Below are 52,064 nucleotides of genomic sequence, written 5' to 3'. Positions count from 1 at the left end.
GTAACTTGACTGGGATCACTCAGTAAAGAGGAAACAAAGACATGAGTGACATTCTTCCATTGGAGCAATTCCCCTGCCTTCAGAGTCTCCTCTACAATTGGCAAAGCCCCTTCCTTTGTTCTGTGTGTGTCATCTGGTCACAGGAAACTGGAAATAAAAGTGCCACAATTTCTCTTCTAGACAGGCACACCCTGATTGTGATGTGTGTAAGGATGGAGATGATTTAGTCTGTGGAAGCTTCCTGGAAGAGGTGGTATTGCTGTCAGGGACCTGATGAGGTTTGTCTTCACCTCCCACCCCCATGACTTTTCTCCCCACTAGCTAATTCCCTGTCAGTCTCCCCAGAACATTCAGACCCACAGAGAAGCCTGCACAGCCTGCCATTCCGGTTTCCTATAGCTGTGCCAGGAGGCAGTGCTGAGGGAGGCGTGGGATCTAGGAGGCAGCTGCCCCACCCACCATCTGTTAGAGCTCCTACCTTCACTGCCAGGTAGGACACGGTAGTGTGGTCCCACTGTGGTCTCACCTAGAAGGATCAGCAGAGGCAAGCGAGAGTCTGGTTAAAAGAGGAGCCACACATCTGGAACCAGAATGTCTGCTACGGACACAGGCTCAGAGCCCTCACTGGGGTAGGTAGGATCGCTGGCATTGGTGCAAAAGGCCTTGGGTGGGGAAAAGTTACTGGTGGAAATGGCATATGGGTCATAGTTGAGGATCAGGGTCAAGAGCCAAGGCATTGAGGTCACCAAGGAGCCTAGGACAGCACAGTGGCAACAGGACCAGGGGCTGAGGGCAGAGGTACAGCCTTCTGCTCTGACCTGAACCTCACTTTCCTGTGACTTATAGGAGCACTAGGACTGGGGACAAACCCATCCTGTCAGGAGGAACTCCATACTGCTGAAAGTGACAGTCATATGAGCAGAGGGAAACCTGGCAAGGGACACCAGAGCTGTTATTAGGGTGTCAGAAAGGAGGGGACTTCTTGGAAAGCAAGGTCAGAACTGAAGGTTGTATTTGTTTGAGTCAGGGTCTCACTGTGTAGCCCTGGCTGTCCTGGAATTCAGTATGTAGACAGGCTGGCCTCAAACTCTCAGAGAGTCACTCCCCTCTGCCTGTGGAGTGCTGGGGTTAAGGGCGTGCACCACCACACCCAATCCAGCTTCAGGTTTAAATAGCCACATTAACAATGGAGCATAGTGACACATGCCTGTAATCTCAACTCTCCAGGTGCTGAGGTAGCAGGATCATGAATTCAAGGACAGCCTAGAATGCATAGTGAGAGTTGCTTCAAGAAGAAAGAAAATTTAAAAAAAGAAAAAGAGTGGGCTGACTCTCCTCTTATGCTCTCTTCTCCTCTCTCTCTCCCCCCTCTCCCTCCTCCACCTGGAATAAACTTTGTTTAATGTACAAAACAAACAAACAAACAAAAAGAGTGGGCTGGGGATGGTGGTATGCTTGCCTAGTGTGCATGAAGAACAGTGTCTGGTCCCCGACAGCACCACCTGCATGGAGAGTCACGTGTATAATCTCAGCACTTGGGAGGTAGAAACAGAAGCATGAGAATCAGGGGCTTCCAGGTCATCCTTAGTTAGATATCAAATTTGAGGCTAGCTTGAGCTACACAAGATCCTATCAGGAACTGGAGTGATGGCTCAGTGGATAAGAGCACTGGCTGCTCTTCCAGGGAACCTGGGTTCAATTCCTAGAAACCACATGGCAGCTCACAACTGTCTGTAATCCTAGTTCCAGGGGATCCAACACCCTCACAGACACACATGCAGACAAAACACTAATGCACATAAAATAAAAATAAATTATTTTTTTAAAGATTCTGTCATTTTGCTGGATGGTGCATGTCTTTAATCTTAGCACTCTGGAGGCCAAAGATAGTTGGAGTTCTGTGAGTCTGAGGCCAGCCTAATCTATGTAGAGAGTGCCATGCCAGCTAGAGCTATCCAGTAAGACCTTGTCTTAAAAAACAAACAAACACACAAAAAAACCCTGTTCACTGTGTCTCTGGAAATGTGATATTCTCTTAGAAAAGCTGGAAGCTACCCGCAGGCATTGAAGAGATGACAAAAAAACACATAACTAAAAGCTTAGTGTGGTGGCTGGCGCACACATGTCACCTCCATACTCAGAGGCAGGAGGATTGCTTCAAGTTCAATGTTACATTAAGAGTATCAGACTGGCTAAAGCTGCATAAGACCCTGCCCCAAACCTGTCACAAACACAATGACCCCCCCCATACCCAAGCACAATCCAGGTGAGCCTATCAGCCCACCTGTTAAGCCACTGTTTGGGAGACAGAGACAGGAATCCCCCTCGGCTACACTAACTAGAGCAGCCAAAGTAGTGACCCCTCAGGTTCAGGGATGAATTCTAGCTAATTAATTAAAGGGTATTGAGGAAGACAGCAGGTATCAGTCTCTGGTCTCCACACACATGCTTCTGCACACATACAAGTTTTCACTCATACATGTGAACACATAATACCCTTCTACACATGCCAAGTGTGAATGCACACTGGAACAAGATCACATTGTTGGTGGGTGCTGAGAAGTTTGAGGAGGGTGTTCTCATTTCACCTCTGTCACTTTGATAAAGTGTTCTGCCCAGAGCAGCTTACAGGAGGAGAGTGTTGATTTTAGTTATGGAAGTCAATGCAGGCACTAATTCAAAGCCAAGGAAGCACAGCAGAAACCATGGAGGATGCTGCTCTCTTATTAGTTCACAGGTTTATTCTCACTAGCTTTCTTATAACTCAGGATCACCCACCTAGGGAATGGTGCCACTCAAAATGGGCCTTCCTATATTAAGTAGCAATCAAGACAATCCCCCACAGACATGCACACAGGCAAACCTGGTCTGGGCAATGCCTCATTTGTGACTCCCTTATCAAGTGCCCCTAGACTGTGTCAGGTTGATAGTCAAAATTAGGACAAACCAGATAGACCCTCTGAGCCTTACTCACTCATCCTTAGTATGGGTAGTGATTTCTTCAGGGCTTAAATGAGATGGCTTTTGCCACCCTTCTGTCCACCTGCCAGCTCTGCCTTCCTTCCAGCTCTGTTCCGTGTTGTATTTGCTGTCCACAGACTCCATGGCAGCTCCCCGGGCAGCAGGTCCCATCAACACAACTGCCCGCAGTTGCTTGAGCAGTTGCTCATTGCTCAAAATCTGCCCCACAGGCCCTTGCACCTGCTGCCCCACATCCACAATGCTCAATGTCCTTGTGTCTTCACTGCAGTTAGAGCTGGACTGATGACTCTCTGGCCTCGCTCTGGAGGTGACTGTGGTGTGCTGATCCTGTATAATTATAGTCTCGTTCCACATTACTGCCAGGCCAGTCAGTGACAGTCAGAATGTACAGCAGTAATCCTACAGATTATAACCGAGCTGACTGAAGTAGGCTGTCCCACATTAAGGAGCCCTGGGGCCTCAGACAACCCAGGTTCAGTCCCATGAAAGCAGTAGGAAGCCATGAACAATGTCAGAGCAAGGCCAATGTGACCAGGAGCTCACAGAGTCCAGGAAGGGAGCACTAGTGAGGGCTGGTGCCATTGGCACCCCAGAAGGAGCTGTCAAGAAGAGACCTGAAATGCTCTAGAGCCTAGTATCTAGGACAACTCTGCCATCTGTCTAGGGAGTGGGGAACTAAGCATCCTCAGCCAGGCCCAGCTCTTCCAGGGAGCCCCTACAGGGAATGGCCCCTTTGCCATCCTGGGAAGGGGTCTAGGTGGGGGCTCCCCCAGGTCTGGCTGTAAGGAAGGAGTGTCTGAATTCCCATCCAGCCCTGGCAGGAGTTGAGCCTTCTCAGGGACAAGTCCTCATCAACACTGCTATGAGCCACCTTCTCCTGTGGGCCTTAGGGGAGGGGACATGAATGTGGTGGCCTCAGCCAGGAAATCAGCAGCACTGCTCTGGGGAAGAGGGCAAGTCTTCATTCTCCTGTCTCCCCACATTCATCAGCTGGGGCAGTCCCTCAGAGCCTGCAGTGGCTGCTCAACTTTGCCTCTTGTTCTTTAGGAATAGGCTCTGTCCTAATAGCTTTACCCACAGAGGTCACTGTCCTGAGAGTTCTGTCCACTGGGGGCGCTGTCCTGAGAGTTCAGTCCACTGGGGGCGCTGTCCTGAGAGTTCTGTCCACTGGGGGCGCTGAGAGTTCTGTCCACTGGGGGTGCTGTCCTGAGAGTTCTGTCCACTGGGGGTGCTGTCCTGAGAGTTCTGTCCTCTGGGGGCGCTGAGAGTTCTGTCCACTGGGGGCGCTGTCCTGAGAGTTCTGTCCACTGGGGGTGCTGTCCTGAGAGTTCTGTCCACTGGGGGCGCTGTCCTGAGAGTTGCATCCACAGAGGGACTGTTGTAAGATTCTGTTACTGCCATGGTTGAGTGTGTGTGTGTGTGTGTGTGTGTGTGTGTGTGTGTGTGTGTGTGTGTGTGTGGTGGAACTGTTCTGAGAGTAGCTTTGTCCAGAGCGAGGCACTGTCTGCAGTGATGTGTATCTGGATGTCATTAACTAGGATGGTGACTTGCTGAAATCCAGGGAGTATGTAGGTGCTGATGGGGCAGGACTGCAAGGGCACCACAGCGGTGCTGCTCCTGCTCCCTTTCAGGGTTGTGAGCAGGTCCCAATACATGCTGCTCCTGTCCACACAGATGCAAAGCAACACCCATTCCCACCCAACTCACCACACAAGACACATGTGTACAGACACTCAGGTGTGCACACAAAGATAAACCCACTGACAGACACTCTGTATATGCAGACACTTAAAAATAGGTATGTGTGTTGAATACAAGCACACATAGCATATAAATATCAACTTCGTAGTTGGAGGCAAGCATGGGGTACTGTTGCGTGGCAAACTTTTACTGTGGAGACAGAGCACAAAAATCTACTCACCCCAGACAGGAGTCCCATGATAGACCAAAGTACGGATACCACCAAAGTCCAACTTGGTGAACCAATGACTTTAATTAGAGGTTACTTACAGGAGAATGGGTGAGGGCTACTTACAGGAGCAGCAATGACTCAAAAACAAAACAAACAAAACAAAACAAAACAGCTGCATCACCAAGGCCCGCCTCAGCATGGGTGACACCTCACAAAGCTGGGAACCTGGAGCTCATGGCACAGTGTGCAGGCAGCTCAAGTGGTTGGAGAGTGTCCTTTCTAGGAGCTCTCCTCACACAGAGTTCTTTGCAGCTGGGCTCGGGCTCTACTTTACACTGTCAGGAAAGTGCCTGGTGAATCCTCTCTCTCTCTCTCTCTCTCTCTCTCTCTCTCTCTCTCTCTCTCTCTCTCTCACACACACACACACACTCACACACACACACAGAGAGTAGGATTATTAAGATGACTCAGCAAGGTAGACACCTTCCACACAAGCTTGTTGACCTGTGTTTGACTGTCAGGACCCAAAGAAAGGTGGAAGGAGAGAACTGACTCCACAAATTTGTCCCCTGACCCTCACACACACATAGTATGAGTGCCTGTCTTCATATTCAATAATAAATGCAATTTAAAAGAAAAATGAAAGAAAGGTATAAAATTGCTTATTTCAAACAGTGACAAAAAGTCATAAAAACAAAAAAACAGACACACACAATAATACCCACGTGCACACAACACCATTCTGTAGCAACTGCTCCATGGGATGGATCATCTGAGGCATATGAAACTCAGGGGAGGGGCTTGGGAGGATGGGAGAGTGGGGCGTGACTGGTGTGTATTTGGGGAGCTCTTCCCAAAGGTTGAGTGGAGCACAAACTACCCATGAACACTGTCCCATCCTGCAGGGTGGACACCTCTGAGGACACACTGCGGAAGCTGCGGGAGGCTTTCAGTACAGGGCGGACTCGGCCTGCTGAGTTCCGGACAGCACAGCTACAGGGCCTGGGCCGATTCTTGCAGGACAACAAGCAACAGCTGCAGGATGCACTGGCCAAGGATGTGGGCAAGGTGCTGTGGGGTGACAGGAGGGGTATCTAGACAGGTGCAGCGGTGTCCTTCCCGAGCTGGGCCACATCCTCTGTGAGATCCTGTGCCCTCCATGAGGAGCAGACCTGGTGTATTTAACCCTTGCTTTATGCACAGAATGCAACATTAACTTGAGAACACATAGAGCGCCAGCGAGAGGCCATCTGGATGGCTGTTCTCAGGTCACAAATAGGGAAACTGAGGCACTCTGGTTAAGTCACATGCCAAAAGTCTCAAAGCCAGGCAGTGGTAGTCCAGAATTAGTCCTCATGGAGCATACACTGTTTATATGCTCAACTAAACTGCCTTACGCCCTTTCCAAATGATAGACCCCAGCTCAGCCTTGAACCTGCCCTTCCCACCCCACAGTCAGCCTTCGAGTCAGACATGAGTGAGATCATCCTGTGCCAGAATGAGGTAGACCTGGCCCTCAAGAACCTGCAGACCTGGATGAAGGATGAGCCTGTGTCCACCAACTTGGTGAGCCCTGTTGTCTGGATGGTGGTGGGTGGAGATGGCAGTGGGTGGCAGGGCCTGACCCTTTCTTGCCACTTCTCACTGGGGACCCCATCACCCAGGGAGGTGAGGACATGTGTGTGGGAGGCTGTTACACACTTGGCACCTGACTGTCATCCTGCATCCTAGCTCACGAAGCTGAGCTCAGCCTTCATCCGGAAGGAGCCCTTTGGCCTGGTGCTCATCATTGCACCCTGGAATTATCCTTTGAACTTGATGATCCTGCCCCTAGTAGGGGCCATCGCTGCAGGTGAGGGGGAGGTTTTGGTCCTTCCCAAAGAGGGCATCCAGAGTTCCCTGGAGCCTGCAGACACCAGCCTCTCCCCCTACCTCCCCACCGACTCCTGCAGGGAACTGCGTGGTTCTAAAGCCATCAGAGATAAGCAAGAACACAGAGAAGGTGCTGGCTGAGCTGCTGCCCCAGTATCTGGACCAGGTGTGTATGGCTCTGTCTGTCAGCACCCAGCATCCCCACACCCATGTCCAGGCCAGTGGGGAAGTCCCTGCTGTCCTCGAGGCTGCCATCTGAGCTGTCATCCTGCCTTGCAGAGCTGTTTTGCTGTGGTGCTGGGTGGGCCCGAGGAGACCCGGCAGCTGCTGACACACAAATTTGACTATATCTTCTTCACAGGTGAGGATGGCCCTGGCCAGGATCCTGGGATGGGGGACAGCATAGAACACAGTGTGAAGGAATTGAGGGACAAGGCCCTAGGCCAGGATAGGGAACAAATCAAGATATGGAGGTGTCCCTGAGGGTGGCAGTCCAGGCCCTCTGAGAATCTTGGAGATTGGTTCCTGGGTGGTCAGGATAGGTGGAACAGCCCAGAAGTTGGGCTGAGAAACATATCTGTGGAGAGGGGAGGCCAAAGTTCATGCCTAGACCAGTTGGCCAGGTGAAGATAGTGTCTCTTGACCACATCCTCAGGGAGCCCTCAGGTTGGCAAGATCGTGATGGCTGCTGCTGCCAAACACCTGACACCCATCACCCTGGAGCTAGGGGGAAAGAACCCCTGCTATGTGGATGACAACTGCGACCCCCAGACTGTAGCCAACCGTGTGGCCTGGTTCCGCTACTTCAATGCTGGCCAGACCTGTGTGGCCCCCGATTACATCCTGTGTAGCCAGGAGATGCAAAAGCGGCTGGTGCCTGCCCTGCAGAATGCCATCACACGTTTTTATGGAGACAACCCACAGACCTCCCCTAACCTGGGCAGAATCATCAACCAGAAACATTTCAAGCGGCTCCAGGGACTGCTGGGCTGTGGCCGTGTGGCCATTGGAGGCCAGAGCGATGAGTCAGAGCGCTACATTGGTGAGTCTCTTGTACCCATCACTGGTTCCCAGCCCACCTGCGCTGAGACCCTTCCGTACAGAAGAGGTCTGTGTTGGACCCTGAACATGAGCTTCAGCATGCGTCCTTGGATTCCTAAGTTCATTACTCTGGTGCTTTAACTGTGGCTGAGCCAGTGACTCCTAAATTCAAACCTTAGGCTCCACAGCTTTAGACCTGATGAGCTGGGGCCCAGTTTTATGGGCTTAAACTTCCATTTGCTTTACATTGCCCCAGGTCCCTAGATACTCAGACCCTGGATTCCTGAGAAGTCAGATCCTCACACTCTCCTGTCTGGAGCCTCGTTTCCACCAAGCCCTGACAACAAGTGAAGCTGTTTCTCCCTTTGTCTGCAGCACCCACGGTGCTGGTAGATGTGCAGGCATCAGAGGCGGTGATGCAGGAGGAGATCTTCGGGCCCATCCTGCCCTTGGTGACCGTGAGAAGCCTGGATGAGGCCATCGACTTCATTAACCAGCGAGAGAAGCCACTGGCGTTGTATGCCTTCTCCAACAACAACCAGGTGGGGCCTGCCAGGGCTGGGGACATAGAAAAGATGAAAGGGTGTCGATTGGCCACGCCTCCTGCATGGGGCTTTAGACGCATGCTGCAAGTTTTAGTAACCAAGCTGGTTCCATTGAATACTGCACAGACACATGAGGACAGGATACAGGCAAGGCCACAAGTGCCAGGTCCATGGCTGGCCAGCTGTCTGTCCTAGCTTGGGTAGCCTCCAATTGCAGTAAGGGGCGTATTAGGGAGTCCCCTCCCCACTTCTGAGCTGTGCAAAGTTCTTCATAAGTCAAGCTCCTATGGGATTGAAGGGACAATACTGACCAGGACCACACAGTCAGAGCCTGGCTGGTTACAGTGGGGATCCACCCCACCCTCACAAAGTTGTAACCTACTCTTGGTCATGGTTATGGACATAGACCTGTGCCCTGCCTATCCCTATGAGGTGTGTCCCCAGTGGGTGCTTACAATAAGGACTGCTTAGTGGAGAGGAGCTGGGAGGGGCAATGCAGAGGTGAGAACTCTTTATTCCCTCAGTGGTACTGTCAGGGCTCAGCCCCTGCCCCATGTGCTTCTGCCTCTCTCAGGTGGTGAATCAGATGTTGGAACGCACCAGCAGCGGTGGCTTTGGAGGCAATGATGGTTTCCTCTACCTGACTCTACCCGCCCTGCCCCTGGGGGGAGTTGGTGAGTTCCTGGCCCCCTCCACAGTCCAACCCTAGAATGTCCTTTGCTATTCATTCCACCTGGATGTAGGTCCTGGATGTAGCTAAGTCTTAGGGCCTTGCTGTCCCTATCTGTAAAATGGTCATTTGATTGCCCTGCCTTTCTGTGTTCCCTCACAAGCTTTGGGCTTCTGGGCCAGGCAGGTGGCTGCTACCCAGGCTGGCAAGCAGGGCTACACTGGTGCTGTCCTCACACTCACTCTCTGTGTCCTTGCAGGCAACAGTGGAATTGGCAGGTACCACGGCAAGTTCTCCTTTGATACCTTCTCCCATCAGCGTGCCTGTCTGCTGCGCAGCCCTGGGATGGAAAAGCTTAATGACCTCCGTTACCCACCTTATGGTCCCTGGAACCAGCAGCTGATAAGCTGGGCCATGGACTCCCAGAGCTGTACCCTCCTATGAACACCACCCTGATTCCCTCCTGCTGCCCCCACATCCCCAGTGGTCCCCAAAAAGCAGGTGTCTGGCCCTGTCTATTAACACCCCACTTCTGGAATTTTTTCTGAACAGACCTGCAGCCAGGCAGGACCTCCGGGTGGCTGGTCCAGTCCTTTCCCAGAGCACAGCCCCCTTGGCAGCCTCCTGACGGTCTACCTAGACAGGTCTGCTGACAGAGAAGCCCCCTCTCCAAGGTTGGGCAGTTCTGGTGACTGAGGAGGACATTTTTGGCAGATCATAAACAGGGTCCCAAAAGACAGAGCAGTGGCTCACAGCTCCATCCACATCTGAGGGTGGCTTTGTCCCATCTGAAGTGACATGACCTTGAGCTTAGATCAGATTGATTGGTGAAATCTGCTTGAAGTGTGTTCACTGGTTACCTTTCTGTTGCTTTGATCAAATGACTTGAAATAGGAAAATTCAAGAGGGAAATATTTACTCATGGTTTCAGAAAGTTCTATCCCCCGTGACTTAGCAGACATGACAGAATACAGCTCAGTTCATAGGATGGCAGGCCAGGAAACATCATGAATAAGAAGGAAAGCATGGTTGATTAGTCATGTCTGCTCTGGGCCCAGGCAGGGGTATGTGCATGTGTTGGCTACATATCCACTCCAAGAAAAAGGTAAAATATGAAATTAGAGAGTTGGGGCTAAAGGGATCGCTTAGTGGTTAGGAGCACTGGCTGTTCTTTCAGAGGACTAGGTTCAGTCCCCAACACCCACATCAGAGCTTACAACCATCTGTAACTCCCTTTTAAGAGGATCCAACACCCTCTTCTGGCCTTAGCAGGTACCAGACACACATATGATATCCAGACATACTGGTAGGCAAAACACTCATACACGAAAATAAAAGAAAAAATGGAGGCTTGGAACTGGGTGTGGCGGCACACGACTTTAATCCCAGCATTTGGGAGGCAGAGATAGGTGGATCTTTATGATCTTTGTAATGCTAGCTTGGGCTGTATAGTGAGTTCCAGAACAGTCAGGGGTATGTAGAGACCCTATCTCAAATAAATAAATAAATAAATAAATAAATAAATAAATGGAACTGTAGACTTCATCTGAATATGAGGAAACGGAGACCTTGAGTCAAGACAGGGTTGAACTGAGTTCATAGAGGAAAGCAGGGCTAGAGCTGAGAGACACTGGACTTTGTTGAGGTCCATGGGGCTGGAAGCTGGTAGACAGCATGCCTGGCCCTGGAATTGGCTCCTTGTTCTTCCCCAACGCCGCCACCCCTACCCCGGCCCCAGAGCCCCTTCCAATTCCCAGCCTCGGCTTGCTGGATCCTCATCCTCAGAGTCATAGGAAATCTGAACTAGTGGATGGAAGAGAGAAAGCATCAATAGGAGGAGGAACAGACAGTTGTGTGGATGATGGATGGATGGATGGATGAGGTGGCTGGATGGATGGATGGTAAGACTCACGGGTTACTGAGTGGGGCAGGTGAGTGACAGGCTTGGGAGCTACCCTGGGGCTCCAGTGGGTCATGGTGAAATCTAGCCATAGGTTCTGGGCCCACGGTGGTCATTAGCCTCAACCTAGAGTGGCCATAAGAAAATCAACAACACAGGTGACTCATCCTTCCTGGTCCAAACCCAGGAGATACCAGGTTAGCAAGAATCCTGCAGCAGAGTGCTGGAGTGGGAGCTGAAGGGACTGGCCACATGGAGAGTGGAGGGGAGGCAAAGCAGCGGAGCCTGAAGTGTAAATGGGCTTTGGGAGGCCAAGTCTGGTGTAGGAAGGACTCAGGTAGGGGCATATATCTGTGTGTGGCCATAGTAAGGGACTTCCTGCCCTTGTGTGGGCTATGCTGGTTAGTGTTTTGACAACTTAACACAAGCTAGAGCCATTTGGAGAAGGGAACCTCGGTTGAGAAAATGTCCCCAACAGACTGGCCTGCAGGCAAGTCCATGGGTCATTTTCTTGATTAATCAGTGATGTGGGAGGGCCCAGCTCACTGTGGGTGGTGCCATCCCTGGACAGACAGTCTGGGGATATGAAAGGAATAAAGCTGAGCAAGCCATGGGGGACACGTCAGTACACAGTGTTCCTTCATGGCCTCTGTTTCAGTCCCTGCTTTCAGGTTCCTGCCTTAAGTTCTTGACCTGACTTCCTTCAATGATGGATTTGTGCAGGCCCGTAAACCCTTTCCTTCCAAGTAGCTCTGATCATAGAGTCTTAATCGAAGCCACAGAAAACAGGGTGCTGTCCCTCGAGCTGTGGCAGCCTTAGCTCCTGTCAGGCAACACCAAGTGCCACAAGTCTTGCCTGACAGTGCAGATGGCATTGGACAGAGCTGTTCCCAGGGGTCATGCCTGTGGATCTCAGAGGGCTCTCAGGGCCCTCCAGAGGAATACAAAGAGAATCCCATGCCCCTCTGCCCCAGCACAGCCACCAAAGTCCTGCCTTTTATTCCCTCCCAAGCATCTGGTCTCTAGAAAGCAGTCACAAGAGGACAGAAGCCAGCTCTGGCTGGTTGCCATGTCCCCAGTACCCAGCCAGTGATGGCCCTGCCTGGTACCTAAATTGAATTAATAAGAAGGAAGGTCGAGGGACAGGAAACAAAGACACCCCTCAGTTGACTCCTCCCTCTCCCTCCCCATAACTAGTCATGCACACTTTGAGAAGGGGCCAAGTGTCCCCACCTGGGCATCCTCAAGCCCAGGTCCTGGCTTCAAGAACTAGTGATAGCAGCCTGGTCACCAGGCTCCCGGTCAATGCTCACATGGCTACCCCCTTCCAGGTCTCCACTTCAGCAAGGCTCAAAGTTTCAACTTTGGATTCAATGAACCTTTTACTCCAGCTGGGCCCTCTCCTTTCTCAGCTGCAGTGCTGGCTACACTCCCCTCCAAACATCTTCCCCATATTACCAGGCCCTCTCTATCCACTCCCCCCATCCTTCTCCCATTGCAGGCCATGTGGTCTCTGATCTGGTCCCTGGCACAGTCTTCCAGGTCCTTCCCTGGCTCATTTCCCAGGGCTGGCATTCAAAGCACTTTCAGAGAAAGACAAAGCCATCTGCCATCCCCCAGCCCTGGGGTGGGGGGACACACCAGGTAGATGCTACAATCCCTGCAAGGCAACAGCCTCCTTCTCAGAGTGGCCTGAGCACTGTTTCCTGGGAGATTCCATACCAGAAGGGAGCTGGAGGAGCGGCTACGTCGTGACACACACTGGGCCTCAGATGTCACCTTGGGAGTCACTGGCAGGAAGACGGGAGGTCATTTGTGAAGGATGGACTAGAGGACTGGACAGAGCAGTCTGGAAAAGCTGGTAGGAGGTGGCCAGTGTCACTTCCCTGAGGATCAGGAGAGCAGGCACAGAGAGCAAGGCTGATGGACCTTGAACAAGATGTGACAGATAGGCCAGAGGAGCTGAGCAGTGACAAGAGGAGCCATAGCTTTGTCAGGAGAGTGGAGGGTCAGACAGGGTCTCTAAAGCCACTGGGTCCATGGTCCTCAGGCATGGATCCCAGGCCACAAGGCTCTTTTGGATCAAGATTTACAATTTGGGGTGGGGGGAGCTTAGTTCTGATACCTTTCTGAGCCTCAGTTTCCCTAACTAGAGAGATGTTGGGCCTGTGAATACTATGACAGGCATCACTCTAGGCCTTGCTCACCTAGGGGCGTTCTTGTCCATGTCAGTTTTCTAGGCTTGCGCTTGCTTTGCCCCTACTCCCCACAGCTGTCTCAGGCTCAGGGCTGCCTCTCCTTCATTTCCCATACAGGATCCAAGGCCCAGGGAAGGCCCTGCCTCTCTCCAGGTCACACAGCTTGTCAGGGGCCCCTCTCTTTCCTGGGGCTTGGGGGTATAACTCATTGGGTCTGCCCCAGCCTCTGTTCACAAATGTGTGTGGAGATAGACAGACAGACAGACAGACACACACACACACACACACACACACACAGAGAGAGAGAGAGAGAGAGAGAGAGAGAGAGAGAGAGAGAGAGGGAGAGAGAGACTACGATTGTGCTTACATGTTGGCTCCCAGTCCCATTTCCATTCTAGAAACAGAGACGCCAAGGAAATGAAGCTTTTACTCCTCACTGCTGCCCTCCCCATAGCTCGGAGCCCTGCACCTCCTGGCAGGAGGGCACTGAACACTGCCACCCCCACAAACAGTCAAGTTGCCAAACAATTCCTACTTCTGAGTCCCTGCAGAAGTCAGAAGGACCCCAGCAGCTGGGTGACACTAAAGCTTTTGCCTGGAGCACAGTGGGGACTGGGAAGGAGGCAGGCCAACTCATCTGCTCACCCCCTCCAATACCCCCTGCCACCTACAAGGTGAGGGCTTGGGGAACAGCTCTAGGAACTGCTGACAAAAGGTTCAGTGGCCTCTGCATAGGCCTCATGGAGGTCTCTGCTGACTCTCAGAAAAGGTGCTCGGGATCACACATCATCGCCTTCAGCTCTCTGCCAAAGGACAGCTGCCCTGGGGAGAACAACGGTGAGCCACAGGGCCCTGCTGTCCCCACGGTGACTTGGCAGAGCCACAAGGTGGGGGATGGTAAGAGGGCAGGTTCAGACCACCTGAGTCAGTGTGATCTAAGTGGCTTTGAGGAAAGTTATCCCAGAGGACCCTGGCCACCAGAAGCCCCAAACTATCTGGTCAGCATGGACCTTCAGCAGGAACAAACTTAAGAGTGAGGGCATACTGGGACACAGGTGCCCAGGTGTGGACAGTCAGCAGACATATGTAATTGGACTACACGGTTAAGTGGGCTGCTCGGTTCACTGCCTCCATCTTGCTTCTCTCCTCAGCAACCTCTGAACAGTGCTTGGCTCCTGCCAGTGGACAATTGAGCTCAGTGGGAAGGACAGCCCTGGGTCAGGGGACAGGGACTTCTCCTTTGTCCTTCTCCAGGATCCATAAAGGCAGCAAGCAGGGAACAGAAAGGGTCAGACCCTGTCTTCCAGGTCCAACTGCCCCCTGTGTTCAGTGCACCTTTAACTACTCTGTCTGCGCCTCGGTTTCCATATCTGTAAACTGGGTCTGAGGATTGTTTCCCAAAACAGAGCAAACAAAGCCATTTCGGTTATAGCACCCTTGAAACCACAAAGACTAGGCAAAACATTTTGCAATTTCATTTGAAGCATCAATGGGCTCTAAGATTTGAACCCCATGGGTCCCAGCCTCAAAGAAGTGGGGAGGTGCCCTAAGAGCTGCAGGAACAGAGGGTGATGCTAAGGAGGCCAAGGGAAGGGGACTTCTTTTCTGGTGGCCCCCAAGGTACAAGGCTGGTGCAGCCATAACCAAGTCACTAGCCACTGCTGTCTGCCTTAAGTAGCCTTAAGGAAAGTGCCTCTCTGGGTAGATGGGTTGGAGCACCAGACAGGCCTTGTCTACCCACATGGGACAAGACCCTGAACCAACTCCACAGTCAGAAAAGCCAAACCCTTTCTGAGGACTGGGAGTCATCGTTCCAGTGTAGTGATATATTTTTTATGATTTATTAAAGCTTGCCTGAGGATTCATAAAGCAAAGTCAGCCACAAGCCATAGAAGCTAGACACACACCTTTAGTCCCAGCATCCAGAAGCTAGGAGGTGGTGGTACACACCTTTAATCCTAAGACTCAGGATTAAGAGGCGGACAGATCTAAGTTCAAGGCCACACAGAAATACATGTTATTGAATCAGTGTAAAGAATAGTCTTCATCCAGCAGCTGGTGGGTGAAAGGCCCGCTGCCTCTCTGTCTCCCCCCGCCTATGCTGATGCTGGGTGTTCTCTCTGGAGCAGCCGGGATGGGCTGAGAAGAGCAGTTGACCTAGGGCAGCGCCTCGGGGACTGAGCAGGGCAGAGCCAGGATACGGCCAGGGGCTGGAGAGTGCAGCGCGGGCGAGCTGCCGCGGAGCCGCCCTGCTTCCCCTTTGTCCCGCTGTCCCTGCCCCCGCCGGCCCCACGCCCCCGGCTGCCGTTTTCCCTCCCAAGCCGGTTCACCCAGGCGGGGCTGCCCTGGCACCGCGCCCCGGGGCTGGGGCCGAGCGGGAAAAGGGCACCCCTCCCCCCCCCCCCCCCCCCGTTGGGGAACCTTCGTCCCAAGGTCAGCCACCTGGGCGCGGAGGGAGGAATCAAGTCTGTTGTACCAGACACCAGACCTTGAGAATATGCTGATCTGGAATGGCTCTGTGCCTCATTTGAACCATCCAATAGAATCCCTGTTCCTTGCTTGTGTTTTTTTCTATAAAAAGGCACCTCTCCCTTGGCTCGGCGCGCTTAGCCACACAGAAGCTAAGTCGCCCCGGGTACCCGCGTCTCCAATAAAGCCTCTTGTTTTTACATCCAGTTCGTGGCCTCGCTGATTCCTGGGTGTGGGTCTCCCTCTACGAAAGTACCTCTTCGGGGGTCTTTCAGTGGAAGTAGAAGCAGACACCCACAGCTAAACCTTGAACTGAACTGAAATCCAGTTGCAGAGAAGGAGGAGTGATGAGCAAAGGGGTCCACACCAGGCTGGTGAAACCCACAGGAACAGCTGACCTGAACAAGGGAGAGCTCTTGGTCCCCAGATTGATAGCTGGGAAACCAGCATTGGACTGATCCAGACACCCTGAATGTGAGTGCCAGTGAGGAGACCTCAGAAATCTATAGGGTCCCTTGTAGTGGATCAATACTTATCCCTAGCATAGGAATGGACTTTGGGAGCCCATCCCATATGGAGGGATACTCCCTCAGCCTAGACACAAGGGGGTTGACCTAGGTCCTATCCCAAATGGCAGACTTTGAAGGCCCCCTACAGAAGGCCTCACCCTCCCTGGGGAGCAGAAAGGGTATGGGATAGGTAGGGTGTTAGTTGGGGGGGGGCAGGGGAGGAGGGAAAGGAGAAGGAACTGGGCTTGACATGTAAAATAATCTTCTTTCTAATTAAAATAAAAAAGGAACTAGGCTATAAAAAAGAGAATAACAGATCACACGCCTTTAATTCCAGTACTAGAGGATTATAAAAGAAGCAGGGTCTTCAGCATTCAATAGGCGCATTCATTCTCCAGCCACGCTGAGGAGAGGCAGCACTTTGAGACTTGGTGAAGAGCTTGTGTGTGGATCAGCCGTTTCAGCCTGAACTAGAGGTGTGAGCCAGTGACCAGCTGCTCTGCTTCCCTGATCTTCAGCTTGAACCCGAATATCTGCCTCTGGGTCCTTTTATTTTTCGTGTTACATTCCAGGTCAGGAATCTCTGCGATTAATTTTCCAAGGGTAAGTGCAGCTTCCAGCAGGAATCCTCAGAGGCTCTGGCAGGTAAAACTGTCCCCATTTCCAGAGGAGGAGCAGAGGGCAAGGAACTTGCCCCAGGCATCTGGACCCATTAGGCTGTGGGGGTGGAGCCCTACGAACTTTGGCTGCTTGGCTCTCAGCCCAGCCACCCACCCCCAGCTCTCCAGTAACTGGGCACAAACACTTCCTGCATGGGGCCTCCAGGCCTGTAAATACTGTGGGCCAGGAGGTGGACACTTCAGGCCCGTGGCCTAGGGAAGCCCAGACACGTAGCAGCAGGTAAGAGGACTCGTGGAGGCTTTCTGCCAGGTCAGAGGAAGGGTGCAGGGGTGGCCTGGACCCTAGATACTTGCTGCACAGCTAATGGGGAGACAGTCTCCTCTCCTGGAAAGCTTGGCACCAGCTGTAGTGATGATGGTAGGGGTGGGACCAGCCAACTCTTCTGAATGTTTGAGTCCCTCTTAGGTTAGGTATGTTAGACCTGAGAAAGAGCCATTTCCAAGGCTATTTGATTAAAGCAAGGTGAATTTAGAGGAGCACAAGGGACTGGCCAGACCACAGCCTCCCCCTAAGTCAGGTTTCAGAGAGCAGCTCCTCAATGGCTTTTGAGGTCCCTTTGATGGGGAAGGGTTAGGTTGATAGAAAACAGCTGTTGAGATCATTGCTGTTAGTGCCTGGACAGAAGGGTGAGGGACTCAGGGCTCAAGGCTGCCTGGGGGGTAGACAGGCACAAGAAGAGGTGCCACCACAGGTGTTTAGGGTTTAACAAGGTAAAAGGCTGGGTATACATTACGGGTTACAAGTTCAGTACAGGTTGAGAAACATGGTTTACAGGAAACAGAGCCTATTCTTCTAAGAGATGGAGACTTATTAACAATGTGTGACAATGCGTCTCCTTAACACCAACGCGGCTCCTGTGCTGGTTTCACAGGTGGAAGAAACTCCTTCTAAAGGCAGAGAGGAAAGTGTCTCCTCTGAGAGAAAAGTGGGGAGAGCAGCTCACCCACAAAGAAAGTTCCAGAGGCAGAACTGAGGTGCCAAGTGGAACAGAAATTTCACTGAAGGTATCCTTGAACTTGGCTTCTGGGTACAGGTGGGACACAGCTGTCACCTGATACCTCTCAGACTTCTCAGGGCACGGGGAGCTCACCTTGCTGTCCCAGCTCTATCTCTTGTAGACTATTGCTCCACACTGGGATGAGCTCCCTGCCCGTGCCCCGGGAGCCCTTGCGCCGAGTGGCTGTGACTGGGGGCACCCACGGAAATGAGATGTGTGGCATCCACCTGATCCGGCACTGGCTGCAGGCCCCAGGGGAGCTGCAGAGACCCAGCTTCTCAGCCATGCCAGTTCTGGCCAACCCAGCAGCCACAGCCGCCTGTCGCCGTTACATGGACCGTGATCTCAACCGCACTTTCACCTTCACCTTCCTCAGGTGAGCTGGCCAGGTTGGCTGGTCCACAGCCGGGTACTAGCATCCCTGCAGACAAGCCTCTGTGGCTAGCAAGGCAGCCCTACCTTTGCTCATTGACCCTCTGGTTTTGAGAGAGCCAGATCAATGTCACTTCTTCCAGGAAGTCGGTCCTGACTGCAAGATGGATCAGTCCCTGAACCTTAGGCCAGACTCTTGACAGCTGGAGTGAGACTCACATTGGGGAATAGGACCAAGGTGTGACCCTCAGGTTACTGGGGACACAGTTGGATGCTACATGAAGCAGTCATGTAGCTGAGAGCAGTCAGGAAAGGCTTCTTGTAGGAGGTGGCATCTCAGCCAAGTCCTCAAAGGTGAAAAGTTAGCCAAGAAAAAGGACACTGATTGAGATGATGGGGACTGGTGTCCCCTACTCCTTCCCCCACAGTTCCACAGCCACTCCCAATGACCCATATGAAGTGACAAGAGCACAAGAGTTGAACCAGCTACTGGGCCCCAAGGGCACAGACCAGGCCTTTGACTTCATCTTAGACCTGCACAACACCACAGCCAACACTGGGGTCTGCCTCATCTCTGAAGCCTCTCACAGCCCCTTCAACTTGCACCTGTGTCACTACCTACAGGTGGTTCCTAGAGGGCAGGGAGAGGGAGGGAAGGGAGGGGGCAGAGTGGTCACCTCTGCCTGTCCCCTGTCCCCAGGGGCCTGCCACCTGAAGGTACTTCCAGACTCTCTGGAACCTTCCAACCAAGGGAGAGAGGTGGGGCAGGGTGGATGACCCCGGGCTTCCTGTACACTGCTCCTCCCAGCCTCAGTGCCTCAGTTTCCCCTCTCAAGAAGGCCTGGGTCCTGACTGGCCCTTCTCATCCCACAGCTGCAGAACCCTGGGTTGCCCTGCCGCCTCTTTCAGTATGATATATCCGGGAGGGAGACCTACAGCGTGGAATCTGTGTCCAAGGATGGGATCTGTGAGGGGGTCAGGCGGGAGGAGGAGGGGGGAAGGGGCTAGAAGGGTGGAGTCAGGGCCAGAGCCTGGAGAGGTGGAGTTGGGAGTTGGAAGGGGGTAGGACAGACACTTGGAGGGTGGAATCAGGACCCAGAGGAGTCTGGTAGGTGTCTGGACCTGGGGCACCTGTCTGACATCTCCTTTTCTGGTCCCCAGGTCTGGAGCTGGGCCCCCAGCCTCAGGGTGTACTACGGGCCGACCTGTTCTCACAGATGAGAACTCTGGTGGGGTCCATTCTGGACTTCATTGAGCTCTTCAACCAAGGTGAGACCCCACAGTAGCTGGCAGGGAAACAGGTCTGGGGAGAGGGCTGGCTCCTGGAAAACGGAGAAATGGACAGGCGGGCACACCCAACCTCAACACAGGCATGGCCTTTCCTGCCTTTGAGATGGACATCTACAGGACCTTGGGCAGTGTGGACTTCCCACGCACAGCAGACGGCGACCTGACTGGCACTGTGCACCCTCAGCTGCAGGTTGGTGCTGCAGGGAGTGTGAGTTGGGAGGGGGTACCCTGAGCGTCCCACAGAGCCCCCAGTACCTTAGAATCCTAGCTGGACCGGAGGCCGGTCCAGTCCAGGCCTGCACCTGAAGCTCTGCTTCGTGCCTGGCATTTGAAGCCACAGCAACCCTCACACTTGGGGTGGAGGGAGGCTCCTTGGCTGCCCTTCGACTGAAGAAGCAGAGGGGAGGGGACAGGACCCATCTGATCGGAAGTGCGAATATTCTTTTTCCATGGATATGTGAGCAGCCTATGTCTGTGAGTTGACTGTCTACACAGGGTTGCTGTTGAACATGGTCTTGTGCAGTACTGTGGCCTTTGCCTGAAGCAATCATAGTATTTTCAAGAGTATTTGACACCTGGTAGAGAGCATCCCAAACCAGGTCTGCCCAAATGCTTTGTATGCAAATGCTATGTAGCAGTTATTTTAGGGAGTTTACTTTCAAAAATATAAGCATGTTCTATATTTTGTTCAAGAGGAGATTGTATATAGAAGCAATTCTGGAGAGAGGGTATTTCCTGATGACGTCATAGCCGTCCTAATTTGCATAGTGGGAAACATCCATGCTGCTCCTGCACCTGATGACACATTTCTCAGAACTAGCCCTGCTTTTAGGCAGTGCTCCTTGGCAAGGCTGGAGTTACTCCCTTCTGGGGGCGGGAATGGGGGGGGCAGAGGTCATGGCCCCAGCAACCTTGCCCTTGGCTCTTCTCCCAGGACCACGACTTTGAGCCGTTGAGGCCGGGTGAACCCATCTTCAAGCTGTTCAGTGGTGAGGACGTGTTATATGAGGGGAACTCCATTGTGTATCCTGTGTTCATTAATGAGGCCGCCTACTATGAGAAGAACGTGGCTTTCCTGGAATCTGAGAGGATCCGGGTCTCGGTGCCTGCCCTGCCTGGACTGACCTCCAGCTCCACCCTGGTTCCCTAACCCAAGTCATGCCTGCCTGGTCTCAATCTCACTACCTGAACAATGGGTCCCAAGGCACAGTTCCAGGCCCAGGGTTCCCTGTCCTACTCTGGGCACCATGTCCCTTGTCAGACAACTGATCCCATGATATAAAATGGAATGTTCCTAGAAGTCATGGTTCTTGTTCTCTATCCAGCGTGGCCTCTCTTTGACTAGGGAGGTGGGTGGAGGAGGGTAGGGATGCCCACAGGACAGGGCATAATGGGCATAACACCCTGAAGGAGAAGCTGAGGGAAAGGCCAGCCAGTGTAACCTTGGACCTGGGACCAATGGTAGCAATCTCTGTGCCCATATTTGGCCACACATCCTGGAAATAGAGAGTGATCCTATATGTGGAGAAAGAACTGGAAAGGGACTTCCAGGAGCCCAAGAAGGATCTCCAGCCCCCTTACATGTGCCCATTTAAGTGTGTATAGCTGTGCTGGTCCAGGTATGTGCCTACCCAAGTGTTCTTAGTATATGTGTGTGTTCCCAAGAGTACTGGGCCCACAAGTGTTCTTCTGAGGCAATCTGTATGTAGGTAAGCACATGGCCTAGATGCAAATTTCTGGGTAACTCAAAGGGATTTAGGATGCAGAAGAGGTATACCCAGGACAATGGCCCAGCTGCAGGGTACTCCAGGAGATGGCTTGGGTTAGGGCAGAAGGAAGCCTACCAGAAACCAAGGAAGCCAAAGTCCCTTTACCACCTCCTCCCACCCACCAGCATCAGGGGACTGAACATGAACTGAAATCTGAGAGGACCCTGTTCTCTGTGCCTGCCCTGACAGGACTGACCTCCAACTCCACCCTGGCTCCCTAGCTCTAATGCAAGGTCCTAGTGGTGTCCCCCTTGTCCTCACCCAGGAGCCCTCCTGGGCAGGCATAGCATTGCAAACCACCCAGGAAAGCTCAGGTTGCTGGGGCCCAGACTATGTCCTCCTGCAGCCCTGATTTTCTGGGCCTCCGCAGTCTGCCTGGCCCATTCATCTCCCTGCGGCCATGGCTGCCATGCTGCCTCCTGGTATTGAGCTGTGAGATGAGAAGGTGTGAAGGATATGGGCACGCCAGGGACCAGCTGGCAGGCAAGATGGATGAGAGGGCAGTGTGGGCCAGCCAGAGCCTGAGGCAGGAAGGCAGGTCAGTTAGGGAGGGGTACAGGATGTGTTGCCTCGCACAGTGTACATGTGTTCATGTGCAGGGCTGTGTCCCCTGTGTGGAGAGACTACACACACACACACACACACACAAGCTCTATCCACTGTCCTGCCATGAGTGGGCCTCTGAGTTCATGAATGTGCATGTAGGCATGTGAATTAGTATTTCTATGTTTGTGTGTGTGTGTGTGTGTGTGTGTGTGTGTGTGTGTGTATTTCTCATTACATGTATCAAAGGCAAACACACACATATACATCAGGACCCAACAGAACCCCAGGCTGGCCCACTTCTGGGAATCTGGGCTGAGGAGGCGCTGCAAAGACTGGGACAGAGCCCCCTAACCTCTCCTTTGTCTCCCCTACTTCCCACCAATCACATTGAATTCTTGGGCAGGAGGGATTGGGGCACATTTCATTGGAGGCTCCTGGGAGATATTGGTGCCCTTTGACTTGCAGACAGCACCCCTTTTCTGCCTACCTGAAAGCTCAACAGCCAATGTCAATGTCCTCCATATAGTGGAGTATGGATCTGTGCAGGGTGGGATCCCCTGGAATGTGGATCTGTGCAGGATGGGATCCCCCTGCCATCCCCCCCCACCCTCTGTGTGTGTGTGTGTGTGTGTGTGTGTGTGTGTGTGTGTGTGTGTGTGTGTGTCCAGCTTCAGGCTGGAATCTGAGATCCAGGGGCATTGAATGAGTGGCAGGAGAGGCAGAGCTAGTAGCCTGAACCCCAAGCACCACACTTAAAGAGAAGCACCCCTCCAGCCATGGGTTTGGGTCCTGCCCTTGTTTGGCTCTGGCAGAGACCATGGCTTCTGTGAACCTAGCCTTCCCGAACCAGACTCTAAGGAGGACTAGATATTCCATCCAGGATGGGTTAACAGTGGCCTGGACAGGTGAATTTCTATGGGCCATTTAGTACAGGCCACTAGTCAAAGGGTGCCCTCTGCTAAGGAAGTGCAGGCTAGGGAACAGCCCATCCCGGGGCTGTGACTAGGTTCCCCTCAGGACAGATGGGGAAGCTTGGAGGAGGTGCCAGGCAAGGCTGGAGAGGAACCAGAGGGTAGAGTGTATACACAACCTGCCTCAGTCTACCCTAATGGAGAAGACAGGTGACCATCAGGCGAGGACATGACCCCTGCTATGCCGTTTTCAGCTAAGGCTGGATTATCTCAGGCAGTTGATTATTCATTGAAGTCAGGAAAACTGAGGCAATCAGGACTGGCAGGAGGATCTGAATATCTTATTACCCAATCTGGAGCCCTCCCTGTCTCTCTTATGTTTCCTGCTTGTCCCTTGCCCCATTCAATACCAGTAGGTTGGGGTCTTAGGCTAGAAGGGAGGACATCACCTCTGCACTTAGCTCTCATTTGCCATCTGTCTGTTGCCTCCCCTTCAGCCCTTTCACCTAACCAGATCCTGGCCCTTGTGGACACCAGGCTGTCTGTTCTCAAGATGGCACCCCACCCCCACCTGCACTGGGGCCCATTGATCAGCAATAGCTGGGGGGGCTCTTAGCTGGAGAAGGGAGAGAGGAGAGGAGAGGGGGAGCATTGCAACGTCACAACCTCCCCACCAGCCCCCTTCCACATGTGCCTGCCCCTGGAGCTAAACCCAGCCAGTGGCCCAGCTCCAGACACTACAATCAGTGGTGCTTTGGAGACGCTCCACCCAAGCATCCCAGAGCCAGACTTCATGAACATCCAGACCAAGTGCCAGCTCGGGAGGAAAAGCCTTGGCCAGGAGCTCGGACAGAAGACAATCGAGGCGGGAAGGACAGTACTGAACTGAGGACCTGTGCACACTTGGGAGTGAGGTGTGTTGCTGAGCTAAGAAGCCAACCCAGTGTCGCTGGCTGCCCCTCCCCGGGTGAGGCTGCAACCCAGCTTGCCCTGAGCTGAGATCGCGCTGTCCACATGGCAGGTAGGTATGGGTCAGGCAGTAGAGGTGGCCTCATAAGTGATGGGGTTCTGAGGCTTGGGCAACTGGATGGGAGGCTTCCTAAGCTACAGCCTCAGATCCAGCAGCTCTCCCCCAAAGGCCTCCACCCCCTGCTACAATCCCAAGATCTTGTGACATGTCACTCTTCATGGGGTTAGGGGCAGTCAGGGTTGTGGCAAAACCTTGTCCTCACACGCTCTGTAAGCAGCCCAGTGGCACTGCCTACCTGGTGTCGTGCTAGACACCTGCAGCAATCTGTCTTTGTATTGTTTATAATTATTGTATTGCACTTTGCTGCACATATATGCATGCAAGTGTGCATGGCAGGGTGGGGCAGTTGTGGAACTCGTCGGGTGGCTCTGGCTAGCAGCGCTGCCCTGAGGGGGGTGCAGACACCTTTTCGTAGGTTCCTAATTGGTGGTCCATGTTTCATTTTGTAGGACCTCTCATTTCCGAAAAGGCAGCACCATTTTAAATTCCCACCAACCCTAGGATTTCACCCACACTTGTTCTGGCTTCTTTTCTTGTCCTAGCAGTCGTCTTAATGGCTGGACCTGGTGTCTTACCACTGTTTTAGTTGTTTGTAGTTATTGAATCAGAGTCTTATCCATTTTGCTCGTTAATTTTCATTTTACTCTTTCTTTCTTTCTTTTTTTTTTTTTTTTGAGAGAGGGTCTCATGTAGCCAGGCTGGCCTCAAACTCACTACATAGCTGAGAAGAGCCTTGAACTCCTGATCCTCCTGCCTCTACCTCTCAAGTCCTGGCATTACAGGCATGTACTACCATGTTACTGTTGTTTTATTGTGGCACTGGGAATCAAACCTAGAGTTTTGTGCACACTAGGAAAGCAACAAACTGATTTGTGTCCCCAGCCTAGCATCATTATTTTGTTAGTATTTATTTATTTAGTGTGTGTGCTGGTTAGTTGTTAATTTCACACAAACTAGAGTCATTTGGAAAAGAGAATAAACCTGAGGAATTGCTTGCATTGGAATGGCCTGTGGGCATTTTTTCTTGATTAAAGATTGGTGTGGAGGATGCAGCCCACTGGTGTGATGCCATTCCTGGGCAGGTGGTCTCCTGGGTCATATTAGAAAGCAAACTGAGGGCCAGGCAATAGTGGTGCATGCCTTTAATCGCAGAACTCAGGAGGTAGCGGCAGGTAAATCACTGAGTTTGAGGATAGCCTAGACTATAGAGTAAGTTCCAGAATGGCCAGGACTATGCAAAGAAACCCTGACTAGACAAACAAAAAACAAAACAACAACAAAAACCAAACCAAAAAAAAAAAGAAAAAGAAAAAGAAAAGAAAACAAGCAAGCTGAACAAGCCATGAGGAGAAAACTAGTGAGCAGTGTTCTATGGCTTCAGTTCCTACCTTCAAGCTCCCGCTTGAATTCCTACCCTGACTTCCCTCAATGATGGGCTGAGACCTGTAAGCCAAATAAACCCTTTTCTCCCCAAGTTGCTTTCAGTCCTGGTGTTTATGACATCAAAAGAAAGCAAATTCGCACAGTGTGCACTAATGGAAATCAGAGGATAAGTGCAGTCAGTTCTCTCCTTCCACCATGTGAATCCTGGGAACTGAACTCAATATATTTGGGCTTGGCAGCAAGCTCCTTCACCTGCTGAGACATCTCATAGCCCAAGTATCATTATTTTAAAAGGGAGACTGGAGAGTTTAGAAGCTTTTGGCCAAGGTTTGTATTGGAAATCGTGACAGAGGCTGTCTAGAACATAGCGTATGCTTGGGGTGGGGGTGGGGTGGTTGCACAGCCATGAAAATCCTAATGCCATGAGTTGTATGCTTAAACCTGGTTAACATGGTAAATTTTACATTATGTATACTATAGCCACAATTTAAAGGTGTTGCTGGGGATATAGTTCAGATTTCAGGTTCCAAGGAGATAATTTAATTTGGTTGAACTGAGATCCTCTTTAAGCCCCTTCCCCAAAAACAAGGCAGCTGGGGCTCCATAGAGCCTTGTACGTGTTCTACTTCCTCACTTTTACCCCATCTGTAAATATGTCACCTATGAAGAGACTCCTTTGTCTCACACTCTGCTCCCCACACAGTGTGGGTGTCTGCCCCCCCATGAGACAGGAAAACTGGGGATCCAAGAGGTGAGAGGACGTGCCCAAAGCCATGTGGCTCTTGTCTCTGCCCTCCAGAGTCTTGATAGGGGAAAGACTTTAAATTAGGAATCGTGAAAAGCTGAGGCAGGAGGAGTCCCTCTAGCTTTTGGCCAGCCTTGACTACCAAATGCTGCCATGCCTCAACACTCCCATCCAGACAGTCGTGCTGACACATGCTTGTAACCCTAGGCCCTGGGAAGTGGAGGCAAGAGGATCCAAAGTTGAAGAATATCTTCCAAAGCAGAACGAGTTACATAATGAGGCCAGCCTGAGCTACATGAGGCCACGTCTCAGGAAAAAAAAAAAAGTTCACTGTAACTGAATATGGAGATGTGGAGTGGTGTCTTATGGCAATACTGGGAGCAGAAGTGTGGCAGGCAGGGAGACCTTCCAGAGGAAGAGGCATAGGGACACTACCTCAAAAATGAGGATGAATAGACCATCAGGCCCGCAAGGTCAGGCCTCATAGCTTCCTCGTCTCTCCACAGTCTTCCTGTCTGCTGGCCTGGGGGTACTTGCTCCCCCAGAGAACTACTCCCCACCTGTGAGCAGCACCAGCTGGGAGCCCCAGCTGGGGATGTCATTCCCATCAGGTCCCTGCACCATGTCCACAGAAGCCCAAGCCGTGGTAGAGCCCACTGAGCAGGGCCCCAAGAACCCACGTGTGTCCAGTGTGATGGTGCAGCTGGAGATGAAGCCACTGTGGGAAGAATTCAACCAACTGGGCACGGAAATGATCGTCACCAAGGCGGGCAGGTGTGGGCATGGACAGTGGGGGCTGGGCAGGGGCTGGGGCCACGGCCAGGCTGAGCACCTCCCTCCCACAGGAGGATGTTCCCCACCTTCCAGGTGAAGATCTTGGGCATGGACACACTGGCTGACTACGCTCTGCTCATGGACTTCATCCCCCTGGATGACAAGAGATACAGGTCTGGGCCCTGGGAGAACAGGGATGCTGAGGACACAAACTGGACTCCAAGGGCAGACAGGGTGATATGGAGCCCTTCTGAGTCCATGCCAGGGAGGCCTAGGCTAGAGCAACAGCAGAAGGAAGGCAGAAGGAAGCCCAGCATGGAGGGAATGGGCTAGCCTGAGGCAGGCACACACATACAGAATTAATTTAAAAACAAAGGATGCTCACCAGGCAGACTGAGTGTGCCCGGTCAGGATCAGACTCTTCACCATTCTCTTGGTCAGATTTGGCACTGAACAGGCTGGGGACAGCCCTTGACTTCTCACTCTGCTCCCCCAGGTATGCCTTCCACAGTTCTGCCTGGCTGGTGGCAGGCAAGGCTGACCCGGCCACACCTGGCAGAGTGCACTTCCACCCTGACTCGCCAGCCAAGGGTGCCCAGTGGATGCGACAGATTGTGTCCTTTGACAAACTCAAGCTGACCAACAACCTGATGGATGACAACGGCCACGTGAGGCGCAAGCCACTAAGCCATCAGAGGGAGGGGCTGAGCTAGTTGTAGCAGGGCTGATATGGTATTTAATTGGATATCTGAAGGAAGAGAGGGAGGAAGGGAAGGGGCGAGGGAAACTTTTTGAAGCCTAGGGGCACCCTGAGGCCAGAAAATACAGAGTGAGTTAGGAAACTGCAAGGAGACTCCCAGTGGGGCTGAAATGAAAACAAGGAAAGTGCTGGGTAGGCTGTCACACAGGCCAGGTGCTGAGGTAGAACCGTGGCTTTTCCTCTCTGTGGATGGGAGCAATAGGGGATTTAGAGCGGTATATTTGTCTTGCCCACCTGCTATGTGGAGACTGGGCAGGACAAGATGGGGAGCAGGCAGACCAGCCAGGATGCAGCTGAGATCACATCAAAGATGACCGGGGCCGGCTAACTTGATGATAGATGGAAGGTAGTGAGATTCTGAGTAGTTCTGAAGGCAAACAACAGGTGGGCCATGGGCAAGAAGGGGCAGAATCTTGGGCCCAGGGAGGGTGGCTACTCCAGCTCTACCTCTGCACTCCTCGGCTCTCACCCTTCTGCAGATCATTCTCAACTCCATGCACCGTTATCAGCCCCGTTTCCATGTGGTCTTCGTGGATCCACGAAAGGACAGTGCCCGCTATGCCCAAGAGAACTTCAAGTCATTTGTCTTCACAGAGACCCAGTTCACAGCTGTGACAGCCTATCAGAACCACCGGGTGGGTCATGCCAGAGCTCATGACCACCAGCCCATCTCTGAGGGGTGGAGACTGAGGCTGGAGGTTCCTCTTGTCCCCTGGACATCTGCCTTCATGCTGGCTCTGGAGGTCCTGGGCCAAGGGAGTCTGGGTCCTACTGACTGGAAGTTCCCAGGGAACAGAGAGGCTAAGTGTGAGCTTTTCAGGGCTTAATAGCTGGAGGCCAGCCCATAACTATACTTTCTCTTTGTAGATCACACAGCTGAAAATTGCCAGCAACCCCTTCGCCAAAGGCTTCAGAGAGAGTGACCCTGACTCATGGTACTATCTCACACATGCCTTCTTGCTCTAAGCCCAGCCCTGGCCCCAGACCCTAAGGCCTTCACTTCTGACCTGTTTCACGTCTGTGTCCTCTGGTTTGCCCTGGGATCCCCTATCTGACTCTGTGTTTGTGTGGCGGGGGGGGGGGGTCTCCTTGGCCTCCTTCCCCATTCCTGCTTGGCCTATCTTCAGGCCTGTTTCCCCAAGGCCACTGCTCAGCATCCCAGCCCGGAGTCGTGGCAGCCTCAGTCACTGCCTGCTCAAAGGTTCTGCAGAACGAGAGAAAGGTGAGTGTCCAGCCCAAACACAATGACAGGCACACAGGCCTCCAGGAAAGGACTTCACTGTGATCAGCAATATCCCCACCCTCACCCCAACCTGGGCAGAAAGGCTCAGGGCAAAGAGAACAGGGCAGAGACAGGGTATAAAGCACAGGAGAGGTGCCTGGTGGGCTTCCTGGAGGGGGTGGATCCTAAGCTGGGCATTGAAGGTGGAAGCTCAGCTTGGAACTGAGAGAGGGTATTTGAAAAGTCCAGGCAGAGAAGATAATAAGGAGAAATACTGAAGTAGGCCAAGATGGGCAACCAGGGCCAAGGCAGACCCAGTAGGCCTCAGTATTAGGACTGGTGCTGTGAGGGAAATCTGCAGTCCACTTAAACCATTTTCTCCCTCAGAAGCCAGTAAAGCTTCAGCTTCCAACTCCAGGACCCCTACCCAGCCACACCATCAGCAGCTGCCTGTCCCAGAGGTCCTGCTGGCCCCTGCCACCTACAGGCCCCTCCCTTACCAGAACCTGTATCCTGGAGGCCCTGGCCATGTTGGAATCCCAAGGGCTCCGCTGGCACCATACCCTCTCCCCAGCATCGGCACTGATGGAGATCAGGAAGACCCTACCCTCCCAGCCGGGCTCGGGCTCCTGACTTCCTCTGCCTTGTGCTTGCGGTCTAGCCAAGACTCGCACTGATGGCCAAGTGCTTTGGAAGCCCTTTTACCCCAGCTCTCCTACACTCTTCTATAGAGACATCTTCTAAGGAACACAGGGCAACTGGAAACCCTGGTGGCGGTGGTTCCTGCCTCAAAGCCGATTTAGGGCCTGCCAGTCTTGGAATCAGGACTCCTACCCTGAAGCCCTGAATTCTGCCCCCCTGCCTCAAAGATGACTCCTCTACATCCTGTTTTGATTGTCCTTCCCCCATATTAAACTGCTTGATACCAGGGGTCAGAGCACTTCTGTCCACAGGAACGTCCAGACCAGACAGTCCTATCACCTTTGTAGGTATCCAAAAGCTGGACCTAGGAGCACAGGGAGGGTGATGGTAACAGTGATGACACACGCAAGGCTGCGCTTAGCCTGATGTGTCCCCTACTTTGCACATCCATTTAAGGTTGTGCAAAGTTACGGTTACGACCGGCTCAGAGAGGCTTCTGCTCACAGTCACACAGCAAAGTACAGCTGATACCTGTCACTCCATTTAAATGCTGTACTCCAAGGCTGCTCCTAGAGGCCATCGAGGGGTGCTTACTATGATTGGTTGGGATCACACAGGCCAGGGTAGGGATGGGTGTAGACTTGGAGAGCCAATCAAGGCCAGAGGGAAAAGTCCTGGTGGATAGGGGCTGGAGTCCTGCTCGATAGACGCTGGTGGGATAAGGCTGGGGGAGTGGGTGTCCCAGGAACCGGAGGACTCCGACTCTGCTCAACTCGGAGCTCTTCCTGTGAGACCTTCTGGAAAGCACCGTCACCCACAGGAATGAGAGACAAGGAGCCCAGCATATCTTCAGCAGCCAGACATCCCAACCCCTGAACCTGAAGTCAGGACCCATTCAGTTCAGGTCACCCAAGCATTCCCTAAACACAAAGACCAAAACAACCTGGCCGCACTGATAGGGAAGTCACGCCCCGGAAAGAAACTCAAGTCAAGCTGGCCCGCCTTTCTGGACACACCTCCACCAGCTCTAGGCCAGGTCTTTCCTTCAGGTGGCGCTCTGGTCCCGGCACGCAAAATCGCTTCTGCTCTCACCTAGCAAGCCCCGCCCCAGATGCCCCCAATCACCTTCGATGCCCAATAGCAGCAAACGCCGCCTTCACGCCCCCTGTGTGCCCCGCCCCGAAGCCTGCGAGGTCCCGCCCCAGCAGGTCCGGTCCCACCGGCCTCTGAGGCCCTGCTAGGGAAACCCTGGACGGTCTGCCTTGAATACCCAAACTCCGGAAAGCCCCGCCTCGCCCGCCCCACCCATCCGAGGCCCCTCCCCAGCAGGCGCGCACGCTTCCTACCTCCCGGAGGCTCCGCCCTTAAGTCCCGAGCAACGCCCCCTTCCGTATCCCGCCTGGGATCTCGCTCAGCGCAGGAGCCTCCGCGCTGCCGCGTCCCCTCCCTCTCGTGCCGGCGCCCTCTTTGTCCTGGTCATCTGGGACATGCTGTCTGATTGCCTGTCCGCCGAGGGCGAGCGGCGCTGCCGGCAGCTACTGGCGGAGACCACTGCCCGGCTACGCTCGCGGCCCGCGGCGGCCGCGGTGCTTGTGCCGCTGTGTCTGGTGCGTGGTGTCCCGGCGCTGCTCTACACGCTGCGCTCCAGCCGCCTGGTCGGGAAGCACCGGGGGGAAGTCAGGTACGCTGGCCGCGCCGGCGCACCACCTACACCCCGCACACCCGGCTGAATTTTCCCCTTCGAAAACTGGACTCTGCTCCTTACCGGAGACTGGAGAGAGGCCGTCCAGGGCTCCCCTTCTTTGGCAAAGCCAAAGAAATTGTGGACACCCCAGGGTCATTACCTGTACCACTGGGACACTATAGACAGACTTGGGGTGTCTGAGTAGCAGGATAGTCTTACCCTGATGCCGAACCTCATGCCCTAACCTTCGTCTCCAGTGCCTGTCTCCCCTTACTTTAATGATACGGGGAGGTAAACTGCCTCCTGAGGGCCTGTGGTCCCAATACTCCCTTTGCCCATTCAGTTTCCCAGGTGGTAAGTGTGATCCCGAAGACCAAGATGTAATACATACGGCCCTTCGGGAGACTCAAGAGGAGCTGGGCCTAGAGGTGCCCAAGGAGCATGTGTGGGGTGCCCTGCAGCCTGTGTATGACCGGGTGAGCCATCCTTATCCTGTCACACTCTGTACCCTAAGTGAAGGGGTGAGCCAGCCCTGCTCAGGGTCTAGGAAAGCTTGCAGGGTAGGCTGCATTGATCTGGGCTTGAATGACAAATGGGAGATTTTAGGGTACTATAGGTAAGGGAAAGAGGTTCTAAACCCTTCAAACCTGTGATCAGGCAACATGGCAAGAAGCCAGGGAAAAAGACTAGAGGGCGCTTGGCCATGACTACCCAAGGCCTCTGGATGGCAGAGCAGGGTCTGCCTTTCAGGTTTGCTTCTCTTGACTGCTCACCCTCCACCTACCCCAGGGAAAGGCAACCATAGTCCCTGTGCTTGCCAACGTGGGCCCACTGGATCTGCAGAGCCTCAGGCCCAACCCCGAGGAGGTGAATGAGGGATACTGGGTTGCTGGGGTGTCCTACCAGGGGATTCAGAGGCAGTCCTCTGTCCACCCTCTCTGTCTCTTGTCCACAGGTGGATGAGGTATTTGAACTGTCTCTGGCCCACCTGCTGCAGACACAGAACCAAGGGTATACCAACTTCTGCCAGGGTGGCCACTTCCGCTACACAATGCCTGTCTTCTTGCGTGGACCACACCGTGTCTGGGGCCTCACAGCTGTCATCACTGAATTCACCCTGAAGTTGCTGGCCCCTGGCATTTATCAGCCCTACCTAGCTATTCAAGAGGTGCCTAGGAGTTGAGGCTTGGCCTTTAAGTGCCTCTGCCTTCATCTGAGCAGGCTACTCCAGAGCTAATTAAAAGAGTCTTTGACAACTCTACCTTGGCATCTTCTGTGTGGAACATGAAAAAACAGGGAGTGGTGGCACACCCTTGTAATTCCAGCAAAGACAGGTGGGTCTCTTGGATCTGCTGGCCAGCCAGGAGAAGCTACTTGGCGAGACTCAAGCCAATGAAAAACAGTTTCAAAAGAACCAAGATAGGGGGCTGGCGAGATGGCTCAGAGGTTAAGAGCACTGACTGCTCTTCCAGAGGTCCTGAGTTCAATTCCCAGCAACCACATGGTGGCTCACAACCATCTGTAATGAGATCTGGTGCCCTCTTCTGATGTGCAGATACACATGGAAGCAGAATGTTGTATACAAAATAAATAAATAAAATCTAAAAAAAAAAAAAAAAGAACCAAGATAGGGGCTGGTGAGATAGATGGGTGGGTAAAGGCACGGGCTGCAAATCCTGGCAATCAGTGTTTCACCTTTGGGACCCCTCTGCCTACTACATGCATGCTTGCATATGTGTATATTCATACCCGAAATAAATGTTTAAAAGGTGAAAAGAGAAAAGTATGTGGCATACCCCTGTAATGCCTGCCCACTGGAGGCAGAGACAGGAGGATGGAGAATTCAAGCTCCCCTGTACTTGTGTTACATATTGAAACATTGTCTCAGAAACCAATAAGCTGTTGGGTAGCAGAAGTGGAAGGGATGCAGGGAAGCTACTGTTAGTGAGATCCCCTGCCAGGAAGTCAGGAACACCTCAAAGAAGGTGACCAATGGCCAGGGCAAAGGTCAGTCTAGCTAGAAGGTCCTGCCTGGGAGGAGGAAGGGAAGAACCATATGGAGATGGAGTGATAGGCCAGTTCCACCACACAGAGGGCCACCATAAAGTCAAGGGGGACAGACTTGGAGACAAAGGGACATTACTTCTTTGATTGTATTTCCATCCGGGGGCCGGGGGCCAGTGTGTGGTGTGATTGCCAGCAGTGTCCTCAAGGAAACTAGAATGCAGGGCCTTCCCAGTTGTTGTGCCTGCTTCTCTCACAGAAGCCTTCCCGTCCCTGCACACCTCCACAGTCCCCTCTCCTCACCTCCCTTCATCCCCCCATGCTCCTGCCCTTCTCACCTATTTCCTCTCTTGCCTACCCCCAACACACCTCTGGCCCTGCAGCCTCTTTACCCAGCAGCAGGACCACATGATAGTGGTAAAAATAGCTCTGTTCGACAGAGTGTGAATGGAGGAGCAGAGGCAGGAGACAAGGCTGGGCCCCCAGTGCTAGGGAAGGGCCCTTGGGCGGTGTGGGCTCCTGATCCCCTCCCCTGCTCAGTCACACACTTGCTCAGATGGGTCACTTCAGTCTCAGCTTCTGTTACCGTAAGCATACATCCAGAGCCAGCAGCAGCAAGGCGATGTGACACAGCTGTCAGAGGTAAGGACCCCAGAGGGCTGACTCTAGCCTTGACCCTCCAGGGACAGCTTCTAACACTGCCCCTTTAGTCTTAGGACACTTTGGTCTGTCCTAGGGCAGCCTTGGTGATGACTCTTTATTCCATCTTGGTGGCTAGGTGTGTGCCCAGTGTCTCCAGTAGGTGGGAGTTTCTCTGAGTCTCTATGTCTGAGCCACCATGGCATGCGCAGGGCCAGCCGGTGGGCGGCAGCGGGTGAGCATGCAGGAACACATGGCCATCGACGTGAGCCCCGGTCCCATACAGCCCATCCGCCTCATTTCTGGCTACTTTCCACACTTCTACCCCTTTCTGGAGCCAGTGCTGCATGCACCAGACCCTCAGGCTATGCTGGCCCCGGCCATCCACTCTGCACCCCAGCTGCAGCCCAACTCAGAGCCAGAAGGAGACTCGGATGACAGCAGTGAGTAGGGGAAACAATGAGGGGATGCTCCCTAGGACTAAGTCGGGGGTGTCTCTAGTACCCATGGCAGAGGCCAGGCAAGTGGCACTGTGCCATGTGGACAGATGGGTGCCAGAGTGGGGTGACCGTGTCCTCCACCTGCCACCCTAGCTGCCCTGGGCACTCTGGAGTTCACGCTTCTCTTTGATGCGGACAACAGCGCCCTACACTGCACAGCCCACCGTGCAAAGGTGAGGATGGGGGCAGAGTTCCTGGGATGGGACAAGCCACAGGCCTCTCTACATCCACTTTCTGTTCCAGGGTCTCAAGCCACCAGCCTCAGGCTCTGTGGACACCTATGTCAAAGCCAACTTGCTGCCAGGGGCCAGCAAGGTGAGAGTAAGATCTAGTCCCCTTAGATGGCAGGGCCAGGATAGGTACCCAAGGATCCTACTTCACCCCTACCTCAAGAACAGTTGCTAGAATTAGGGCAGGAGGCCAGGAGAGTGCCTGACCTGACCTGCCTGCCTGGCCCCAGGCCAGCCAACTTCGGACACGCACTGTTCGAGGCACAAGGGGACCTGTCTGGGAGGAGACGCTCACCTATCATGGCTTTACTTGTCAGGATGCTGGACGGAAGACCCTGAGGTGAGGACCCAGATGAGGCCACTAGTAGGGAGGCAGGGGTTGGGACTTGTATGACCAGGAGTGACCTGGGTGGCCACCAGGTTATGTGTGTATGAAGACTCACGGCTTCGGCGTCGAGCAACCCCCTTAGGGGAGCTACGAGTGCCCCTGAGGAAGCTGGTGCCAAACCGAGCCAGGAGCTTTGACATCTGCCTGGAGAAGCGGAGACTGGTGAGTGGGGCTGAGACTCAGGTTGGTTCACAAGGCCAGAATCCATATAATGAGAATGGGGTTAGGCACCTGGACAATATCTACAGAAGTGACTAAGTGCTCTGCTTTTTCAGACCAAGAGGCCCAAGAGTCTGGACACAGCCCGTGGCATGTCTCTGTATGAGGAGGTAGGTAGGAAAACTTGACTGAGCAGATATGGAGACAGACAGACCTAGATGGCCCAGGCTGGGATCAGGTGTGAGCTGGACAGGGATCCCAGCCCTTAAAGGCTTGGAGGAATTTGAGTCCATTGCTCTTATATATTCTATGAGCTCTCAAGAACTGACTGAACAGGGTGATGGTGACTTTCTTCTAGGGTAGCCTAGAAGATGAGGAACCCTAGGAAGGACCTGCAGAGTTCCCAGAGGATAGGTAGGCAGAGACCCAGCAATCCAGAAGCAGAGCCTGAGGTGGCCAGAGGTGGGAGGACTGGGCACAGTAGAAGAAAGAATAAGCTCCCAAGTCGTTTGTCTGCCACTGGTGTCAGCACTGGGGATACCTCTGGGTGTGCCTGCCAGGAGACAGTGAAGGTCACCAGTGCTTACTCAACCCCACCTGAGATCCTTACCCAGAAGCCCACAGCCCAGCAGGAAGGGCATCTACAAGGCTGAAGACAGGCCATCCACCTGCTCCTGTCAACACAGAATAGGTGCCCTGCCCCCTAGTGGAGGCCCAAGTTTCTGCAGTGGCCTATTAGCTAAGCCCAAGCCTTTGAGTCCCACAGGGGACATCACTAAAAACCCGGAAACAGTTACTGCCAATCCCAGAGCCTGTGTGCATCTGTGCCCTGGCACACAGAGGCTGTGCAGAGCACTCCTGCATTACTGAGCACTACCAATGATAAGAAAGTTTGGATCAGCCGGGCATTGGTGGCCCACGGCATTTATCCCAGCATTCGGGAGGCAGAGGCAGGCAGACCTCTGTGAGTTCTAGACTAGCCTGGTCTACAAGAGCTAGTTCCAGGACAGGCTCCAAAGCAATACAGAGAAACCCTGTCTCAAAAAAACAAAAACAAACAAACAAAAAAGACAGAAAAAGAAAGTTAGTTCGGATCTCTGCTGTCAGTTCTACCCCAGAGGAGGGAAAGAAGGCATGCTTTCCCAGTCCATCACCCCTGGGGGTTCCAGTGTCTAAAGAATGTGACAAAGGACATTCATAACATGGTCTACCAGGTAGTAGTTGTGGAAGTGTGCTTAAGAGGTAAGAGACCTGCCCCTCCCTGATGACAGCTTCCCAGAGCTATTTCCATTACATGGGAACAAGCCACTTAGAAAGCCCCTGACATGACTGTGACAATCATCAGTTCTCTTACTTGTCCTGAGAGATGTGAGCAGCAAGCCCTTCCCTTTCTGGGGCTTTGGAGGGTACAGATTTGAGTGCCACTACAAGATCTTTTCACTGGGTACTGAAAAAATGGCTGTTTAGGGAAATAAACTTGACAGCCTGGTTTCTCTACCGCCATCTGTGCCCTCACATTGGGGACCGGCCCCTGTGTGTGGGGGGGGTGCTTTAGACTGGACAGGATCTGACTGTAGCTTCCATCTGCAGGAGGAGATGGAGGTAGAGGTGTATGGGGAGGAACGTGGGCGCATCCTACTGTCCCTGTGCTACAGCTCCCAGCGTGGTGGCCTGCTGGTAGGAGTGCTGCGCTGTGCCCACCTGGCCCCCATGGATGCCAATGGCTACTCCGACCCCTTTGTCCGCCTGTGAGTAGAAACAGACAGGTGGGAGCCCGGCAATGGTGGCGCACACCTTTAATCCCAGCACTCGGGAGGCACAGGCAGGCAGATCTCTGTGAGTTCGAAGCTAGCCTGGTCTCCAGAGCTACACAGAGAAATCCTGTCTGGAAAAACAAAAAAAAAAAAAAAAAAGAAAGAAAGAAAAAAAGAAACAGACAGGTGGGCATGAAGGGTGAGGGAGAGAACCCTTGGCTCTGCAGGGCCACACCTAACGAGCCCACCTCTCCCTCCAGTTCCCTGCATCCAAGTTCTGGAAAGAAATCCAAATATAAGACCAGTGTTCGGAGAAAGACCCTGAACCCTGAGTTCAATGAGGTGGGTCATTGCAGGAGAACCCGATCAAGTGTGGTCTCGATTTAGCAAACCAGGCCCTGTCTGAGCCTGTTTCTAAAACCACAAGGAACTCACCTCCTTCCTGTCCCTTCCCTACAGGAATTCTTTTATGCAGGTCATCGGGAGGAGTTGGCCCAGAAAGCACTGCTGGTGTCTGTGTGGGACTATGACCTGGGCACAGCTGATGATTTCATTGGTAAGCAATAACTCAGGGTGCTGAGAGGAGCCTCACGAGCCTCTGCTGACTACTGACCCATTCCTCTGCAGGTGGGGTACAGCTGAGTAGCAGAGCCAGTGGGGACCGCTTGCACCACTGGCGTGAGTGTCTGAGCCGCAGTGACCGCCGGCTTGAACTGTGGCACCTGCTGGACAGTGTGCCCCCCCAACTTGACAACTAGCCAGCACAGGGCCCTGCTTGCAGCCTATTAAGGGGCCAAGATGTCTGCTGCAGCTGGAAAGAGCTGTAGGTTGGCCCAACCTGCTGTGCCCATTCCTGTATCCTTTCAGTCACCCCACCCCCAAGCACAATGCAAAATAAACACCTGCTTCTGCCAGCAGGAGCCTGTCTTTTCTCTAGGAACGTCTGCCTCTTCTCTGCCCTCACCTCACAGGGCCCAGGAGGCCCATATTCTCCTGTCTTCAACCCCTTAGAGCAGTGGTTCTCAACCTTCCTAATGGTATAACCCTTTGATACAGTTCCTTATGTTCTGTTGACCCCCAACCATAAAATTACTTTGTTGCCTCTTCGTAACTAATTTTGCTACTGTTATGAATTGTAATATGTGACCTCCCCCAAAGGGCCATGACCCACAAGGCTAAGAACCACTGCCTTAGAGGCTGTACTGGGCCAGGTTCATGACTGGGGAGATGGCTCAGTGGCAGCATGCTTACCCAGCATGCCCAAAGTCCGGGGATGGATCCCCTAGTTTCACAAAAAGAAAAGTAGGCCAGGTCCAGCCTTCACCTCCTTGCCCCATCCTGCTTCTCTTGCCTAGTGAAAAGCAAAGTCACAGACAAGCTGTGATTGGAGAGTGGGTAGCACTTGTTTATTGTCCAGCTTCCCAAAAGGATGTAAAATTATCAGGCCAAGGTACAGGCTCAGAAGCCTGAATGCTGGGCCTGGTGCTGCTCTGCGAACTGTTGCATTCGCTCCTCAAGCACTGGCCGGAAGTGTCGGATCAGACCCTGGGAAGGAGAGTGAGGCACTGTATGAACCAGAGTTCCAAATTCCCAGAGCTCTGGGCTCTTAATACCACCCACCTTAGTGTCATGCATCAGGGCAGTGTGTACCTGTACTGGCCAGGCTGCCCCATCACCCAGAGCACAAATGGTGTGGCCCTCTATCTGCTTGCTGATCTCCCAGAGGGAGTCGATCTCAGCTGGCCGGGCATCCCCCTTCACAAAGCGAGCCATCACTTTGTTCATCCAGTCGACGCCTGCAGCACAGCAGCAAGAAGGGCCTGAGGCTCTCCCATTAGGGAGGGGGACAACACTGAAGGGGTACAGGCCTCACAGGGGAAGGTTAAGAACAGCCCAGCAACCAAATCCCAGCCTTTCCAGGAAGCTCACCCTCACGGCATGGGGTACACTGGCCACAGCTCTCATGCTTATAGAACTCAATGAGACGAGCGATGGCTTTCACAATGTCTGTCTAGGAGACAAGGAACAATGCACAGACACCTTAGCCTTCCACAACACCCCTGAACTGGGTTGCAGTGTTCTGGCCCAGACTTTCCCACTATACTGGGATCTCAGGCTCTAAGAATTGGGAGGGGAGGGAGTAACATCAAGGCTGGCAGGAGGACTGTGGGGCATAAACTATTACCGAGCAATCCATGACAATCACCGCAGCTGTGCCCAGGCCTGTCTGGGCCTGCACCAGTGCATCAAAGTCCATCAACACTGTCTCACACACAGACCTAGGGATCAGCGGAGTGGATGAGCCACCAGGAATCACAGCAAGGAGGTTGTCCCAGCCACCTATGACACCACCTGTAACAATTCCCAAAAGAATTAGGGCTAAATCCAGCACACCTGCCTAGGCTTAAGGCAGGACCAATGTCAGGCCCTGAACCTAGTCTAGCTCCTGAGGTTTCCCACTGTGTCCTCTCTCAGCACCCTGCTCCTCCTGGCTGGCCCTGAGCTTACCAGCATGCTTCTCAATTAGCTCCTTCAGTGGCACAGACATCTCCTCCTCCACAGTGCAGGGGTTGTTGACATGGCCAGAGATGTTGAACAGTTTGGTACCTGAGTTTCGTTCTCGGCCAAAGCCAGCAAACCAGGAGCCACCACGACGGCAGATGGTGGGAGACACAGCCACTGTCTCCACATTGGCCACAGTTGTGGGGCATCCAAACACTCCTTCAAGGAAATGAAAAGATACTGGTGACTGGTGGCTTCCCGGGAAAGGGAACATGGTTTGGTTTTTGTTTTTTTCAAGACATGGTTTCTCTGTGTAGCCCTGGCTGTCCTGGAATTTGCTCTGTAGACCAGGCTGGCCTTGAACTCACAGAGATCCACCTGCCTCTGCCTCCCAAGTGGTGAGTTAAAGGCGCGTGCCACCACTGCCTGGCTGAAAACATGTTTTTTGCAGTGGGATGTTTCCTGTCCTGGCCCTGTGGCAGTTCCTATTCTTGTCTCTTTACTCTTGTCCCACACTGCACCCCAGACTCCAGAGAAGCTCATCTCCTGTTCACCATCACACTCCTAGTTCCTAAACAGATACTGTGAAAGAAAGTTCACTGCCAGGAGGGGACATGGTGGGCACTGATGGTGGCAGTGGTGGAGTCTGTTAATAACACCTTCCCCTATCAATCTGTCCTCCCCTCCAAAGGGCATAGAGAAATATTCTAAGAAGCACCCAGAGGGCACCCAGTCAGATCAGGGTCCCACAGGGTCTTACCCACATCTGCTGGAAAGGGTGGCTTCAGGCGTGGCTTTCCCTGCTTGCCCTCAATGGACTCAATGAGTGCTGTCTCCTCTCCACAGATGTAGGCCCCAGCCCCGCGCACCACAAACACGTCAAAATCATAGTCAGAGCCACAGGCATTCTTGCCAATCAGACCTGCTTCATAGGCCTCTCGGATAGCTACCTGTGAAACAAGGTGAAGAGTTCCCAAGCCTCACCACACCCCAAGAGTCAGCCTCCAACCCAGGAGCCATGGGACCCTTGAAGACTTCCTAAATTGACCTCTGGAGCACAAAGGAAGAACTCTGGAGCCAGGTCCTGCTGTTGATGGACTCAGAAATAGATCCCCCGCCCCCTGCTGGACCAGAAACTGGTGCTACCATTTAAGAATGGTTGTGCCAGGAAAGGGAGTGTGTGAGGAGTGCATGCACAGTTGGCTAACACTCATGTGCTCACCTGCAGATTGGAGGCCTCATTGTAGAATTCTCCTCGGATGTAGATGTAGGCAGCCCGGGCACCCATGGCCCGGCCTCCTACCAGGCAGCCCTCCACCAGCTTATGAGGGTCATGGCGCATGATCTCTCGGTCCTTACAAGTTCCTGGCTCCCCCTCGTCAGCATTCACCACCAGATACTTGGGCCTGTGGGGTCCTGAACATCAGTCAGGCTACAGACCCACCAAGACCCAACTCTCAACCAAATTCCATTCCTTTTGTACCCAGAGAAGTCTCAAAAAAGCTGACCCTCTCTGCCCTACCTGAGGCTCTCTTTGCCTTACCACCAGTGACAGAGTACTCGAAGCCCAGTCCATCTTTGGCCATCTATGTCCACAAGAAAAGCCTTTGTTCTCCTTAGTCCCAACATCTCTCCCTGTGCTTTCCCTTGAGTCAGCTCTTGGTCATAACGATTCTTCAACCTCCAGCAAGGCCCTGAGGCCAACAGGAGGTAAGTGGCTGACTTAAAAAAAAAAAAAAAAAAAAGGGCTAGGCCTGGCGTGGTGGTCCACACCTTTAATCCCAGTACTCTTGAGTCTAAGGCCAGTCTGGTCTACAGGAAAGCCAGGGTTATACAGAGAACCCCGTCTCAGAAAATTTATTTTGTTCATTACATACATTTACTGGTGGAGGTAGCGTGTGTTGTAACACATGTGAAGCTCAGGGAGTAACATTTAGAAGGAGGCTCTCTTTCTTCCAGTGGTCCTGGAGATGACCTCAGGTCACCAGCCTTGGAGGCAGGCTCCCTTACCTGCTGAGCCATTATGCCAGTTCAGGGGCTAACTTTTATAACTTGCATTCTAGGTGTCAATTGCAGGTCAAAAGCTAAACCAACGCTATCTTTTTAATTCCTGCATATCATACTCAGGCATGAAAAAGAAACTTCAGATTCAAAAAGGCCAGATTTCCCAAAGCTTGACAATTACTAAAAGGCAAAATTGGGATTTGAATAAGGCCTGCCTGTGTCAAAATCTTGGATTGTAATCTCTTGCGTCTCTGCTGAGGAAACCCAGAGATACCTCTTAAATTCTGTCTATCCCCTTACAGTCTGCTAAGTCTCCCAGAATCAGTCCCAAAGCCCAGTGATTCAGCAGCCCCTAATCTGTCCTAAACCACATCACAAGGTACTCCCCACAAACCTGCCATCTGAGGGTTTATTCATGAAGCTCCATTTGAGGCCAGTGGGGAAGCCAGCACCACCACGGCCCCGTAAACCAGATGCCTTGATCTCACCCAAGATCCAGTCAGGCCCTTTCAGCAGTATCTCCTTTGTCTTGTACCAGTCACCCCGACTCTGGGCACCTTTCAGCCTGGACAGAGTAGGAAAGGATGTGAAGGAGAGGCTCTGCTAAGGGCCCCAGCAGGCTAAGGGCCCTGTCTCACCTCCAGTCATGGCGGCCATACAGGTTGGTGAAGATCCGGTCTTCATCCTTCAGCGAACCAAATGAGGTTTTCTTAGGTGCTGTCTGGGGAGACAGAAGGTCAGGAGGTGATGCAGCAGAGCTCTATGGCCATGGATGTTATGGTAAAAGCTTTGCCCCAGCCCCTGGCATCTATATACCCAAAGAGTCTAGGATGTTATGGTGGAAGTTCCACCCAAGCCTCCCTCCCCCATCTCCCTCCAAACACTGCTGCATATCATAAAACCCTCCAAATGATGACCCCTCCCCCAGAGATGCTCAAGACCACTCCCACAGGGTATTTAAACTGCCCCCCCCAAACCAGACTTGTGGTTTATCCGGCTTCCTTTTCCCTTCTTCTCTCTGAGGGGCTGGAAGGCCACCCGGGAGTGTTGTATCCATTAAACATGGGCTTTTTCTAATTCAGTTTGATTTGGTCTGATCTGGATTGCTGCATCAGCAGAGAGGCTTATCAGGGTGTAGAAACTTTTCAATGAAGAGTTGGGGCAGAGTGGCGCACGCCTTTAATCCCAGCACTCAGGAGGCAGAGGCAGAGGATCTCTGTGAGTTCAAGACAGCCTGATCTACAAGAGCTAGTTCTAGGGCAGCCTCCAAAGCCACAGAGAAACCCTGTCTCGAAAAACCAAAAAAAAAAAAAAAAAAGAGTTGGGGCAGAGACTTCAAACTGGGCTAAACATTCTATGTCTCATCTCAAATCATCCTAGTAACAACCTTGAGATAGGAATGGTTTTCTCCATTCTACAAAGAAGGCAACTGAGTCCCTGAGCAAAAGGAACTGACGGAAGGTCACAGAGCTAAAAGCAGATGGCCTCTGCTGAGCCCATGTCATACTACAACTATGGCACCAACACTGCTTCCCCAAGCCCAGCATTTGTCTGGCTCTTCCACTAGAGCAAAACCTGGTTAAACGAAGCTTTGACTTCCTTAACTCTGCTAAAGAGGCACTATGTGTTCACTGATGGAAAGGAAATGCCTCTCAGAGACTGGGCCACAAAAGGGATGTGGGGCCTACCTGAGATAAAGTAGAGAGTCGTGGGCTGGAATGACTCATGATAGTACAAAGTGGCCTGACTTCCACTCTTACCTCCTTAAAAGTACTTCTTAGGAATGGCAGTGGATGCCTATGGTCCCAGGAGCACCCCGGGAGGGATGATCTACATAGGTAGATCATCACTAGTTCGAATACAGCTTGGACTATATAGTGAGCTCCTATCTCATAAAGCAAACAAAAACCACAAAAGCACTTCCTGGCCACTACAGAAAGCAAAACACTGGCGGGGGAACGAGGAGATATAATCCTTTCCAAAGCTTTTTTTCTGCATTTGCAAATGAGGCAATGACCCCGCTACCTGGCAAAGCTGAGAGAAAGAAGTAACAGACTAAGATGCCACAAAGCCCGCAAACCCTCACGCTAGAACAAGGCTGTTAAACAAAGAAGCTATTCTGTAGAATGTGAGCCCTGGGTTGGTACCGTTCGTTTTTACCCGGGCTATCCACAGCCCAGAGGGAGGCCTGCGCCACGCGAACACTACAGGCCTGAACCAGGAAGGGCCTCACCGTGCCGCTGCTGAAACGCACAAATACCCGCACGGGAAGCGATCCACCGAGAAGCTGCCGTGCCGCTAGCATCGCGGGACCCAGGCGGGTCACGTCCCGCTGTCACCTTCAAAACTCAGAGCCGCCGGACCAGCGCGACAGAAATGCACGGGGACGCACAGGAAGTGCGTCACACGTCTCTCTACGGGCGGCGCGCACACACAACCCACCCCGCCTTCGCGCTCCACCCTCGGCCCCGCCTACTAAAGGGGGCGTAGACACAGAGACCGGAAATTTACTCTGGTACTGGGGCTTCTGGGAGATGCAGTCCAGCTGGCCCTGCCGGTCCTTTCTTACAGACCAATTTCCTCTCCCAAGTAAACAAAATTCCTGTGTCGCCCCTGCTGGATCCGGATTATTCCACTTACTACAAGTTCTGAGTTTAGTGAGCACCAGCTGAATGGATGCTGGGGAGAGTATCAGTTGCGCTAGAGCCGAATAGACCTGATCTAATGTGATTACACTGGCCCAGCGGAACCCTGTTGAACAAAGTGCTCTTTGGGCATCCATATGCCCGAGGAAGTGCCCATTAACCACAGAGGCGGGTCTCTCTCTCTCTCTCTCTCTCTCTCTCTCTCTCTCTCTCTCTCTCTCTCTCTCTCTCTCTCTCTCTCTCTCTCTCTCTCTCTCTCACACACACACACACACACACACTGTTCTTTTCAGTTCCAGAAAGTATTGGACACTTGATGGGTCATTGCTTGTCTTACTCAGCCATTTGGAACCTTGTTCTGGTTCTGGTGAAATGCTTCACTTTTTCTTTTAACATAGGGTCTCATTTAACCCTGACAGGCCTGGAATTCACTATGTGGAGTAGGCTAGCTTTGAGCTTGTTGTGATCCTCTGACTTCCCAATGCTGGTATTCCAAGACAGCCCTAGATATGAGTTCCCCTCCCTCCCTCCTTCTGCTTTGCCAGACAGGGTCTCACTATACAGTTCTAGCTGGGCTGGCACTGGCTGTGTAGCATCAGACTAACCTTGAACTCACAGAAATCCTCTGCCTCCCATGTGTATGCCACCAGACCGGGCTTTCTTTTTGTTTTTTTTCTCCCTTTTAATCTTCATTCTGGGTAGGAAGGAACTACTCTATTCTGCTGTTCTGCACTCATTCTTTGTTTGTAGAAATGTACTTGCAGCCGATGGTAGTGTTGCACACCTTTAAAATCCCAGTATTTGGGAGGCAAAGGCAGGCAGATCTTTGTGAGTTCAAGGCCAGCCTGGACAGCCAAGGATATACAGAGAAACCCTGTCTTGAAAAGAAAGAAAGAAAGAAAGAAAGAGAGAGAGAGAGAGAGGGAGGGAGGGAGGGAGGGGAGGAGGAGGGAGGGAGGGAGGAGGGAGGGAGGGAGGGAAGAAAGAAAGAAAGAAAGAGGGTTGGAGAGATGGCTCAGAGGTTAAGAGCACTGGCTGCTCTTCCAGAGGTCCTGAGTTCAATTCCCAGCAACCACATGGTGGCTCACAACCATCTGTAATGAGATCTGATGCCCTGTTCTGATGTGCAGATATATATGGAAGCAGAATGTTGTATACATAATAAATAAAATCCTTTTTAAAAAAAGGAAGGAAGGAAGAAAGAAAGAAATGTACTTGCAGGGAGGGGCTGGAGAGGTGGCTCAGTGGTTAAGAGGACTTGTTGCTCTTGCAAAAGATCCAGGTTTGGTTCCCATCACCAAACCAAACTCAAAACCATCTGTAACTCCAGTTCCAGAAGATTTGACACTGTCTTCTAACCTCTGAGAGCACTAGACATCATGGGGTGCTCATATATACATGGGGGAAGACATGCACACACATTTAATAAAATCTGAAAAACTAATAATTTTTCTTTTAAACAGAATCTTGCTGGCCGGTGGTAGCACACAGCTTTAATCCCAGCACTTAGGAGGCAGGTGGATCTCTGAGTTCCAGGCCAGCCTGGTCTATTTTATAGAGTGAGTTCCAGGACAGTCAGGGCTACACAGAGAAACCCTGTATCAATCCCCATCTCCCCCCCCCAAAAAAAAACAGGATCTTGTTATGTAGCCCAGGCTGGCCTCTAACTCACAACCCTGCTTCAACTTCCTGAGTGCTGGGATTACAAGCGTATATAATACTATGCCTGACTTAGAAATGTAGTATGTAGGAGACGGGTGTGGGCCTGTTTGCCCACATACACCACCCCCAATGTACTCCAGTTAGTATTTTGTTTGTTCATTTGCTTTTGGTCAACTTGACACAAATTAGAACCATATGGAAAGAGGGAACCTTAACTGAAGGGATTGCCTCCATCAAATTGCCTATAGGCAAGCCTGTGTGAGCATTTTCTTGATTAATGATTGACATGAGAAGGCCCGACCCCCTGTGGGTGGAGCCATCCCTGGGCAAGCCAGTAAGTAGTGTTCCTCCATGGCTTTTGCATGCATCATTTCTGCCTCCAGCACCGGACCTCTAGTTCTTGTCCTTACTTCCCTCAATGAGGGGCTGGGTACTTCCCTCAATGATGGGCTGTGTAAGCCAAGTAAACCCTTTCCTCCCCAAACCGTTTTTCTGGTCATGGTGTGTATCACTGAAATAGACAGGAAACTAGGGCAGTGACCCTAGATGGTGTTAACTCCACGGGTGAAAACAAGGCTCTGAAGGATTTCTTCCTTATCTGGGGGAAGTGGACTCCAATCCAGGCTTTCCTTCCCATAGTGCTCTGCACACAGCAGATCCACAGCACTTCTGGCAAGCCTGAGACAGTCACTGCATTCATCAATGCTCCTGAAAGAGCCACCAATATCATCTGCATCCTGCCTGAAGATACACAGCTTGGCGGGGCAGACTAGGCCCCTCCTATCGTGGATAGAGAAGAACTGCCTGGGCAGAGCTAGGGATTGCCCTGTTAATCTAGGGCTTACATTTAAGTCTGTGAATCCTTTGGGGACAGAAGGAGGGGGAACAGGATGGAGTCAGAGGATTCCCCACCAAGAGAATCAAGATTCTCTCAAGAGTACTCAGGCCACAACACAAAGCGGCAGGGGTGCCAGGGACAAGAGATGATGGTCATGGAAGTGATCGAAATGGAGCATGAAGGAGAGCTCCCATGTTCATCTAGTGTCAGGCTCAACTCCAAGCACTTACCTTGTGTTAGTCCCTTAAGCCTTCCACATACAGAGTGTAAGTGATGAACCCCAATTGCAGAAGCAGACAGGGTAGCTATGATGCCAACTGACCCACTCAGGATGGTACAGCTGCCAGTGTACTTGCTTACTAGGCTCCTCAAGTAAAGAAGGGGGTCTGAGGCAGAGGCAGGAGAATTGCCACACTTTCAAAACCATCCTTGTGTATGTAATCCAGGCCAACCAGGGATACATAGCAAGACCCTGTTTCAAGAAAAAGAGGGGAGGTTGGTTGGTTGGTTGGTTGGTTGGTTTTTCCAGACAGGATTTTTATGTAGCTTTGGAACCTGTCCTGGAACTCTCTCCCTCACTGTACACCAGGCTGGCCTCAAACTCACAGAGATCTATGCTTGACTCTGTCTCTTGAATGCTGGGATAAAAGGCATGTGCCACCACCACCTGGCCCTGTTTTTTTTTTTTTTTTTTAAGGAGACAGCTGGAGTTGTCCCTTACTTAGCTTGCCTACCTTGCTCAAGGCCCTGCCTTTGACCCCAGTAAAGAGAGGATTGTGTGTGTGTGTGTGTGTGTGTGTGTGTGTGTGTGTGTGTGTGTGTGTGTGTGTGTGTGATATAGGTGTGTTATAGAGAGGCAGAAAGAGACACAGAGGTCAATAAACTGGCTGTGCAGGCTCACACCTGTAATTCCAACTCTTGAAAGACTAAAGCAGGATTGCCATGAGTTTGAGGTGAAGTTAGGCTAGAAAAATATCTTTTTAAAGGTCCACTCTGGTGTCACCTCCTAAGCAGGCTCCTCTGAGATGCTGGCTGCTTTCTCAGACTGTTCCTCCTGTGTCATTATCTATGTATCTGGCTTCTTTCTGCAGGAGTCATGAGGGATGCCTGCTGTCCCACATCTGCTGGCCTTTCCATACACCCCTGCTTCCATGTCCACAGGTCCTGCCTAACAGCCAAGTGTGGAGCCAGCAGAAACATTACAAGTCCCCTGCCCTTGGCAGATCTCTGTGAGTTCGAGGCCAACCTGGTCTCCAGACCGAATGCCAGGATAGGCTTCAAAGCTACACAGAGAAACCCTGTCTCGAAAAAAACAAACAAACAAAAAAACAAGTCCCCTGACCTCTGCCAGAAACTATTTATGGTTCCCCACTAACTCAGGACTAAACTCAAAATTCCCATATGCAGCCAGCATTCAAGGCTCCAAGGCTCCAGCTCCAATTGCCCTGTCTGGACAGCTGACACATACCAGGGATCTGTTAGTCCCTTTGGCCCCTTTCTTCCTCTTCCTCCTCCTGATGAACCCTGTAATGTCACCATCTCCAGGAAGCTTTACAACAGAACCAACTATATAGAACCACCCTTGTCCTGGGCCCAGTGAGATGAAAGCCTGAGTGACAGGAACTTCTCTTTTCTTTGACCCCAAGAATAGAGTTAAAGAAAATGCTTATCTAACACCATAACTGATTTTATATTTCAAAAATTAAAAATATATCTTTCATTGTAAATGTACAAAATATAGATAGTAGAATGGGTTGTATTCCAGTGCTCCTTAAACCAGGTATGGTTGTCCATGCCTTTTAACTGTGCCCTCAGGAGGTAGCAGATAGAGGTCAGAGGATCAGGAGTTCAAGATCATCCTTGGCCACACAGCAAGTTGGAGGCTGGACTGTGTTGCATGAGACTCTGTCTCAAAAAGAAAAGAAAAGAAAAGAAAAGAAAAGAAAAGAAAAGAAAAGAAAAGAAAAGAAAAGGAAAGGAAAGGAAAGAAAAGGAAGGGCCAGGAGGTCATGGCATACACCCTTAATCCCAACTCTTGGGAGGCACAGGCAGGCAGTTTGAGGCCAGCCTGGTCTACAAAGGGAGTTCCAGGACAGCCAGAGATACATAGAGACCTCTCTATCCCCTATTTGTCTTGAACCCCCCTACAAAAAACCCCACTTTCCAATAGCAAATGAGTTCAATGACCCAAAAATTTTAGCATTTAACATAAAAAACTAAAACTTACCCATTATCCTGGATCCAAATGCTTTTGAATCTGATATTGTTGTGACCACCAGTGTGACCACCAGCAACTGTGTAGCTTGCTGACTCTTGTTTTTTGGCTTTGTGTGTGTGTGTGTGTGTGTGTGTGACAGGGTCATTACAGCCCAGCCTGGCCTCAAACTCGTTACAAAACAAAGGGTGACTTTAGGCTTCTCTTTCTCCTGTCTTTACCTCCCAATTTCTGGGTTTACAGGCATGTGCTACAACATCTGATTTTATCAGATCTGGGTCTTGAACCCAGGGCTTCATCTGCCTTTTGGTAGAGAGGTCTTGATCATGTTTAGAAACTCTCTCAGGAGCACAGCTTTATCCTGAAGGATGTTTGGTGGCTGGCATCTTGCAGCTTTCTTTCATAGTCTATGGTTATTCCCCCCACCACTTTGCCTATTATTAAAGTGGGACACTGTGTGAAGCTGCTGAGAGCAGTGTCTGAAGCCAGTCAGGTTTAATCCTCAGCTCTTCTGTGGCTTTGAACAAGTTCCCAGTCCTCTTTGTGCCCTGAAGTGTGGCCACATTCATTAAGTGTTTTCATCCATAAAGCTTTTGAATAGGAGCTGGCATACAGTATATGCACAGACCTGTTAGCTGTTCTCATTTTGCAGTTTTGTTTTGCTTCATTCAGGGCTTCATGTGGCTCAGGCTGGCCTCAAACTTGAATATGTAGCCCAGTATAACCCTGAACGGCCAGCCTTCTTGCCTTCTAAGTGCTGACATTACAAGTGTGCCTCCCCACACTTAGCTGGTTTTTATTTATTTTATTTATTTGTTTGTTTGTTTATTTGTTTTTGAGATAGGGTCTCACTACATCCTGGAACTCACTATGTAGACCAGACTGGCCTCGAACTCACAGAGATTATCTGCCTTTGCCCCCCAAGAGTCATAACTAATTTTTTTTTTTTTTGGTTTTTCTGGACAGGGTTTCTCTGTAGCTTTGGAGCCTATCCTGGCACTTGCTCTGTAGACCAGGCTGGCCTTGAACTCACAGAGAACCTCCTGCCTCTGCCTCCCAAGTGCTGGGATTAAAGGCGTGTGCCACCAACACCCGGCCATAACTAAATTTCATTTCCAGCCTTGATACTATGAATCAGAACACAGATGGAACGCAGCTGACTCTTGCATACGGCAGAAACAGGCCTCTCTTCTGGAGGGAAGTGGGAAGAAAACCAGCAGTAGGCCCCATGCCCATCCCAGCCCTGTGTGTTCAGCCAGCTGTGCTGCTTAACCTAGCCGGGTCCCAGGTGTCAGCCCCCACCTGGATGGGCATCCTGCACCAGCCACACCCCTCTTTGTCTTCTGTTTTCTGATGGTCACTGTGGACATCATCTGCAGATTTGTCGGGAGGAGACACTCAGTCTCTGAGACAGGTCACAGGTACATCACACTTCAGCCACTGCTTCTGCTGTGTTCCTACAGCCAGCCTGAGTTCAGACACTCAGCAGGTCAGGGCAAACTCTCTGTAGTATCTCCTTTGCCAGTCCTGGATTGTCCCTGGCATCCTATCCACTTCCTCTTTGTCCTGAAACAGGAAGTTCTAGTCTCTTTTTGTCCTGTGTGGCCCTTGATGACTATGTGGGATGGCAGGTATGGGAGGTGTTTAGATACTGCTTGGGAACTGTTAGAAGCGTGACATGCTAGCCAGGTGATGGTGGCACATGCCTTTTATCCCAGCACTCGGGAGGCAGAGGCAGGCAGATCTCTGTGAGTTTGAGTTCAGCCTGGTCTACAGAGGGAATTCCAGGACAGCTTCCAAAGCCACAGGGAAAGCCTGTCTTGAAAAACAAAAAAGAAAGGAAAGAAATGTGACACACATTGGCTCACTCCAAAGGATGCAGTTTGTAGAATGGCATTGATTTGTGAATCTTCGGTTCTCAGCCTGTGGGTCCAGCCCCCTTGAGGGGGTTCAGATGACCTTTTCACAGGGGGTGTCTAAGACCATCAGAAAACACAGATATTTACATTACAACTCATAACAGTAGAAAATTTACAGTTATGAAGTAGCAATGGAATAATTTTATGGCGGGGGGGGGGGTCACCACAACAGGAAGAACTGTATTTAAAGGACCACAGCATTAGGAAGATTGAGAACCACTGAGCTGGGAGAAAAGAAAACAGTCTGTTGGTCTAGTTTCCAATGTGTCTTATCCTCCCGAGATCACTGTGTATCTTGCAAAGGCAATTTCTTCCCATAACAAAAATTTAAAACTAGGAGGAGGGGCCTCAGTTACTGCTCTGTGTCACAAACCTGGCTAGTGTTTATGGCTTTTTTTTCTTGCCTAATTTGGTCCAAGTCTGTAGGGAGACACCGCAACCACGCCTCCTAAGGGCTGGCTACAGGTGTGCCTGACCACGCCTGTCAGGGCGTGGTCAAGATGAGGTCAGGATGATGCCAATTAGGTTCTTAAGGGGTTGCAGGCACATGGGGGCCCCTTCTCTCTGGCCTGGATGCCTTGCTGCCCCTGGCACTCTCTGGCTTGTGTTTGGCTGGTGTTTATCTGAATAAAGATATCTTAAACCTACAAGCTCTCATTATACACGACCTCTGGAGTCAGCCAGTACTTCAGTAGCTCAGCAGTTTTACCAGTGGCATAACTGGTTGGCTTTCCAAACCTTCACATTTGGCGCAAACTTTGGCCTACAGCCCTCCAGGGCTTCTCATAGAACTGAGAATTTGATAGTAAAATGTGTATGGGACAAAGAGCCAAGAATGTCCAAGATATTTCTTTATCAATACTAAAAACGGAACCCAGGACCTGGTGCATGCATGCTACACAAGCACTCAGCCACTGAAGCATGCCCCCAGTCCCTCCTTGGTGGATCCTATGCACAGCTCTGCCACGAGTCACACCTCCAGCTATGGCCAGGTTAATCTTGAATAACAACATGAAATTATAGAGTATCTGCCTTTCAGAGAGACACAGCCAGCCAGTTAGAGCAGCTGAGCCAGGTAGGCAGTGATCCTGATGGAGACTCATTTTATTTTAGTGTTTTATGTATATAGGTGTTTAGCCTGTATGGATGTCTGTACACCACATGCGTGCTGGTACCTGTGGAGGCCAGAAGAGGACATCAGATCCCTATGACTGGAGTTACAGATGGTTCTGAGTCACCATGTGGGTATTGGAAATTGAACCTGGGTCCTCTGCAAACCCAGCCTGTGCTCTTAACCACTAAGCCACCCCTCTTTGTCAAGAATCTTTTTTTTTTCCTTCTCAGCCTGAGATACATAGAATGACTGTTTCAAACAAATAAAAACAAAACAGGGCTGGTAATATGGCTCACTGAGTAAAGGCACCCACTATCAAGCTTGCTCAAGACCTAGAGTTCAACAACTTCACGTGGTGGAAGGAAAGATCCTTTTCATGTAGCCCAGGCTGGCCTCACTTAATATGTAGCTGAAAATGACTTTTAACTTCTTATTGCTTATACCTCCCAGCCACTGGATGACAAGCCGGCTCCACCATGCCCACTTTTATGTGGCACTAGGAACCCAGAGTCTCATGGACACTGGGCAAGCACTCATCAATTGAGCCACATCCCAACCCTTAGATGTCATTCTTCCTCCACACCCCT

At 51.9% G+C, this 52,064-nt stretch overlaps 6 protein-coding genes across 13 annotated transcripts; 5 read left to right on the top strand and 1 right to left on the bottom strand.

Moving 5' to 3' along the window:
- The first annotated feature begins 6,349 nt into the window (after positions 1-6,349).
- Aldh3b2 (aldehyde dehydrogenase 3 family member B2) lies at positions 6,350-9,466 on the top strand. Its single transcript, XM_035441208.1, has 8 exons — positions 6,350-6,460; positions 6,626-6,746; positions 6,847-6,932; positions 7,046-7,127; positions 7,422-7,808; positions 8,183-8,349; positions 8,927-9,026; positions 9,282-9,466. The coding sequence occupies exons 1-8, from the start codon at positions 6,368-6,370 to the stop codon at positions 9,464-9,466; spliced, it is 1,221 nt and encodes a 406-aa protein (XP_035297099.1). The 5' UTR covers positions 6,350-6,367.
- A 6,540-nt stretch (positions 9,467-16,006) lies between these two features.
- Acy3 (aminoacylase 3) lies at positions 16,007-20,738 on the top strand. 7 transcript variants are annotated; one of them, XM_035442068.1, is made up of 8 exons: positions 16,007-16,063; positions 16,497-16,701; positions 17,651-18,152; positions 18,577-18,772; positions 19,022-19,115; positions 19,310-19,417; positions 19,519-19,628; positions 20,373-20,738. In XM_035442068.1, the coding sequence occupies exons 3-8, from the start codon at positions 17,917-17,919 to the stop codon at positions 20,586-20,588; spliced, it is 960 nt and encodes a 319-aa protein (XP_035297959.1). In that variant the 5' UTR covers positions 16,007-16,063; positions 16,497-16,701; positions 17,651-17,916; the 3' UTR covers positions 20,589-20,738. The 7 variants fall into 7 exon arrangements, with proteins under 7 accessions (XP_035297959.1, XP_035297962.1, XP_027264545.1 ...); XM_035442071.1 differs by lacking the exon at positions 16,007-16,063 and having other exon boundaries at positions 16,440-16,701; positions 17,651-17,783; positions 18,025-18,152; XM_027408744.2 differs by lacking the exon at positions 16,007-16,063 and having other exon boundaries at positions 16,440-16,701; positions 17,651-17,783; positions 17,898-18,152.
- A 5,691-nt stretch (positions 20,739-26,429) lies between these two features.
- Positions 26,430-29,314, top strand: Tbx10 (T-box transcription factor 10). The gene is made up of 7 exons (XM_027408742.2): positions 26,430-26,596; positions 26,668-26,769; positions 27,093-27,264; positions 27,836-27,991; positions 28,224-28,291; positions 28,484-28,578; positions 28,966-29,314. Exons 1-7 carry the CDS (start codon positions 26,445-26,447, stop codon positions 29,253-29,255), a joined length of 1,035 nt encoding a protein of 344 aa, XP_027264543.1. The 5' UTR covers positions 26,430-26,444; the 3' UTR covers positions 29,256-29,314.
- A 1,275-nt stretch (positions 29,315-30,589) lies between these two features.
- Positions 30,590-32,165, top strand: Nudt8 (nudix hydrolase 8). 2 transcript variants are annotated; one of them, XM_027408740.2, is made up of 4 exons: positions 30,597-30,901; positions 31,248-31,380; positions 31,694-31,771; positions 31,860-32,165. In XM_027408740.2, the coding sequence occupies exons 1-4, from the start codon at positions 30,708-30,710 to the stop codon at positions 32,085-32,087; spliced, it is 633 nt and encodes a 210-aa protein (XP_027264541.1). In that variant the 5' UTR covers positions 30,597-30,707; the 3' UTR covers positions 32,088-32,165. The 2 variants fall into 2 exon arrangements, with proteins under 2 accessions (XP_027264542.1, XP_027264541.1); XM_027408741.2 differs by lacking the exon at positions 31,694-31,771 and having other exon boundaries at positions 30,590-30,901.
- A 139-nt stretch (positions 32,166-32,304) lies between these two features.
- LOC100756957 (double C2-like domain-containing protein gamma) lies at positions 32,305-37,492 on the top strand. Its single transcript, XM_035442067.1, has 10 exons — positions 32,305-33,990; positions 34,141-34,220; positions 34,291-34,362; positions 34,508-34,617; positions 34,698-34,827; positions 34,941-34,994; positions 36,415-36,572; positions 36,839-36,920; positions 37,038-37,134; positions 37,206-37,492. Exons 1-10 carry the CDS (start codon positions 33,747-33,749, stop codon positions 37,334-37,336), a joined length of 1,158 nt encoding a protein of 385 aa, XP_035297958.1. The 5' UTR covers positions 32,305-33,746; the 3' UTR covers positions 37,337-37,492.
- A 465-nt stretch (positions 37,493-37,957) lies between these two features.
- Positions 37,958-43,492, bottom strand: Ndufv1 (NADH:ubiquinone oxidoreductase core subunit V1). Its single transcript, XM_027408738.2, has 10 exons — positions 43,318-43,492; positions 41,723-41,805; positions 41,479-41,649; positions 40,303-40,486; positions 39,841-40,030; positions 39,087-39,299; positions 38,764-38,930; positions 38,508-38,589; positions 38,229-38,374; positions 37,958-38,123 (listed from the first exon to the last, which is right to left on the bottom strand). Exons 1-10 carry the CDS (start codon positions 43,387-43,389, stop codon positions 38,037-38,039), a joined length of 1,395 nt encoding a protein of 464 aa, XP_027264539.1. The 5' UTR covers positions 43,390-43,492; the 3' UTR covers positions 37,958-38,036.
- Positions 43,493-52,064: the final 8,572 nt, after the last annotated feature.

Source organism: Cricetulus griseus, chromosome 3 (assembly GCF_003668045.3).
Source record: "Cricetulus griseus strain 17A/GY chromosome 3, alternate assembly CriGri-PICRH-1.0, whole genome shotgun sequence".
Lineage (NCBI taxonomy): Eukaryota > Metazoa > Chordata > Mammalia > Rodentia > Cricetidae > Cricetulus > Cricetulus griseus.
This window is presented reverse-complemented; position numbering and strand designations above follow the sequence as displayed.

Coding starts and splice junctions, on each gene's coding strand:
- Ndufv1 (XM_027408738.2), bottom strand. CDS start 43,389: ATGCTAGCGGCACGGCAGCTTCTCGGTGGATCGCTTCCCGTGCGGGTA. Junction 38,931..39,086: donor GCTAATTGAGAAGCATGCTG/GTAAGCTCAGGG, acceptor GAATTGTTACAG/GTGGTGTCATAGGTGGCTGG. Junction 38,590..38,763: donor TGATTGTCATGGATTGCTCG/GTAATAGTTTAT, acceptor CTTGTCTCCTAG/ACAGACATTGTGAAAGCCAT.
- Acy3 (XM_035442068.1), top strand. CDS start 17,917: ATGAGCTCCCTGCCCGTGCCCCGGGAGCCCTTGCGCCGAGTGGCTGTG. Junction 18,773..19,021: donor ACCTGTGTCACTACCTACAG/GTGGTTCCTAGA, acceptor CTCATCCCACAG/CTGCAGAACCCTGGGTTGCC. Junction 19,116..19,309: donor TGTGTCCAAGGATGGGATCT/GTGAGGGGGTCA, acceptor TCTGGTCCCCAG/GTCTGGAGCTGGGCCCCCAG.
- Tbx10 (XM_027408742.2), top strand. CDS start 26,445: ATGTCCACAGAAGCCCAAGCCGTGGTAGAGCCCACTGAGCAGGGCCCC. Junction 26,597..26,667: donor ATCGTCACCAAGGCGGGCAG/GTGTGGGCATGG, acceptor TCCCTCCCACAG/GAGGATGTTCCCCACCTTCC. Junction 27,265..27,835: donor TGATGGATGACAACGGCCAC/GTGAGGCGCAAG, acceptor ACCCTTCTGCAG/ATCATTCTCAACTCCATGCA.
- Nudt8 (XM_027408740.2), top strand. CDS start 30,708: ATGCTGTCTGATTGCCTGTCCGCCGAGGGCGAGCGGCGCTGCCGGCAG. Junction 31,381..31,693: donor TGCAGCCTGTGTATGACCGG/GTGAGCCATCCT, acceptor CACCTACCCCAG/GGAAAGGCAACCATAGTCCC. Junction 31,772..31,859: donor TCAGGCCCAACCCCGAGGAG/GTGAATGAGGGA, acceptor TCTTGTCCACAG/GTGGATGAGGTATTTGAACT.
- Aldh3b2 (XM_035441208.1), top strand. CDS start 6,368: ATGAGTGAGATCATCCTGTGCCAGAATGAGGTAGACCTGGCCCTCAAG. Junction 6,933..7,045: donor TGCCCCAGTATCTGGACCAG/GTGTGTATGGCT, acceptor CCTGCCTTGCAG/AGCTGTTTTGCTGTGGTGCT. Junction 9,027..9,281: donor CCTGCCCCTGGGGGGAGTTG/GTGAGTTCCTGG, acceptor GTGTCCTTGCAG/GCAACAGTGGAATTGGCAGG.
- LOC100756957 (XM_035442067.1), top strand. CDS start 33,747: ATGGCATGCGCAGGGCCAGCCGGTGGGCGGCAGCGGGTGAGCATGCAG. Junction 34,618..34,697: donor GCTGGACGGAAGACCCTGAG/GTGAGGACCCAG, acceptor GGTGGCCACCAG/GTTATGTGTGTATGAAGACT. Junction 34,828..34,940: donor GCCTGGAGAAGCGGAGACTG/GTGAGTGGGGCT, acceptor CTGCTTTTTCAG/ACCAAGAGGCCCAAGAGTCT.